The sequence below is a fragment of the Schistocerca gregaria genome, chromosome 9, assembly GCF_023897955.1.
Source record: "Schistocerca gregaria isolate iqSchGreg1 chromosome 9, iqSchGreg1.2, whole genome shotgun sequence".
Taxonomy (NCBI): domain Eukaryota; kingdom Metazoa; phylum Arthropoda; class Insecta; order Orthoptera; family Acrididae; genus Schistocerca; species Schistocerca gregaria.
In genome coordinates this window covers 29,762,497-29,834,585 of record NC_064928.1, presented here as the reverse complement: position 1 = coordinate 29,834,585, position 72,089 = coordinate 29,762,497, and the positions used below count along the sequence as shown (strand labels likewise).

The 72,089-nt window shown below is 44.4% G+C and overlaps 1 protein-coding gene across 1 annotated transcript; it reads left to right on the top strand.

The window, feature by feature from the left end:
- Positions 1-17,695: 17,695 nt before the first annotated feature.
- On the top strand, positions 17,696-67,262 carry LOC126292123 (uncharacterized). The gene is made up of 3 exons (XM_049985954.1): positions 17,696-17,761; positions 18,776-18,928; positions 66,942-67,262. The coding sequence occupies exons 1-3, from the start codon at positions 17,754-17,756 to the stop codon at positions 67,114-67,116; spliced, it is 336 nt and encodes a 111-aa protein (XP_049841911.1). The 5' UTR covers positions 17,696-17,753; the 3' UTR covers positions 67,117-67,262.
- Positions 67,263-72,089: the final 4,827 nt, after the last annotated feature.

Here is a 72,089-nt window from a genome sequence, read left to right as displayed (position 1 = left end):
TGCTTAATGAACTATTTTTTAAAGCTGAACCGTAATTATTAACAGAAGACTGCACACTTGTCGACAATGCTGATTCTTCCGGAGCACAGTGTCTGATAGAACGGTGTTTTCCTTATTACCAAGAAAATATTCCCGGCAGCACATCGCGTTATCCACAATCCCGTGATCCAGTTCAGTCTGCCGCGCGGGATTAGCCGAGCGGTCAGAGGCGCTGCAGTCATGGACTGTGAGGCTGCTTCCGGCGGCGGTACGAGTCCTCCCTCGGGCATGGGAGTATGTGTTTGTCCTTAGGATAATTTAGGATAAGTAGTGTGTAAGCTTAGGGACTGATGACCTTAGGAGTTAAGTCCCGTAAGATTTCACACACATTTTAACTTTTTTTTTGATCCAGTTCAGTCCATTAACTAGTTCAAGCAGCAATGATACGGAGAATTCGTCAAAACTACCAGGAATTTCTAAATACTTTGAAAATTTCCGGATTGGCACCTAAAATTAGGCAGACCCTCGTCTACCTACAAATTTTCTGCAAACTGCGGCACCTCGTAGCTCCCGCCAGTTGCTGGAACCTGGAACCTGGCAGCCGCGCTCCTGAAGCTGCCCCCTGCCCGCGGCGCCCACCTCTGTACACACGCAGGTAGCCGCGCCAAAATCCTGCTTCCTGCTGCATTCCTCGAAGAAGATTAACAAGGCAGAGTGTCCCTCTCTTCAACACAAATTCCGAGAGACCGTCGCGAGTAACGTGTACATCTTGTTTCCTCCTTCAGTTTCAGAGTACATACTCCAACTGTCGGCAGTAACAGCTCGCCCCGTATGAGGATCTTCGGCCGGCTGAGCGACACGCTGGTCAAAGAACTGCGCGGAAGTTTGAAAAGTGTAGCTGCGTGATTTGTGTCACTCTTGCTGTGAATCTTGCTTCATCAAGCAAGACAGACGACAAATCATTGCGTTAATATGTTTCCTGTCCATCACTGATTGTTGTTTCGTAAAACTATTTCGCCCTCACTTCGGCGTAAAGTTTTACGCTTATCACCTAATGTGCTGCTTGGAACCGAACGTATCTCACGCACTTCCCTGAGTGTCATTTCAAAAATTCTGACATTTTCTGCGGTTACCTTCATCCAATATGTTTACTCCATTTTCACCTCTTACAGAAAAAAGTGTAAAATATTCAAGTTCTTGTGCAATCAGTTTCGTTCGGCACAAGTCGAAGTTATTAAGTGCGGCAGAATCCGAACGTACCGGTGTGCCAACATAATATTCCCATTGTTATTATTAGCGCTAAGCACTCTCTGAAATGGCACAGCATAAGCTAAGAGTAGGCATCAGTTACCCACGGGGCAGGCCGGGTTGGATACAGGGATCCTTGAGCAATAAGCCACTGAGCCCTTTTATTAAACACTTATTTTGACATAAATAAAACATACAATGTTAAAATTTCCTTTGCATACATTGGTTCTTGAATCACCGTCCCACTGAACGTTTAAGACAACCCTCCAACGTGGGCCGTGGTGGCCGATCGGTTCTAGGCGCTTCAGTCTGGAACCGCGCGACTGCTATGGTCGCAGGTTCGAGTACTGCCTCGGACATGCTTGTGTGTGGTGTCCTTAGGTTAGTTAGGTTTAAGTAGTTCTAAGTTCTAGGGGACTGATGACCTCAGAAATTAAGTCCCATAGTCATCAGAGCCACTTGAACCATTTGAACCAAACCTACAACAGGTTCACAGGCATACGCCCTTTAAGCAATTAATAAGTCAGTAGCTGTGCAGAACCTCTAGAATAAGTACTGCAAAGGCCCACCGACCTTTAACCCGTAACAGTTATACAGTAAGAAAGCTCGAGCAACGTTAAATAAGGTTCACCAGTGTAAACAGCACCTCATGTAGACTACAGTACTTGTAATAAAAACACTAATTCTTGAATGAACAAGCCGCTCAATGGAAACAGAGCAATAATATACCGCACACAGTCAATCTTTACTCCCTTCTACTAGTTAACGGATTAGGTATTGACCCGAAGCTCTGGTATTAAACAGTATTAACTTTAAAAAAACTCTACGGGACAATAACAATATTTGAAATGCATTCGTTTGGTGATTTGGCCTCCATTACGTAGCTTTACTCCTGCTGTAGTGGACGGTACGGCACGTGTGGCCCAACCACAACCACCATTCTTGGCGCCCTCCAGCGCCACAAGCCCCGTGCCAAGTTTGTTGAGCGCCTCACAAATGTCAGAAGGCTTCCACAACATATCGCACTCTGGCAAGATCACTGACACAACTCAAAAATGGTATACTTGAGAAAAATCGTCATCCGGAATCCTGTAAAACGTATACTCAAATCGTATGAGCTTCATTTAAATTTCAGGTAGGTGTATTTGTTAAGACATTCCCTCATGTTATTAGGTTGGTGCATAAGCTGGTACACTTTTTGTTTTGCAAGTTAGTGTTCTAGTTGCTATCGGTTTGGGTAGCGATTCTCATTTTTTATTTGTACGACTTATCTTAGAAGCTAGATTAAGGAAAGGCAAACTAACGTTTCTAACACTTGTAGACTTAGAAAAAGCTTTTGACAATGTTGACTGGAATACTCTCTTTAAAATTCTGAAGGTGGCAGGGGTAAAATACAGGGAGCGAAAGCCTATTTACAATTTGTACAGAAACCAGATGGCAGTTATAAGAGTCTAGGGACATGAAAGGGAAGCAGTGGTTGGGAAGGGAGTGAGACAGGGTTGTAGCCTCTCCCCGATGTTATTCACTCTGTATATTGAGCAAGCAGTAAAGGAAACAAAAGAAAAATTCGGAGTAAGTATTAAAATCCATGGAGAAGAAATAAAAACTTTGAGGATCGCCGGTGACATTGTAATTTTGTCAGAGACAGCAAAGGACGTGGAAGAGAAGTTGAACGGAATGGATAGTGTCTTGAATGGAGGATATAAGATGAACATCAACAAAAGCAAAACGACGATAAAGGAATGTAGTCGAATTAAGTCGGGTGATGCTGAGGGAATTAGATTAGGAAATGAGACACTTAAAGTAGTAAAGGAGTTTTGGTATTTGGAGAGCAAAATAACTGATGATGGTCGAAGTAGAGAGGATATAAAATGTAGACTGGCAATGGCAAGGAATGTATTTCTGAACAAGAGAAATTTGTTAACATCGAGTATAGATTTAAGTGTCAGGAAGCCGTTTCTGAAAGTATTTGTATGGAGTGTAGCCATCTATAGAAGTAAAACATGGACGATAAATAGTTTGGATAACAACAAGAGAATAGAAGCTTTCGAAATGTGGTGCTAGAGAATAATGCTGAAGATTAGATGTGTAGATCACATAACTAATGAGGAAGTACTGAATAGGATTGGGGAGAAGTTTGTGGCACAACTTGACAAGAAGAAGGGATCAGTTGGTAGGACATGTTCTGAGGCATCAAGGGATCACCAGTTTGGTATTGGAGGGCAGGGTGGAGGGTAAAAATCGTAGAGGGAGACCGAGGGATGAATACACTAAGCAGATTCAGAAGGATGTAGGTTACAGTAGGTACTTGGAGACGAAGAGGCTTGCACAGGATAGAATAGCATGGAGAGCTGCATCAAACCAGTCTCAGGACTGAAGACCACAACAACAACAACACAACAACAACAACAATTAGCTGTAGCTATTTGATATTACATATTGTCTGTCATTTTGTCATTTAGAGACAAGTCTCTGCCCGTTGGAGGTCACTGCTGGTCCCACGTTAGATGAGGTCACACAACGATTTCTCACCATCAAAGTCAACAACGTCATGATCCTCATTCATAATACGCAGCTCCAAATAGTCCAAAGTCTGAAGCGTTCCTGGAAAGTGTATAGCGTTGGGAGGGGTCTCAACGTTCTTAGAACCATTTCCAACTGATGGGAAGAATCCGAAAATTGTATGAAGCAACCTAGTGCTGAGACAGGAGTTTGTTGCAATGTTACGTTCAACACGGATTGTGCTAACAGGAAGTATGTCCGCTCCCCGATCTGATCGGTAAAATTTGTTACTATCGTATTTCAAAAACTGTCCTTTTATGAAACGCAGTAGTTCTCCTGAACTTTCTTGTAAAGTCAGACATTGCATTCTACGTCTTTATTTCAGATTTAATTGTACTGAAGTTTGGGTGTAGCACTATCCCTTTTGAGAATGTTTTAAAACATCATTAAAATCGTCAGTGTCGTTGGCAAAAGGTTCTATTTCCACAATTTCCACAATTTGCAGATGAATTTTATTCTTAGACTCCGTGAAATTTAGAATGCTGTTGTATGTCTCCAGTCCAATCAGCACAATACTCCACTTTCCACTGCTTAAATCGGTCGATGGGAAGTAATTAGAGTGTAATACCAAAGATTTTTCGTTTAAAGTCGCACTATATACGACTTTGCAACTTAACCTCAGCTGAATAATGGATGCTTAATGCACCTCTTTGTATATACGTTTCTTTGTAAACGTTAGGAGGAACACGATGCACAGATGTCCACACAGGTAATTATTAAAGTCTTCGTAGCAATGAAAATTTTAGAACACACGTCTTCTGCCAGTGAATTATCGCTGTAATTCTTCTGGAGGTTGCAGGTCTCCAAATGAATCGAAACAGTAGATATTATTTGTATTTTCCTTGACATACCGCTACCCAGTGGGTGCCGAGGCCCCCAGTAACATCTCAATTCACATTCTCTAGATTTCCACGCAGCCTTTGGTTATGTATTCCTAATTAACACACCTGGGAACGTTGTAATGCTGAATTTTCCCCTATATTTGCAAGTGGTCTACAAGGCAGGATGGTTAATGGGCTTTTTTTACTTACGAAGAGATCTACTCCTTTCTTGTATGGTTTCAGGTATAGTCCTGTGGTTATATCCTGTTGCTCCCTCTAGCTGCTCCTGAGAGTCGTGGGTGTTGTTGACGGTTCTTGTAGTAGCCGCACCGCCACCAGCCACTCAACCCATCGCTGAGAGAGCTACAAGGGCAGGAACGACGAGGGCGGTAGCACCACGTGATGCGTTGGGTGTCGGTGGAACGCGGGTTGCTTTGACTAGTCCCTTATACTTTGGGTCACTTTTAGCAGCATACATCGCTGTCAGGATAGGTGAGGGATATGATACTGCGAGGGGAATTTGACAGACCGTTGAAAGACCGAAGTCGAAACGAGGCCCGGGGAGTAGATGACATTCCATCAGAATTATTCTGGAGAGCCAGCCATGATAAAAATCTTCCATCTAATGTGCAAGATGCATGAACAGGCAAAATACCCTCAGACTTCAAGATGTATTTTTATTCCAATTCAGAAGAAAGCAGGCGTTGGTAGTTATGAATAGTATCGGACTACCGGTTTAATAACTCATGGCTGCAAAATACAAACAGGAATTCTTCACGGAAGAATAGAGAAAAAGGTAAAAGCCGATATCGCGAAGATCACTTTGGATTCTCGGGAAATTTAGCAACGTGTGAGGCAATGCTCACCCTACGACTTATCTTAGAAGATAGGTTAAGGAAAGGCTAACCTACATTAATAGCATTTGTAGACTAGACGAAGCTTTTGACAATGTTGATTGGAATACGAAATTCTGCGGATAGTAGGGGTAATATATAGTGAGTGAAAGGCTATTTACAAAACCCGACAGCAGTTATAAGAGTCGAGGAGCATGAAAGGGTACAATGGTTGAAAAGGGAGTGAGACAGGGTTGTAAGCTATCCCCCGAAGTTATTCACTCTGTACATTCAGCATGCAGCAAAGGAAACAAAAGAAAAATTTGGAATGGGAGCTTTAGTCCAGGAAGAAGAAATAAAAACTTTGAGTTTTTTCGATGACACTCTAATTCTGTCAGAGACAGCAAAGGACTTGGAAGAGCAGCTAAACGGAATAGGCGTTGTCTTGAAAGTTGGGTAGAAGATATACGTCAAAAAAAGCAAAATAAGGATAATGGAATGTAGTGGACTTAAAGCAGGTGATGCTGAAGGAACTAGATTAGGAAACGGGACACTTAATATAGTAGATCAGTTTTGCTATTTGGACAGTAAAATAGCTAACGATACCCGAATTAGAGAGGATATAAAATGTAGACTGCTAATGACAAGAAAAGGGTTTCTGGAGAAGAAAAATTTGTTAACATCGAATGTACATTTAAGTGTGAGGAAGTTTTTTGTGAAAGTATTTGTCTGGAGTATAACCATGTATGAAAGCGACAAAAAGTGAATAGAAGATTTTGAAATGTGTTACTACAGAAGAAAGCTGAAGATTGGATGGGTAGATCACGTAAATAAAGAGGAGGCACTGAACATAATTGGGGAGAAAAGAAATTCGTGGTGCAACCTGACAAGAAGAAGGGATCGGTTGGTAGGACACTTCCCAGACATCGAGAAATCACCAATTTAGTGTTGAAGGGAAGTGGGGGGATGGGAATGGGGGGTGGGGGCTGAACATTATTTAGGGAGACCAAGCGATAAATACAGTAAGTAGGATGAAGGTTGCAGTAGTTATTTGGAGATGAAGAGCCTTGCACAGAATAGAATAGCATGGAGAGCTGCATCAAACCAGTCTTCGGACCGAAGACCACAACAACAACTAACACTTGCGAATTTGTAGAGGAGTCCTTCTTGCCTTATTGGAGAAGGGCAACTATAAAGGCAATAGCAGTGTACGCTTGTACAGTCTGTCCAGTAACGTACGTGAGGTCTTAGCTTAATCTTCGGAATGGTTTCTTTATTAATTTTCGGAATAGTTTCCCTTATTAACCATCGGAATAGTTTTCTTTATACTGACTCTTTAAGTAGTCATGTAGTGTATGTGTTCGGCTCATCAGGACACTGAACAATTATGAAATAATTTGCTATGCACAATTTATAGAAATGGGAATCCAACCAGGTGACTGCATGCTTTAACGCGAGATGATGCTGTGCTGCGTCTGAGGTCTGAAGCGCAGTAATAACTGCTTAGACCGTCAATGTGGAGAGTCCCCTTGTTCTCACCTGTTTTTGCCTCTCTACAACCGCAATATTTAGCGCTCTTCCTTGAGGAGAGGCCGGCTGTTGTTGTCGAGCGGTTCTAGGTGATTCAGTCTGGAACCGCGCGACCGCTGTGGTCGCAGGTTCGAATCCTGCCTTGGGCATGAATGTGTGTGATGTCCTTAGGTTAGTTAGGTTTAACTAGTTCTGAGTTGTAGGGGACTGATGACCTCAGATGTCAAGTCCCATCGTGCTCAGAGCGATTTGAACCTTGAGGCGTATGCTGCCTGCTTATCTCATGTGCTGCACGGGTTGCCGACCATCCAGGCGCTTACTGCTACAGAGCTGCTTGAAAGTCTCGACTACACAACTTTCCAGGCCAACAGTTGTCATGGTCTATCGAGTCCAGATTCTTTTATTCTCCTTATTTCTTGATGTCGCTGTGTTGTTTAGCGTGCAGACTGGTTGTTCAGAGAGGGTGTCTGTCGTCTCTAAAAGCTGAAACCAGCATATTTAGAAGCAGGCAGTTTCTGACCTTTTCGTCAGTAAAGGACAACATCCATCCAAAAATTTTCATAAATAACTTCAAGCGTATTTTTCCACATAATTGGTGGGAACAAGATAAGTTTAAGTTCATCGTATCCAAAATCACAGGTGAAACAGCACTGTGGGCTGCAGAAGCAAGCGAGAACTGTAGTACTTGTGCAGAATTTGAGCAGCTTTTCTGTCAAAATACTGGTCCAAGAGCAAACAGGAACGGTTGCGTAAGGAAATGTACCAACCTGAATATTATAACAGTGAGCGAAGTTTACTGCGACGGTATTTCGAAAAATACATTAACAAAACGAGATATTGGAGCGAGCCCATCTCACATCGGGAAGTAATACGCATTTTAAAGGGAAGGTTGCCAATTCATATTCGCGAAAAACTGATAAATGTTCCTGAATGTAATGTGGGACAATTTTTGTCTGTAGTTGATTCTATTGATACGATTTAGGAAGATGCCAAAGTTCGGAGTAATAATCAATGGTCTGCTACACAGCGTAATGATGCGGGTATTAATAATCGCGGTGGTGGTTGTAATGACGACAACAGAGATAGGGTTGCTAAGCGTACAGTACCAGAAAGAAAGCAAACGACGTCTTATGGCTATCATAAAACTAACAGTGAAAGAGATCAATATAAACGTGATGCTCATTACACTAAGAAAACCTATGGGAGTAATGGTAATCGAGTAAATTATGCCCGCATCTCGTGGTCGTGCGGTAGCGTTCTCGCTTACCACGCCCGGGTTCCCGGGTTCGATTCCTGGCGGGGTCAGGGATTTTCTCTGCCTCGTGATGGCTGGGTGTTGTGTGCTGTCCTTAGGTTAGTTAGGTTTAAGTAGTTCTAAGTTCTAGAGGACTGATGACCATAGATGTTAAGTCCCATAGTGCTCAGAGCCATTTTTTTGACTAAATTATATCAATACGAGAAAGGCTAGTCGTGACCGCGAACAGATATCCGGAAGAAGACCCTGATGGGGTACAACGGTGGGCAGATGATGCGCAACGAGCTGCACGAGCATCAGAATCACAAGGACGGATAACAATGAATGATTGACCACCGGAATTACGGAGGGAACCACTACCAAACTCTGGACACAACATTCGTGTAGCTGAATCTCATGAACCACCGATGAAGACACCTGCCGAAAGGTTAAACTAAAACCGGCCTCCAAAAGCCTTTCTAGGATGACTGGGGATGAAAAGGAGGGCAGGCATCAGTTTTCAATACTGTATTGAGATATAACAATGATTTGGACTTGGGAAGAGTTGAGTGAAGAAGTTACGAAAATGTCCAATAAATGTGAGCGAATTTTACAAGCTGTGGTGTAAGCAGTAATAAATGGCATCGATATTGAAATCTTGCTCGACACAGGCGCAGCCATTAGCGTAATGGCGCAAGATCGTTATAAACAGATCAGTCGAGAAGGGAGAGTGTTAGCGTTTCCTGTTACTGGATGCACTGTACCGGCGCATTTGGTGTCTCAAAACAGGCACGAGTCGACGTTATAATGCGGGGGGCTTCTATAGAAAGCACCTTCCTGATTGTTTCGAAAATGGCCGTGCCTTGTTTTTTGGGTCTTGATTTTTTGTGTGGATCTGGAGCAGTAATTAATTTAAAAGAACGAACGTGGACGTTGGACTCTGGAAGCGAGGTGGTAACAATTCCTATGGTGAAGGGCCAAGTAGTCCCAAAGTGTTGTTGTATAAATCTCATGGTTAGCTATATTGGTGTTAAGTGCGATATAACAATGAAATTTACTTTATCGAATCTTCTGAAGAAGAGATAGATCACAACACAATACGAGTCAAAGTCTGTGAATCCGAATATCTGATGTCGGATCAGAGGGAAGACTACTCTGCTTGTTAACTAATTGTGCACCAGTATTTGGTAAACGTCCAGGAATCATGAAGGAGTTCGAGTTTGGCATTCAAACATATCCTGAGGAAGCCTTTTGTTGCACTTCCTACTCTGTTCCGTGGTCCAGGGGAGGGGCGGCGAAAGAAGAAATCAGAGTGGAGAATAATAGAGCCCGCTAACTCTTCATGTTCGAGCCCTCTCTCGGCTGTCTTAAAGTCGATTGGTGATGTAAGACTGGTCTTGACACCAGGGAAATTATCAAAATTGTTGTTCCGGTACTAACGAGACCAGAGAATTTAGAAGACATATCTGGATATGAGGAGTTCCTATTGGCAGACGAGAATATCACCTGAACCACGGAAGTACACTGCTTTTATCTTTCTTGAGAGAAGCAATCGATTAATGGTTATGTCATTCGGCTTAAACATCAGCGGAGGAGTGTTTATTTCCGTATTAGATGCCGTACTAGGACTAGATCTACTTGACAGAGTAACCGTGTATGTAGACGACCTTTTGATCGCGACTACGACACGGGAGGAGCATCTCGATTTGATAGAAAAAGTATTCAAGTTCTCAGAGTACGGAGTGATGGTGAATCTGACGAAGTCAAACTTCTCCAAGAATCAACTAAAGTTTCTCGGACACATACACTCCTGGAAATTGAAATAAGAACACCGTGAATTCATTGTCCCAGGAAGGGGAAACTTTATTGACACATTCCTGGGTCAGATACATCACATGATCACACTGACAGAACCACAGGCACATAGACACAGGCAACAGAGCATGCACAATGTCGGCACTAGCACAGTGTATATCCACCTTTCGCAGCAATGCAGGCTGCTATTCTCCCATGGAGACGATCGTAGAGATGCTGGATGTAGTCCTGTGGAACGGCTTGCCATGCCATTTCCACCTGGCGCCTCAGTTGGACCAGCGTTCGTGCTGGACGTGCAGACCGCTTGAGACGAGGCTTCATCCAGTCCCAAACATGCTCAATGGGGGACAGATCCGGAGATCTTGCTGGCCAGGGTAGTTGACTTACACCTTCTAGAGCACGTTGGGTGGCACGGGATACATGCGGACGTGCATTGTCCTGTTGGAACAGCAAGTTCCCTTGCCGGTCTAGGAATGGTAGAACGATGGGTTCGATGACGGTTTGGATGTACCGTGCACTATTCAGTGTCCCCTCGACGATCACCAGAGGTTTACGGCCAGTGTAGGAGATCGCTCCCCACACCATGATGCCGGGTGTTGGCCCTGTGTGCCTCGGTCGTATGCAGTCCTGATTGTGGTGCTCACCTGCACGGCGCCAAACACGCATACAACCATCATTGGCACCAAGGCAGAAGCGACTCTCATCGCTGAAGACGACACGTCTCCATTCGTGTCGCGACACCACTGGAGGCGGGCTGCACGATGTTGGGGCGTGAGCGGAAGACGGCCTAATGGTGTGCGAGACCGTAGCCCAGCTTCATGGAGACGGTTGCGAATGGTCCTCGCTGATACCCCAGGAGCAACAGTGTCCCTAATTTGCTGGGAAGTGGCGGTGCGGTCCCCTACGGCACTGCGTAGGATCCTACGGTCTTGGCGTGCATCCGTGCGTCGCTGCGGTCCGGTCCCAGGTCGACGGGCACGTGCACCTTCCGCCGACCACTGGGACAACATCGATGTACTGTGGAGATCTCACGCCCCACGTGTTGAGCAATTCGGCGGTACGTCCACCCGGCCTCCCGCATGCCCACTATACGCCCTCGCTCAAAGTCCGTCAACTGCACATACGGTTCACGTCCACGCTGTCGCGGCATGCTACCAGTGTTAAGGACTGCGATGGAGCTCCGTATGCCACGGCAAACTGGCTGACACTGACGGCGGCGGTGCACAAATGCTGCGCAGCTAGCGCCATTCGACGGCCAACACCGCGGTTCCTGGTGTGTGCGCTGTGCCGTGCGTGTGATCATTGCTTGTACAGCCCTCTCGCAGTGTCCGGAGCAAGTATGGTGGGTCTGACACACCGGTGTCAATGTGTTCTTTTTTCCATTTCCAGGAGTGTAATTACGCCGGGAGGAATTATGCCCCACTCCAAGAAGATGAAAGCCATCAAAGAGTGTCCGTATCCTCGGAGTAAAATAGAATTAAAGTGTTTTTTGGGCCTAGCTTCCTTCTTCCGTCGATTTCTGCCTGAGCAAATAATTAGCCAAGATTGCTTATTACCCCTATTGCGGAAGATCGTTATTTGGAAATGGACCCATGAATGCGGCCATGTATTTGATAAAATCCGGTATGCTTTGATTAATGCACAATTCCTGCACCATCCGAAATTTGAATAAGACTTTTGTATTGCAACAGATGCCTCAGAAACAGGCTTAAGCACCACATTGTTGCAAGTAGATGATCCGCATGACCTGAAGACCATTAAAATTATAGGGTTTCCAAGCAGAACACTGTCTAAATGCGAGAGAGCATACTGTAGCACGGAATTAAAGCTTCTAGCTGTAACTTGGGCACTCAAGAAGTTCAGATATTTTGTTTATGGCAAGTGGATTACGATATACTGTGATCATAAGGCTTTATCATATATCTTGACGAGTCGAATATTTCATTCAAGGTTAACCCGATGTGCCCTGTTGTTACAAGAATACAACATTTCGGTGCAATACATAAGAGGAAAAGACAACGTAATTTATTATGCTTTATCTCGATTACCGAAAGGGAGAATAATGAAGAAGATGATGAGCTATCTTTAAGTTTTAAAATAATGGAAATATCTCTAAATTACTGCGAAGGACCAGTTTCAGAACTGCGTCGAAAGCTGCCAGAGTTGCAAGTCGAAGACCTACGTTGGAAGACTGTTAGGGATCAAGTTAAGCAGAAGCGTTCTGCTGACGCTGAGTCTCAACGTACTTCACAATCTGAGGTAGTATTTACAAAACAATGATAGCTGGAACGTTTGTGTCCCAAAATGCCCTCAAAAGAGGCATGGCTCCTGGCCCGGACGGCATCACTGCAGAGGTGGTGCAATTTCTGGCCCCCCAGCTGGTAGCACCTCTCACAAAGTTATACAACGAGTGCTTGCTGCTCGGGAAATTCCCCCAAATATGGAATTGGCCACAGTAGTAATAATCAAGTAAAGCCTAGACAAAGATCCACAAGAATCTAAGTCCTACAGGCCCATCTGTTTACTAGACACACTGGGGAAACTTTTTGAGAGGTTGCTGGCAGACAGACTCGCAGCACACCGAGTTTTGAGCGGGATGAGTGACAGACAGTTCGGCTTCAGGGCCGGGAGACCGGCGTATGACGCCATCGCCCTGGCTGCCGAGGTCTGTGCCTCTACCCCGCACAAATACGTGGTCGGCATCATGGTGGACATCAGTGGCGGCTTTGACAACCTGTGATGGCCCTCGCTCTTCTCCCACTTGCGAGAGAACCAGTGCCCAGGGTCGCCATATGGCTGTCTCAGGAGCTATTGTGAGAATAGGGAGGTTTGGCTATCGTCACCTAGCGGGAGAATAAGTAAAAAGGTCACCAAGGGGTGTCCACAGGGATCTGTCCTGGGGCCACTCTTCTGGGATATTAACATGGAACCCCTCTCGGACAACCTACAGAACAGCGAGGATGTGCTAGAGGGCATAGCCTACGCGGACGACCTCCTCCTGCTGGTTGGCGGCCGTAGCCGCGAGGGGTTAGAGCCGAAAATTGAGAGGGCCATATCAATCTTGAGTACATGGTGCCACATGACCAAAATGAAGATTTCACCAACTAAGTCTACGTACTTACTTCTAAAACGACAATTAGTGAGGAATCTGACTGTAAGAATAGATGGATCACCAGTTCTTCGACCCCATGAGGCGCGATACTTGGGCGTAATCGTCGATGAGAGGTTGACTTATGCATCACATATTGACACCGTAACACAGAGATCGTTAGAAACACTAAACAATTTAATAGCGATTGGTCACAAACGATTCTACCTGCCACCAGAATTAATCGAACTATACCACAACAGCATACTAACTTCAATTGTAGGATATGCGTCAGGAGTCTGGGCCCACAGACTCACGAGGGTTACGCCTGCCATGGCTGTGAGAAGAGTGCAGCGAAACATGCTTCTCAGATCAGTAGGGACATACAGAACAACACCGGGAGGAGCGCTAACGGTACTAATGGGGCTCTGTCCGCTTGATATAAAAATCAGAGAGCAAGAAACATGGTACTGGGTTAAAAAGGGAAACAGGGATAAAATAGTTGATGTAATGGGGTTCATGTGGGAAACAAAATGGAAATTAAACGCACGGGGGAAAGAACTCTGGCAAGAACAATGGGACAACGAAGAAACTGGTCGCAGAACACACGAACTGCTGCCCAACATCAGGGAAAGACTGCAATTAAAACACTTTATACCGTCACGAGGACTACTGCACTTCCTCACAGGTCATGGGCCCTACCCGGCATACTTATGCCGGTTCGGGAAACGGACCGCACCAGCGTGTGACTGTGGGGCCGCACCAGGCACCCCAGAACACGTGGTGTACGAGTGCCGCCTCTTGGACGAGATATAGCCGCGGTACGACAAAAGAAGAAGGAAAAGGGTTTGGACAACCGAGAAGGAAAGAAGAAAACGACGACGATGGAGCAAGAGACAGAAAGCAGGAGAGGGGAGGTCACAACCCGACACCTCCGCACCGAAGAAGGGACCCGCTTAAGTCTCGCAAGACGGCCAAACTCAAGAAACCATCCCAAGCTCAAGAATGAAAAGGAGCTACCAGAATCCAAAACGGCACAAATGGGTTCACGGCCTACTCGAGAACAAATACAAGGCGGTGGGGGTGATGATGGAGCAGCGACACGGTCTCACCAGGGTTTGAAGCCTCGACCCCAGGGTCGCTGCCCAGCCGGGCGTCATTTATTGGTTCTGAGTGTCCGCGGCTGAGCGCGAGTACGAACTGAATGGCCTGCTCGACCGCACCTGAAACAACGCTGCGATTCCCCTGTAGCAGACTCAACTGATGTTCCTAATGCGGAGTTCCCCTCTATAACCCCCGCGGGCTGAACCTTAACTTCACGGTATCCGTCGTCCGCGAACGGCAACGCGAATATCGCTACAACGACGGCACGATGTTCTTCCCAAGTAGAGCGACGTCTACGAAAAGCAAAGTGTGACTTATCCGCCGCTCGCATTTTCCTCAGGACAATTGAAACAAGCTGCCGCTCTGGCAAATCAACTAACAAGGCCGAGCAGGCCATCTTAACCCTTTTCACGTATTGACGTAACTCCTCTTTATCTTGCTGCATCTGCCGAATATGGCGAGAAGCGAGTTGTTTGCGAACTCCCGTGGTCAGCCTTTCGCTAATCACAAGTTCCCTCAACTGATGCAAGGATAAGCCTTCTGCCATGGCCCTGGATACCATGGTCCTCAATTCGCCTGATGGGAAACACCAGACGCATCAACGTGTTGCTCAAAGCGAACCAGCAATCATAACAACCTTCCAATTTACTCGTGTCGGTCTATAACTGATTCTGTGATGTCTCCAAACAGATGCAACAGGTAGCTTAGCAAACGCCTGGTCTAACCCCTCGGACGACATTAGGGCGTTATTTCCGTGCTCGCTAACGCACCGCCCGGAATGTAACAAACCCTTCTCCCCGGTTCTCTTCGCATCAAGCTCTAAACACGTGAACAGAAACTGCAGTTCATTAACCAAGGACCCCAACTCGGCGGTTCATTCCTTATCACGATCCTCTAGTTTTAATGGCCTTAAGTCATCCGGTTGGCTAATTGTACCGGCTGCGCCCGCACCGTGTCTAACTGAATGTCACTAGGTTGAGTCCCTTCTAAAAAGACAGTATTGTCCTCGAGACTCCTAACAGCTTCAAACAAAAACCAATTGGCTGCCTTTGTCTCACCCACAACATCGGGCATGACGTCAACCGGCTGTAGAACGGTAGCACGCAAACGGGCTGCTAAGTCTGGAACACTGCCCTCATTAGGTTGGCCATTACAGTGTTGATCCCCTAAAACAGAACCAAACAGCAAAGACAGAACCGTACGACAATAACAAGGCTTAACCAATCAAACCAACAGTAACTGAAGTGGCGATATTACAGTCGTAACCACGCTCTGCTACCAGTGAAACCTGGTAACTAAGGAAGGCAGGATGGGGTTCCTATTGTGGACGGGGCGCGAATCAATTACTATTGCAATTTCACTCATTTATTTTAATAAATAATTTTTGAAAACAAGCCCATGAGGTCAAATCTGACCTTTAAGACACGTAACCACAATCACGGCTGAAGGACTTTAACGCCAAAAATGGCAATTATAAAAATAATTTAACAAATATACTGTGAAACGCCAAATGGCATAGCAAAAGTTAATTTAAAAAAACAAACATCAGATCACCAAACAGGCGAGACAAATTATGGTAACTTAATAATACAATAATAAGATAAAGTACAAGGGCCAGTGACAGACGGTGCTCCAAAGGTAGGGCAGCAGAGCTACATATCGATAAGTGCCGCTGCTGCCACTAGCGGACAGGCAACGCTTATGTAACCGAGTGGCGCCAGTGAACACATGAAGAAGACAAACAATGCAACCGTGCCAACTAAACGATACGGTCTGGCAGAAACCTACACACGGCACCAACGAGAGCCGCAACACGGCTCATATCTGAACTGCTTATTCTCTATATTTCGTTCTGTACAACGCAACAATGTTCACAAACATCTTCAGAAAATACTTGGGTTTGCACTGGTGGGCTAAAGTTTATCTTATTCAAAAATTATTTTCTTGTTGTTGCCGGTCTACATTACATAACCTTTCTGCTACAGTCATCGGATAGATGCCTTTTTTTGCCCAAATGGCAGAACTGATCAACTACTTTTAGTGCCTCATTTGCTTATCTAGTTCCCTCAGCAGTGCCTGCCTTCATCTGACTAGATTCCGCTGACCTTGTTTTACTCATTATCACACTATCCATTCTCTTCCGCTCTTCTTGAAAGTCTTTTGCTGTCTCTGACATAATTATAGTGTCACCAACTAACAGCACATTTCTAATTTCTTCTTCTTAAACTTCACTTCATTTTCAAATTTCTCCTCGGTTTCCTTTACTGATTTCTCAATTTACAGATTAAATAACATTGGAGAGAGACTACAACCCAGTCACACATCTTTCCTTTCACACCCTTCGACTCTTACATCGGCAGTCCGGTTTCCGTGCCAGTCGCAGATAACTTTTCTCTGTCGGTATATTACTGCTGCTACCTACAGGATTTACGGAAGTATTTTCCAGTGAACATTGTCAAAATCTTTCTCCGAATGCACAAATGATATTAACGTATGTCTCCCTTTCTTCAGTCTGTCTCGTAAGATAAGCTGTAAGGTCAGCACAGTTTCATTTAATAATTTAATACTATGTTTCTCCGCAACTGCTCTTCTGTACTGTTAGCTTCTAGCAGTTTTTCCAGTTCTCTGTAATTCATTCGTCTCATTATTTTTGGCATCCATAACATGTTAAGCTAATGGACCAGTAATATTGACACCTGTTTCAGCCTCTCAAAAAAAAAAAAAAAAAAAAAACCCACACACACACACACACACACACACATTTGCACGTTCAGAAATTCTTCTACAGAGTAGAAGTTGTGAAGCACATATAATTTCAGTTTGGCTATTAAATGCTTTATCTAACTTGGTACGTGGTGAGATTTTTGTGGGTGGATACCTCATCTTTTCCGTGCCACACAAAAGCTGTCGTGAGGTGCGGGGCCAACAACGAGAGGTACGGGCCCTGCAACGAATCTGTGGTGTTACACTAATCGGCTTGTCCGCCACACTTAGCGACAGCTCAGCTCCCTGCGAGGCCCACAGAGAGTCAATATGTTATTCAATAACCATTAAACGTCTTGTTTTGTCGTGTGATGTCAAGAACTTGCATGCATTTATACATGCAGTAAAGAATTACTAAACCAGTCTGAAGCAGTTCCATGCTCCCCGCCGGAGACGGCTGCTGGCCCTCGTGAGACCTGCTCTGTCACGTGCTGTGACGTCAGCGCTACGGCCTGTGTTTCTCGTGGGCCTCGACGAGGCGCTGCTGACGTCACACCGTGGAACCGCCCTCTCCGCTACGGTGCGGGGCGTGGAATAAAGAAGCTGGCGTACTTGATATTTGCCTAGTGGAGAGGAACTTGGCCAGCAGAGCGCGACCACTAGAACACAGGAACCACCGTACTGTATAGTGTTGAGCATTGTATTTGGTGGGTTTTCTGTCTCAGTGGAGTACGTGGTACGAATAGGAGCTCTTGAGGATTGAGTAAACTGAGGATCTTTCCAAAACGAATCGTTTCAGCTACGATCAGTCACAATAAAATAACAGGAAACTGAGTATGGCTAGGTAACAGCTTCCAATATTTGATGTTTTTAGTGTTATAACTTGTTTTTTACGAAAATGTACCTTTTCAGATCTACCGCACAACGATGATGTATCAAAACCGCGCATTTTTGGTGCAATATGCATATTAAATATCAGGAGTAGTACATATTTATAAGTAGATCTTCCATGTCGGTTTGATGCCGATCACAAAGGCCAGATGCTAGAATTTTTGTACTATTTAAATGTGCGGAGTAACATCCGAGATCTAACCTCATGCCGGTGACGGATGTCACATGACATAGTGAAGCACAGTCGAGGAAAGACGTCCACATTATTAGGGCGCTAGGCGTCTGGCTTATGTTGTGATACGTACCATTTACGGTTGCCGTCATGGTGACCAGCTTTCGTGGTCGTAGTTTTGATGTTGTTGGTGTTGGAGGCAAATGCCCTTCGGTACTGCTACTCTTTGCTGGGTGGTCGTCTATTTTGTTATATAAAATTCCGAGATGTCCTTTTATTTACAGGAAGTGGATGTATGTGTCATTTTTTCCCGATTCTGCGATGGTCTCCAGTATCTCCCAAATCAATCTGTTAGCATGCTTGTCGAGTTTTGTTTCGTAATCTCTCCATAAAGCTTTCGGAGTCAGTGAGTATTAATGGGATCTTAAATGTCTGCATTAGATAATAATGGCTTCTCGTATGGCCAGTAGCTCCGCTGTATAGATGGAGGTTTCAAGAGGAAGTATACTAATTTGATAGGTGCCGTTAGAGGGGCTGTAGAAAGCGTATCACATTCTCTCGTGCGTTTTGGAGTCATCTGTGTACAGCGCCCAACGTCGTTCAGTGAAATGCTGCAGTTCAGTACTTGCGTGTTTTGTGATGGGGCGCGAAATTAAAGCGTCACCAAACCACAAGGATCGGCTCAGTTTGCAGGCAAATATAAGTTCAATTTAGTGTTTTGTTTATGTATTTGTAATATTTTGTTATGTTTGCAAAATATTTAAAGTTTTGTATTTTTGTTTCATATGTTTCAAGTTTGGAGAGAGCACCGCAACTCGCCGAAACAGCATCAACATCTTCACTGCCGGAACCAAAAAGAAAATTGCAGGCCACTAGACGTCGCGGGTCAACGGCCAAAGAGCAGCAGGTCCTGTGTCCGGGTTGTTGCGTCGAACCTCCAACAGTCAAGTAAATAAAAAAAATTGTAATTTTCCATTGTAATGACGTCACAGTGTTTAGTTCATGTTGTATTTCGTTCAGTTCTGTTTTGGTTCAACTGGCTCTGAGAGCTATAGGACTTAACTTCTGAGGTCATCAGTCCCCTAGAACTTAGAACTACTTAAACCTAACTAACCTAAGGACATCACAGACATCCATGCGCGAGGCAGGATTCGAACCTGCGACTGTAAGGTCGCGCGGTTCCAGGCTGAAGCGCCTAGAACCGCTCGGACACTCCGGTTGGCTCAGTTCCGTTTTTTCGAGTCTAATCTTCACATCTGTATGGAGCATATACGAAGACAATAAAACAGTGTATGCTCTAAAGCTTAAATACGTGTTCGAGAATTATCTATGAAGAGTTATATTGAGGAAGAATTATTACTGAATTTTTCCAAGACATTAATTTTCAGAAGAGTTTGATTTCGAATTTTCAATCTTAAAGGTTTTACAGTCTGATTTTAATATGGCGAAAATGAGATAACTTCCAAGAAGAAACAAACGACATGTAAATTTCAAAAGTTTGCGCAAACCAGTTGGACTGATTTACGTAATTTTGCACATACGACTCAACTGAAGGTGTTTTAATTACAGTTTCGTTCAAGAATATTTTATAGAGAACTTTAAAAGAATTTAGATAGTTTTTTGAAGTGTTTTGTAAACGACGTAGGTGACGAAGTCTGCACATGGTTATATTTCAAACAAAAATCATTGAGCCATATGCGTCGTTACACTACAGTTTCCCGTTACTTAAAAAGTGGGGTTGTATCAAATAGATGTCAAACTGTCACCGAAAGCAATGTAATGTCACGCCCTGTGAGATGATAGGTAAGAGATGTCGCACTTTCTCGTAGCCTCTTAATTTCTAATCCCAGAGCCCACTAATCTCTGGTCACCAAATAATAAACTGAAGAATAAAGTAAGATACCTGTGGTTAGCTAATCACAGACGAAATGAAGATACGAACCGTTCACGCTAATGCATACTGCGGTGATTAATTTGCAACTGCAGGAACGAATTCCTGACTAGAAATGAAGGGAAAAGGCTCCTTTGAACGTGTGTGTGGAAAGGCTCCGTTGGCACAGTGATGGCGCTGACAAGTGTCGCGCCGTGCGTTGCAGGCAGTGTGGTCGACGCAGAGAACTGTAAGCAGCAGATGGTCCGGTATTCGTTTCGGGAACAAGCCAACACGGTGTTTATGTAACGGGCGAGAGGGAGCACGGCTGCACCAAAACAAGTACCCTCACAGACACCAACACATTACACAACACTTGGAGCCCTTTTCGGCGTTTGTGTGATCGTGGGCCCCTTCAGACAGGCGCACGTGCCGGTGGGCGGTGGACCTTGTGCACACCAGATGTGGAGGACCGGGTTCTACAGGATACTGAGAGGAATCCCAGCACAAGCTGCAGCCAAATGGTTCGCCGACACGGTGTAAGCCAAAGTAGGACAACGTGTGCCCTGCACGACAGCCGCTGCTACCCCTCTCACCTGCAGTTCCACGGAGTAGTGATGGGGAGCTCGTGAATGAGTCGTTCAAATGAACGCTTCACTCCAGTCAAGTCTGAAATAACCTCTCAATTTCAAGGAACTGGTACTTCAAACTCCCTCTACTACCAGTCGACGAATCGCGTGGTGTTTGTGGGTAACGATAGGTTTAGGAGGGGATGGGGGGTGACGGGCGAGGGGAAGGCAGCGCCAGCTGCTTCCTGCAGTGCTCACGTCATTACCCGTGACTATTTGTGCAGTTATACTTCGCGTCTACGGATCCTACCGTTGACAGCGCTTGCAAACAGATCAATATTAAAGATACAAACGAAGAGGCTGGCTGTGTGAGCACGCACAGCCAACATGAAAATAGAAGGTTTGTTAATAACACTGAAAGAGGGATTTTACCTGAAATCGTACCAATGACAGTTTACGTTTTGAATCTGGAGGGTTATTATTCTCAAAGAAAAAAAAATCTACCGGAAAACGTCTGAATAATTACTAAACGTAGGTATATAGACTTTGTGACAGCGGTAAACATACTCATTCTAGAATGAGATTTTCACTCTGCAGCGGAGTGTGCGCTGATATGAAACTTCCTGGCAGATTAAAACTGTGTGCCCCACCGAGACTCGAACTCGGGACCTTTGCCTTTCTCGGGCAAGTGCTCTACCATCTGAGCTACCGAAGCACGACTCACGGCCGCTACTCACAGCTTTACTTCTGCCAGCATCTCGTCTCCTACCTTCCAAACTTGACAGAAGGTCTTCTGCGTACCTTGCAGAACTAGCACTCCTGAAAGAAAGGATATAGCGGAGACATGGCTTAGCCACAGCCTGGGGAATGTTTCCAGAATGAGATTTTCACTCTGTTAAGTTTGGAAGGAAGGAGACGAGATACTGGCAGAAGTAAATCTGTGAGTACCGGGCGTGAGTCGTGCTTCGGTAGCTCAGATGGTGCCGGCACGGTAGCTCAGCGTGTCCGGTCAGAGGGTAAGCTGCCCTCTGTAATAAAAAAAAAAAAACTGAGTTAATAGATCAACAACGAACTTAAAAGGGTGTCTTACGACGTCCTCCCCGATCAGATACAAAAAAAAACGAGATTAAAAAAATATGGTAGGGCACTTGCCCGATAAAGGTAAAGGTCCCGAGTTCGAGTCTCGGTCGGGCACACAGTTTTAATCTGCCAGGAAGTTTCATACTCATTCTATTTTGGATTAAATTTTAAAAGGAACATAAAACTGGACTGCATTTCGTTGGTATCCCTGGTCATGAATACAACAAATAACGTTTCATTTGGCAGACAAAGACTTTTTTGGGCACTTCATGAGAAAATGTCGAGCAAGATTAAATGTAATATCTTCTTTATATGTGACAGGCTTCTGTGTTTATCTTTTCTTTGTCCCCTTCGACCATACTCTATTTAACCCAGACGCTGTAAGAACGTAAAACGTTGCGTTCACGTTACTGCATAGTTCGGCCATCTGTTGGTAAAGTTATGAAGTATTACGAAGCTTTATTGTACGAACGAGGCGAAGCGAGTGTAGCCGCGGCTGAGCGGTGAACTGCGCAACTTCGCCAGGCTTTTAATGCATGAACTACTTCATCTGCACGCTTCACCGCAAAGAGTGAAATGAATGAAGTAGTTCACGGGAATGAACCAGTTCGACCCATTTCTACCACGGAGGCCACTTTGAACAACTGTTACGGCACGGGTGCGGGGTGGCGCTGTACTGTGTTACGGGACGGCTTGATGTCGTTGTACGCACCCATTTCCGGACGCATGTTCATTGCACCCTTTTTTCCCATTCCCAGTCGAGAATATGTCCCTGCAGCTTGTCGGTTTTATTAATGTTCACCCTCTATACAGGGTGGTTATAATTTCAACTTTCGCTATTTGAGAGCGGCCCCATGGCAAACGGGTCATCGTGGGACAATGAAACTTTTGCTCTACTGCTGGACCACGGAATGTTCAACAGCCGTGACATGCCCATCATTCTCCTCCTGAATAATCTGTAGCGCAACTAGTCGCCAGCCTACCCCAAGAGCAAATCCAAAATCGCCAGTTAGAACTCCCGAATAATTTTCTTCAACCCCGATGAGGAAAGAGGATTTGTCTGTATTTCTTTAATGAGCCGATAATCGAGAAGAACAGCAGCTCTGTTACAATTGTTCTGATGAAACAGCTTTAAGAGTGAGGCCCTGCCCACCTCGCCCAGATCCGACCTGACCGTCCGCAGCTGTAAGGCGCACCGGTGCTCGCGTCCCAGCCCTGCGTCGCCGAAGCAGCAGCGGCGCCTAACGGCGAGTCGAGGCTAACAGCGCAAATCCTGTAGCGCACAGTTTCAACCTGATTCCTATCAAGTTGGCTACCCGCACGGTAAATACGCTACTGGCCATTAAAATTGCTACACCGCGAAAGTGAGGTGCAACAGACGCGAAACTTAACCGACAGGAAGATGCTGTGATATGCAAGTGATTAGCTTTTCAGCGCATTCACACAAGCCTGGCACCGGTGGCGATACCTACAACGTGCTGGCACGCGTAAAGTTTCAACCGATTTCTCATACACAAACAGCAGTTGACCGGCGTTGACTGGTGAAACGTTGTTCTGATGCCTCCTGCAAGGAGGAGAAATGCGTACCATCACGTTTCCGACTTTGAGAAAGGTCGGATTGTAGCCTATCGCCATTGCAGTTCATGGTATCGCGACATTGCTGCTCGCGTTGGTCGAGATCCAATGACTGTTAGCAGAATATGGAATCGGTGGGTTCAGGAGGGTAACACGGAACGCCGTGCTGGATCCCAACAGCCTCGTATCACTAGCAGTCGAAATGACAGGCTTCTTATCTACATGGCTGTAACGGATCGTGCAGCCACGTCTATATCCCTGAGTCAACAGATGGCGACGTTTGCAAGACAACAACCATCTGCACGAACAGTTCGACGACGTTTGCAGCAGCATGGACTATCAGCTCGGAGACCGTGGCTGCGGTTTCCTTTGACGCTGCATCACAGACAGGAACGCCTGCGATGGTGTACTCAACGACGAACCTGGGTGCACGAATGGCAAAACGTCACTTTTTCGGATGAATCCAGGTTCTGTTTACAGCATCACGATGGTCGCATCCGTGTTTGGCGACATCGCGGTGAACGCACATTGAAAGCGTGTATTCGTCATCGCCATACTGGCTTATCACCCGGCGTGATGGTATGGGGTGCCATTGGCTACACGTCTCGGTCACGTCTCGTTCGCATTGACGGCACTCTGAACAGTGGACATTACATTGCAGATGTGTAACGACCCGTGGCTCTACCTTTCATTCAGTCCCTGCGAAACGCTACATTTCAGCAGGATAATGCGCGACCGCATGTTCCAGGTCCTGTACGGGCCTTTCTAGATACAGAGAATGGTCGACTGCTGCCCTGGCCAGTACATTCTCCAAATCTCTCACCAATTGAAAACGTCTGGTCAATGGTGGCCGAGCAACTGGCTCGTCACAATACGCCAGTCACTGCTCTTGACGAACATTGGTATCGTGTTGAAGCTGCACGGGCAGCTGTATCTGTACACGCCATCCAAATTTTGTTTGACTCAATGCCCAGGCGTATCAAGGCCGTTATTACGGCGAGGCGTGGTTGTTCTGGGTACTGATTTCTGAGGATCTATGCACCCAAATTGCGTGAAAATGTAATCACATGTCGGCTGTAGTAAAATATATTTGTCCAATGATTACCCGTTTATCGTCTGCATTTCTTCTTGGTGTAGCAATTTTAATGGCCAGTAGCGTAGTTTACTGTGTGCACTGGCTCAAGTAGCGAATGTCTCGTTACGCTGCTTGTCATGTGCTAAGAAACTGTGACGTTCTTGGACAGGAATTATGACAGGTAATGAAACACAGTAGACACGTAACAGAGCTGGAGTGGTGTGTTTATAACGTAAGTCAGTACAGCACATGGGTAAGCAGGATAGAAGACATAAATAACGTTCATGTCTGAGACCGGTCAGACTTCTAACATAAAGGTCGATATCGGACTCTGAGTAGGGAACACGCGCTCCTCAGGCAATAACGCACATTTAAGACCTGTAATTGAGATTGGCTATCAAAGTGTTGGGAGTCCTCGAGTGATATTTTCCCACCCCTCTCTGAAGCCGTTTTTCAGTTCTTGCACGGTTGGGGGAGTGGGTCTACGTTGAGAAACACTTCTTTCGAGAGCATCCCGAGGATGGTCTATAGCGTTTAAGTTCGGTGAGTGCACAGGCCATTGCATACGGTCAGTATCTTTGTTTTCCAGTGTGTGCGACACTTCAGCGTTCAGTGTGGGCTGCCACTGTCGTCCATAAACAGAAAGTCGAGACGTAGGGGGTGCCTAAGTGGACAAGATCCAGAATAATTTCCCTCCATTACAGATGTGCTGTGACAGTACCTCGCGCGAAGATACGCAGCGGTGTTCGGCCACTGTGCACGCTGCGTGCTTCGCTGCAGTTAACACGCCCCGCCCTCTGCATTTCATTTTAGTATCATTCGTCGCGTTTTCCGTACCAGTGCTGGCCGTTTCGTAGCAGTTGACAGAATTTCTTCCTTAGCAACTTTCAGTTGTTCGTTAGAAACTGTCAGGCAGTGTATAGTCACCCTGTAAACGCCTTCCGCGGTTGTCCTGGTCCCAGTCGCTTCGAGGCACGCGGTAGAGTGGCTCTCCAGCCGAGTCCGGACCGCCGTCCAGTCACTACCTCGTCGCTGCTCAGTCGGTCCTTCTTTGTGCTCGGCTGCCTCGCTGCCGACGAATCGTTACGTCGACACCCTCCCCCCCCCCCCCCAAAAAAAAGAAGACGCAAAAAAATAATGAATAAGTACCATAAGAGTTCTGTGTTCAGATAAGATCACATATCATTACAGAGGCAAGCACGCGGAATGTTTCTGTGGTCGTCGGCCCGAAGACTGGTTTGATGCGGCTCTCCATGCCAGCCCATGCTGCGCAAGCTCTGTATCTCTGCAAAACCACTGCCACCGAGCAACCCACACGCATTTCAACGTTATTCTTGTATTCATCTTGTATTCAAGCAAATGTCTCCCTCTATTATTTTTACCCCCCCCCCCCCCCCCCCCCCGCCCTGCAACCCTCCCCGGCACACACACACACACGTACACCACACACACTTCCCTTTATTACAAACTTACGATTCCTCGATGCCTCGCGATGTGTCCTATCAATTGACCCCTTCTTTTAATCGAGTTATGCCATAATTTTTTCCCATTTCCATTCAGGACGTCAGCATTAGTTACTTGATCTACAAATTTAATTTTTTCTTTTCGTAGAGTCATATTTCAACAGCTTGTATTTCCATTTGTGTAAACTACTTATCGTACACATTTCACTTCTGGTCAAGGGTACACTCCACACAAATACACTAAAAAAATAATAAAAAGCAACGCAACACTAAGGAATTATCCGAATGGGGCGGAAATCGATACATGTGATGGACATACACAGACAAAAAAAATTGATGAATATTCGAGGGAAAGATGTTCAAAAAATGGCTCTCAGGACTGTGGGGCTTAACATCAGAGGTCATCAGTCCTCTAGAACTTAGAACTACTTAAACGTAACTAACCTAAACATCACACACATCCATGCCCGAGGCAGCATTCGAACCTGCGACCGTAGCAGACGCGCGGTTCCAGACTGAAGCGCCTAGAACCGCTCGGCCACACCGGCCGGCAAACATCTTCAAAAATTGAGCAAATCAATAATGCGTCGGACCTCCTCTGGCCCACATTCGAGCAGTTATTTGGCTCGCTCTTCATTGACAGAGCTGTTGAGAGACGTAGTGCCAGATTCTGTCCAACTCGGACGTTGGATCGTCAAAAGACCGAGCTGGCTGGAGGGCCCTGTCCATAATGCTCCAGACGTTCTCAATTGGGCAGAAATCCAGCGAGTTTGGTGGCCAAGGTAGAGTTTGACAAGTGCGAAGACAGGTAGCAGAAACTCTCGACGTCTATGGGCGGGCGTTATCTTCCTGAAATATAAGCCCACGATGGCTTGCCACGAAGGGCAACAAAGTGAGCTTGGAATGAGGACTCGTCGCCGAAGACAGTTGTACTCGAGTGAATGTGACTCCAGGCCGAGTGTGGCCAGACTTGTCGGTGCAGAGGTCAGTGGCAGTTGGAGCAAAAGGAGCCGACGGGCTCAGCCCCGTCTCTGTGAGCCTCCTGTTAACGGTCCCCGTGTTCAGTGAAGCACCAGTCGGACGTCGGAGCGATGAATGCGAGGCCGGGGCCGCCTCAGCTCTCGTGTTCTACCCTCTGTCCAGGTCGGCCGCTCCCCTCTTGACGCCCTCATCGGCCGTAGTTCACACATTCCGGGGAACATCGCCGAATACTGGCATCGCTCCTATGCAAATTTCCATCTACTGGCCAATCATTGCAAACGGATTCTTTGAGGCCAACTACACTCCTCTCTCAAATGCTGACATCTGTGTATGTTGTTCACGCGTCTTTGTGCGAGGCAGTTACTATATAACTGAAAGTGCGGAATGGAATTGGCGAGGGCTTTGTACTCCGGTACGGACACGTCCTCCGCTCACTATCCCGCCAGACACACGGTCAAATTGGGCTGCTGCGTCACGCATTGCTGCGTCACGCTTTCGTCCGTTGGCTGTCCAGGTTCACAGTTTTGCATTTTCCGTCGATGCCTGTATGAATATCAATTTGTGACCAGTTTGCATAACTCCTTCGTGATGCGTTTTTTTTTTTCTTAGAATGTATCTTCATAAAAGTCTTCTTAACTCTGAAATTTATACCGGATGTTAACAAACATCTCTTTTTCAAAAATTCTATTCGTGCTATAGCCAGTCCACATTTTACATTTTCTCTACTTCGGCCAAATAGCAAAACTGATCTATTAATTTTAATGCCTCATTTCCTTTAGCTTTGCCTGATTTAATTCTGCTACAGTCCATTACTCTTATTTTACTTTTGTTCATATACATCTTACAACAACTTTTCAAGACACAATTCATTCCAATCAACTGTTCTCCCAAGTCATTTGCTACCTCTGAAAAGATTACAGTGACATTGGCAAAAGTTTTTATTCCTTATTATATTATTCGTAGCATTATTTTATTCGTAGCTGCTATTTTTCAGAAACTGTAGAGTAGATTTCAGAATATAATTCAGACATTTCCCCTGACGTTTTTATTTCTCTTTACGGTTGGTTTGTTTGAGATCTTCAGTCCGTCTTTCCTGACGCAAACAATGCTCAAGGTAAAAAATACCCAAATTTACGGAAATCACGGAAAACCTAAATCTGGTTGGCCGGTCGCGTGCTCGAACCGTTGTCCTCCCGAATCCCAACTCAACCCTCGAATGGCAAATACTGCCCCAAAGAAGCTTAACTGGACCTCTAAACGATATATCGGACACAATCAGCAGTAATAGTGCTTGTAGGCGATCGTTGCCGTTGTGTAGAGAATAATAACAACTGTGGCTGCTGCTGGGGCCCCACCTGCGGGAAGCCGAGTCTCCTGATGCGAGGCTTTTTAGTCGCAGCCGCCTCGGCCATCTCGGTGCCGATGAGGGTGAACTGATAATGAAGCAACACAACACCCAATCCCCGAGCGGAGGAAATTGATGGAGCTCTTTATCTTGAAGAAATTATCAGACTTTTCCGAAACTGTAGTCATTTGTTTGTCTGTACGCGTACCCCATTCGGGTACTCCCTTCGTGGTGCGTCATTTATTTTTGTCTTAGAGAATATTTGTAGGACGTGACCTGTTCAAGATTTCCCCCGCTAATCTTCTAATCGAATAGTATCGGCCTATATCTCTTTGTTGTATGCATTATCTCACGTTTAACGAGATCTGCCACTCTTATGACGTTTTTTTTTTTTTTTTTTTTTTTTTTTCATCAGTCTACTGACTGGTTTGATGCGGCCCGCCACGAATTCCTTTCCTGTGCTAACCTCTTCACCTCAGAGTAGCACTTGCAACCTACGTCCTGAATTATTTGCTTGACGTATTCCAATCTCTGTCTTCCTCTACAGTTCTTGCCCTCTACAGTTCCCTCTAGTACCATGGAAGTCATTCCCTCATGTCTGAGCAGATGTCCTGTCATCCTGTCCCTTCTCCTTATCAGTGTTTTCCACATATTCCTTTCCACTCCGATTCTGTGTAGAACCTCCTCATTCCTTACCTTATCAGTCCGCCTAATTTTCAACATTCGTCTATAGCAGCACATCTCAAATGCTTCGATTCTCTTCTGTTTCGGTTTTCCCACAGTCCATGTTTCATTACCATACAATGCTGTACTCCAGACGTATATCCTCAGAAATTTCTTCCTCAAATTAAGGCCGGTATTTGATATTAGTAGACTTCTCTTGGCCAGAAATGCCTTTTTTGCCATAGCGAGTCTGCTTTTGATGTCCTGCTTGCTCCGTCGGTCATTGGTTATTTTACTGCCTAGGTAGCAGAATTCCTTAACTTCATTGACTTCGTGACCATCAATCCTGATGTTAACTATCTCGCTGTTCTCATTTCTACTACTTCTCATTACCTTCGTCTTTCTCCGATTTACTCTCAAACCATACTGTGTACTCATTAGACTGTTCATTCCGTTCAGCAGATCATTTAATTCTTCTTCACTTTCACTCAGGATAGCAATGTCATCAGCGACTCGTATCATTGATATCCTTTCACCTTGTATTTTAATTCCACTCCTGAACCTTTCTTTTATTTCCATCATTGCTTCCTCGATGTACAGATTGAAGAGTAGGGGCGAAAGACTACAGCCTTGTCTTACTCCCTTCTTAATATGAGCACTTCGTTCTTGATCGTCCACTCTTATTATTCCCTCTTGGTTGTTGTACATATTGTATATGACCCGTCTCCCCCTATAGCTTACCCCTACTTTTTTCAGAATCTTGAAGAGCTTGCACCATTTTATATTGTCGAACGCTTTTTCCAGATCGACAAATCCTATGAACGTGTCTTGATTTTTCTTTAGCCTTGCTTCCATTATTAGCCGTAACGTCAGAAATGCCTCTCTCGCGCCTTTACTTTTCCTAAAGCCAAACTGATCGACACCTAGCGCATTCTCAATTTTCTTTTCCATTCTTCTGTATATTATTCTTGTAAGCAGCTTCGATGCATGAGCTGTTAAGCTGATTGTGCGATAATTCTCGCACTTGTCAGCTCTTGCCGTCTTCGGAATTGTGTGGATGATGCTTTTCCGAAAGTTAGATGGTATATCGCCAGACTCATATGTTCTACACACCAACGTGAATAGTCGTTTTGTTGCCACTTCCCCTAATGATTTTAGAAATTCTGTTGGAATGTTATCTATCCCTTGTGCCTTATTCGACCGTAAGTCCTCCAAAGCTCTTTTAAATTCTGATTCTAATACTGGATCCCCTTTCTCTTCTAAATCGACTCCTGTTTCTTCTCCTATCACATCAGACAAATCTTCATCCTCATAGAGGCTTTCAATGTATTTTTTCCACCTATCTGCTCTCTCCTCTGCATTTAACAGTGGAATTCCCGTTGCACTCTTAATGTTACCACCGTTGCTTTTAATGTCACCAAATGTTGTTTTGACTTTCCTGTATGCTGAGTCTGTCCTTCCGACAATCATATCTTTTTCGATGTCTTCACATTTTTCCTGCAACCATTTCGTCTTAGCTTCCCTGCACTTCCTATTTATTTCATTCCTCAGCGACTTATATTTCTGTATTCCTGATTTCCCCGGAACATGTTTGTAATTCCTCCTTTCATCAATCAGCTGAAGTATTTCTTCTGTCACCCATGGTTTCTTCGCAGCTACCTTCTTTGTACCTATGTTTTCCTTCCCAACTTCTGTGATGGCCCTTTTTAGAGATGTCCATTCCTCTTCAACTGTGCTGCCTACTCCGCTATTCCTTATTGCTGTATCTATAGCGTTAGAGAACTTCTAACGTATCTCGTCATTCCTCAGAACTTCCGTATCCTACTTCTTTGCGTATTGATTCTTCCTGACTAATGTCTTGAACTTCAGCCTACTCTTCATCACTACTATATTGTGATCTGAGTCTATATCTGCTGCTGGGTACGCCTTACAATCCAGTATCTGATTTCGGAATCTCTGTCTGACCATGATGTAATCTAATTGAAATCTTCCCGTATCTCCCGGTCTTTTCCAATTATACCTCCTCCTCTTGTGATTCTTGAACAGGGTATTTGCTATTACTAGCTGAAACTTGTTACAGAACTCAATTAGTCTTTCTCCTCTTTCATTCCTTGTCCCAAGCCCATATTCTCCTGTAACCTTGTCTTCTACTCCTTCCCCTACAACTGCATTCCAGTCGCCCATGACTATTAGATTTTTGACCCCCTTTACATACTGCATTACCCTTTCAATATCCTCATACACTTTCTCTATCTGTTGATCTTCAGCTTGCGACATTGCCATGTATACCTGAACTATCGTTGTCGGTGTTGGTCTGCTGTCGATTCTGATTAGAACAACCCGGTCACTGAACTGTTCACAGTAACACACCCTCTGCCCTACCTTCCTAGTCATAACGAATCCTACACCTGTTATACCATTTTCTGCTGCTGTTGATATTACCCGATGCTCATCTGACAAGAAATCCTTGTCTTCCTTCCACTTCACTTCACTGACCCCTACTATATCTAGCTTGAGCCTTTGCATTTCCCTTTTCAGATTTTCTAGTTTCCCTACCACGTTCAAGCTTCTGACATTCCACGCCCCGATTCGTAGAACATTATCCTTTCCTTGATTATTCAATCTTTTTCTCATGGTAACCTCCCCCTTGGCAGTCCCCTCCCGGAGATACGAATGGGGGACTATTCCGGGATCTTTTGCCAATGGAGAGATCAGCATGAAACTTCTTCAACTACAGGCCACATGTCCTGTGGATACACGTTACGTGTCTTTAATCCAGTGGTTTCCATTGCCTTTTGCATCCTCATGTCGTTTATCATTGCTGATTCTTCCGCCTTCAGGGGCAATTTCCCACCCCTAGGACAAGAGAGTGCCCTGACCCTCTATCCGCTCCTCCGCCCTCTTTGCAATGGCCGTTGGCAGAATGAGGCTGACTTCTTATGCCGGAAGTCTTCTGCCGCCAACGCTGATTATTTGTCAAAATTTGGGCAGTGGCAGGGATCGAACCCGGGACTGAAGATGTTTTGTTTATGAGTCAAAGACGCTACCCCTAGACCAAGGGAACATGTCAGCGATCTTTAGATCATGCAATTACTGCGCTTTCCGGTAACTTTCGTCTTCCAAGCTGACGAGGTGAGAGGTGCTTTGCGAGGTGCCCGGGTTCTATTCCCAGCCGGGCTGGCTCGCGAGAGAGGTCTTCGCGAAGGACATAAAGAAGCTTGTGCCTCGGCTCATCACTGGCATTGAGCGGGATGAAGATACTGCGCAAAAATAGTCGCCAAGTGTACCAACAACATCCTGCATTTTTTTGAGTTACAGTTTTATAAAAAAAAATGAAATCTAGTAGTTACTTTTTGAGCACGCATCTTGCCTACTCTGGCCGCTTCCACATCCGCCGCTGGTGTGCAGCCTACGTGCACAGAGTGAGCCCCTCTTCTGGATGCTCCGGCTCTGTGTCCAGCATCCCAACACGAACAATTGCGCGTTCTTTAAATGACCTCGCAATCCACAGCACGGTAAGAGCACAAGTTCCTATGTCCTAGGTTTTACAAGATGGTACCCTACTGTTACGTGACCTGATCTCACAAACTGTGTTATTCCAGGAGTCGGTGATATCATAAGGACAGATTATTCTTACGTACATTAAAAGTGGATTATTATGCCCGAATTGGAAATCGCACGCGCCAGAGAAGTTGACTGGGTGCACAGATTCACTTGTTCCCCATCCAGACCTCCTGCAGACTGGCTGCTCCGTCGGCCTTGACGCAGCAGCAGCCGCTACTCGTCTACAGAACTTGTTTCCATTCGTCCTTAGAGTCGTCTACATTTCTGCAAGCTGTAACATCAATTGAACGCCCCTACTGGTTCCCAGCAAGGCTGGCTCCACATTAGAGTCACCACCTGTGAGAAGCCGGCACAGACCGAAGGAGGAGCCTCAGTGAAGTTCTGGAAGCCACCGATAGCGGTACGGGCCACGCCCACTGCACTGATGTGGCCAGTTGCACTAGGCTTCTCGGTTGCGGATCCACGGCGCGAACAACCGGACCGAGGTTGTGTTGTTTTGGTCTTCAGTTCTGAGACTGGTTTGATGCAGCTCTCCATGCTACTATATCCTGTGCAAGCTTCTTCATCTCCTAGTACCTACTGCAACCTACATCCTTCTGAACTTGCTTAGTGTATTCATTTCTTGGTCTCCTTCCACGATTTTTACCCTCCACGCTGCCCTCCAGTACTAAATTGGTGATCCCTTGATGCCTCAGAACATGTCCTACCAACCGGTCCGTTCTTCTTGTCAAGTTGTGCCACAGAGTCCTCTTCTCTCCAATTCTATTCAATACGTCCTCATTAGTTATGTGATCTACCCATCTAATCTTCAGCATTCTTCTGTAGCACCACATTTCGAAAACTTGTATTCTCTTCTTATCTAAACTATTTATCGCCCATGTTTCACTTCAATACATGGCTACACTCCATACAAATACTTTCAGAAATGACTTCCTGACACTTAAATCAATACTCTTCTCTACTTCAGAAACGCTTTCCTTGCCATTGCCAGTCTACATTTTTATCTTCTGTACTTCGACCATCATCAGTTATTTTGCTCCCCAAATAGCAAAACTCGTTTACTACTTTGTCTCATTTCCTAATGTAATTCCCTCAGCATCACCCGACTTAATTCGACTACATTCCATTATCCTCGTTTTGCTTTTGTGATGTTCATTGTGTATCGTTCTTTCAAGACACTGTCCATTCCGTTCAACTGCTCTTCCGAGTCGTTTGCTGTCTGTGACAGAATTACAATGTTATCGGCGAACCTCAAAGTTTTTATTTATTCTACATGGATTTTAATACCTACACCGAATGTTTCTTTTGTTTCTTTTACTGCTTCATCGATATACAGATTGAATAACATCGGGGAGAGGCTACAACCCTGTCTGACTCCCTTCTCAACCACTGCTTCCCTTAGATGCCCCTCGACTCTTATAACTGCCATCTGGTTTCTGTACAAATTGTAAAAAGCCTTTCGCTCCCTGTATTTTACCCCTGCCACCTTAAGAATTTGAGAGAGAGTATTCCAGTCAACATTGTCAAAAGCTTTGTCTAAGTCTACAAACGCTAGAAATGTATGTTTGCCTTTCCTTAATATTTCTTCTAAGATTCTTCTAGCAAAGTCGTAATGTCAGTATTGCCTCACGTGTTCCAACATTTCTACGGAATCCAAACTGATCTTCGCCAAGGGCGGCTTCTACTAGTTTTTCCATTCGTCTGTAAAGAATTCGCGTTAGTATTTTGCAGCTGTGGCTCATTAAACTGATTGTTCGGTAATTTTCACGTCTCTCAACGCCTGCTTTCTTTGGGATTGGAATTATTATATTCTTCTTGAAGTCTGCGGGTATTTCGCCTGTTTGATACATCTTGCTCACCAGATGGTAGAGTTTTGTCAGGACTGGCTCTCCCAAGGCCGTCGGTAGTTCCAATGGAATGTTGTCTACTGCCGGGGCCTTGTTTCGACCGAGGTAGTCCCACAAATTCTCGATTGCGGTAAAATCCAGGAGTTTAGTGGGCAGGGAGTACGGTGAACTCATGCTGGTGCCCTTCGTACCAGTCACGTACACTGCGAGCAGTCTGACTCGTTGAGTTGTCCTAGTGGTAGATGCCATCCAGTGGGGAGAAACTAACTTAATGTAGGGTGGACGTGGTTCCTAAGGAGAGATGCATTCTCGTGTCTTCCAGAATGAGATCATTCAGGGAACGCTACGAAAACTGCCCCCAGGCCATAACATTCCACCTTTTGACCTGGATCTTTGAATCGACTGTTGCAAAATGCTTACTTTCAGGACTTTCACGCCAACGGCAATTTCTCCGACGGATTAGGAGAAGTGATTCAACTGAAAACGTATACGTCGCAATTCAGTGAACGTCTAGTTGCGTTCGTCAGCAGTCAACAGCATCCAGAATGACTGCACACACAGCAACCCTCAGTGCACTGTCATCGAGGAGACCGTTTCGGTGGCCCCTCGGTTGATGTGGGCGGTCAGCTGCTCAACAATGCGAAGCACATTCGCCTGTACACATCTCGGCATCCATCGTTCATCCATGTCATGTAGGACCCGTGGTGCCATTTTCTCATGCACGATGTACTTGAACCACGCAGCGGCACGCGAACAGTTTAGAAACTTAGCCGTTTTGGCAGTGCTGTCACGTTTGGTCAGAAAGACAATCGTCGTGCCCGTTTGGACGTCAGTTACATCGCTCCGTTTCCGCCTTGCGACAACGACCGCTCTGCTGGGTGCGCCACTCCGACACGCTTTGTATACCCTCCACTGCTAGTGCTGCCAACTGCAGTCTGTAAGCGGTTGCTGCACGTAGGAGTCGAGCAGAGGCGGCGCTCACACTGATGTCACTGTGCCATGTATTCCATAGCAATGTGTGGCCACAATGGTTTAGCCGTCACAATTTCTGCAATGTACCTGCAATACGCGACAATATTGCCGTATGGTCTAGCAATATCACCGGCGGAGAGGGGCCGTTCAAGTTCTGGCCGAGCTGCGGCCGGTGTTGTCCACCAAAGGGAAAAATATTTCGTGTCACCGTGCCGTATCTAACTATCTCTGCCTTGTCCAGAGGTACTGCTACTGTTTAACTCTCTCACCACTGTAAAGACGAGGCATGCAGATATTAGTGTCGCTGTGTTGAGGAACAGCTGAAATCGCTAAAACTAGGCAAACCTCGAAGACCCGATCGAATCCCTATCAAATTCCGTAGCGCGGACGAGTTACTTCTCCTGCTACCTATAAACTACTGCAGATCCCTCGAACAAAAGAACGTGCCCAGCAGTTGGAAGAAAATACGCGTCACAGCCGTGTACAAGAAGAATACCACAAGTGACCCAGAATCCGTGGCAACCAGCGTGGATTCCGAACACATCCAACATGTGCAGCATAACTCCCATTTTTCTCTTATGTCTTCCTGGAAGCCACGGATCGAGACAGTCAGGCAGAAACAGCATTTCTCGGTTTAGAACAGTGGCGCGCCCGGTGTGTGTCTCGGAAATTCCCAATTTCTCAGAATGTACATTCGGAACAAGACAAATACAAATAGTCAGGCTGCCCATTTTCCGAAGTCACGCTGCTATTGGCTAATGCGTGTGATATCATCTGGAATACTGTTCTACCGCGACAGTTTTACATGAACCCCACGAATTGAGTGTTATTTAGCGCTCAAGCGCATTATTAAGCATCGCTTAAGCCTGATGTTACAAGAAATAAACACTCGCATGTTATAACAGCCACCTTCAAAGACCTAATATTAAGAGCTGTGTTCATAGCTACTCACTGTAGCTCAGGAAGATGACAACACGGCAAGTATGTTTTTTGTTTTAGCTTTTGTGTTTATATGTCTTAACCTAATGAAAGTTCTTGTCCTTACGCAGAGAGAAAACATTTCGTTGTACATTTCGCCAAACTTTGAAGTTATTGTAGCAATTAACTTTTGCACAACCCTGTCACACGTCGCCCATGAGAACTGCAAAATATCACTCCTTTATTTTATTGAAATAGTCAGTTGCAGGGGAACTGAACCGCCTTCGGGAAACGACGGAGATCCGATCGTTACCGGAGACGTTATTTGAGTCCGGCAGATGTTTCTGTGAGGCCGAACCCAAGGACATCTCAGTGCATCTCGGGATTGACGGTCATCGCTGGTGGCTGGTTCGTCATCAGGAAGCTGTAACACATCTAGTTATGGTTCTCTGTCGCCACCTTTCACGCTTCCAGTCACGTTAATACACAACTCGCCTGCGGTCCTGTTCACTTCCTCCAGCTGGACACGCCACCAGACCAGTGCTCGCCATTATGGACGTATTTGCCGACAAGGGGATGTGTTCTGTATTTCCAGTCAATATTAGAATCCGTATTCTATTTTTCACTTCGAAAGGTTATAGACCATGAATTTTGCAGACTAAGATCTCTCAACAGTCTTGGTATAGCCTGAAAGTCAAGATGTACGAAGCTCCCATGTACTTTATGTCACTGTACAGTCCAAAGAGTAAGTTTAATAAAATTATGCAACCCTCTTGTCTTTAGTCACTTCGAAGAGATGTCTTGCCATGCTTAGAAAGTCTTGCGTTTAAAACATCAAAGGCGTAATTGATCAGTTACGTTAAATTTCCTTCCTGCTGTTTGTTTAGCTGGTATTTGATAGCTCTGGCACAAAAGTATGAAAACAGGTGTGCTGCCATTCGCACATTGTGCCCAGCTCGTCCTATTACTTCTACGTGAGCCTCCATAATGTGATGTGTGATGCTTAAATCCCTGCTCTGTGTTGCCAACAAATTTTCAAAAAACTTGTTGCTCAAGACAGCGATGTTGGGCAGAATTGCTCCATCGTCTGAAACATCTTTTCTAAGCAGTACAGAAAAACTACAGTGTTGCCGCTGGGTCCATAGGGTTTCTTAAGCATCTTTCTGTCGTGGAAAAGCTCCAAGCTCCGTCCAGACGTTTGAGTTCTTGTCCTTCGTGTCACAAATTAGAGCTGCAGTTTGGTTCCGAGCTGCTTCCAGCTGCTTTAATACGTTCCGGAGTAACTCAACAGTCACTATACTGTCGAACTCAAAATGTACACGCTGTTTCCGTGATGGCAACAAACCACCATCCGTGACCACCATACCGCTTCTGTTTGGTCCTAAAATTACATTAGTTTATGAGTCATAGCACACGCATCTATATTCATCTCGTGAAAACATAGGATTTCTATTTTCTCTAGAGGTTTGAATGTTTATGTCGTAGCAATATAAGATACAGCACTTCTTACGGAATTCCACGTGTTTGGTCCATTTCTGAAGTGTTGACCGGCAAAGAAAAGCGCAGTTCTTTTTTCGGAAGTAAATGTAAGCTTTGGAAGAGAAAACTCTTCAGATCGGAGCATTAGCACTGTCTTTCCCTTCTGTCTTTTACCAAGCAAAGATCGAATGTGGTCTGGTGTCAAATACTGAAACAAAATGCTGTTCACGTTATCTCTGATTTGTTGTTTTACTGCAGATGGAGCACATCGATTTACTTCCATAGTTTACTTCGAAACCTCGGCTTTCAGGACTGTGTTACATCTCTTCAAAGCGTAGTTTTCTTTCCTCAGCAGTTTTTAATCAATTTCCTCTTTAGCAGAGACGTCCAGGCCAACAAATACCTCTGCGCCGGTCGACTCAGCAACTTTTATTTCTTCGGAGGTAAAGCTTGTAATTCTCCTTTCATACAGGTGATCCCTTACTGGTGCTACCTACTACCGTTTCAAAATACCATTGTTAATATTATTACTGTTGTTATTATTATTGTTAACCTTTCCATTCTCAGTTATTTGACACAGCCTCGTATAGTAATTCACCGCTTTCCTTCAGTTGTTGGACGGCTGTCATTTTGTCGATCGTCATCCCTATATGGTGTAAAACAAGACCTACGCGAAACGTTCATTTGTTGCGACAATTTAAGAGTCGATATTTTTTACTCTATCTCATTCGTGCTCGAATATCCACGATCACAGTGGGTGTAAGAACGAACAGGGCTCGATTCTTTTTTGTTTTTTGCTACTCATCCTGTAGTATGGCACTTGGTCACCGAAGCTATAATGCTTTCTCAATCGTACGGAAACGGCAGGTAACTTTTTTGCAAAAATGTCCCGCGTTTCCTTAAATGAACCGGCAGAGACACACTATTGCGATTCTTTCTGGAACGTACATCTCGCTGAGATATTTACTTCACACGTCTCGATCAAGTCGCAACGGCGTTCGAACTGACGACACAAAACGTACTCGCAACAGCTTCGAAACAACCGATGACAACTGAAGAGCGGCAATGAGCAAACGGAACCGATTTTTGGTGCGGCATCCTGTATAGCGTCGTAAGATATTTAAACAATTAGAAAACGCGACTGACACGGCAAGTACTTTGCTGTTAAGAACGACACTACAGAAGGACATGATGGTTGAACGAATAACCTCACTCTGTAGATGTTTGCACATAGGCAAGCAAATACCCTGTAAGAAGAACTTTGCACCCACATTCGGCAGTACGGAGCAGCTTCCTGTTCTACGCAGCACTTCTGGCAGAGCGCTCATCACGCACGCTGCCGTCCTTGACATGTGTCTGTTGCCAGGCAACGGCGCGACGCGGCCGCGACGTAATGTCTATTGTTAGAGTGCCCCCTCCACCTCCACCGCGGCAGCTCCCCCCACTCCTGTCCCACCGCAAGTAACTGCCCGAGCAGACACGAGTCGGCGCCCATTGTACCCGTTTAGAGTGCCACGCGCTACGTAATGCTTTATAAATAAAGGCGGCCGCAGTTCCGAGAAAAAATTAATAATAAATCCAGCGCTGCTCGTTTAGCGCCAGGCGCTGGGGGCGTCCGGCGCTCTGCAGGTAAACACACACACACACACAGAGGAAGCTACTCTGTCAGTCGGCATTATCTCACCATTACCACTATAGTGTACCACAGCCATTCCGTGCTTGTCCTTTTTTTTCCTACAGTTCCGCAGGGATAAAGTTCTTTCACGTGCTCACGACTGCAGTTTTATTGCTTATTTCGTTTTGCTTACGGGGATAGACCAGACTAGAAATTTGTTTAGTTTAGCTTAAAATGTTCCTTAGAGAGTCACTTTTGAAGATTCATTCACATAATGTGTGCTGTAAAAAGCAAAATATCTTAAAAACCGCGATTCATTGCATGAGGGATCTGGCACATCCGAGAGCTCCAATTCAACCGAAGTAATACTATAGTCGTTACCGATGGAACAACGGTTCTACTAGTTTTGGATGGTATCATAGAAGGCATTAGTGTCAACTAAAATACTATTTTCAACACAATTTCTGTTCGTAACACGACTCCTTTATGGTAAACAGTCTGTGCTTGTTTTGCGTCCGCTTAACTTGTTATTTCACTTGAATTATATACGAAGTAAACCGTGGGTGCTTGAAAATGAGGAACAAACGTAATAGTACCGATAAAAAACATTCGAAAAGTAATCCGAGTCGTGCAAGAACGCTTCGATCGGTAATCCGTATAATTTCGTCAAAATGAGTGTTCCGACATCGGCGAAAAACAAAGCCAACGGTACAGTGCTGATATTGCCGATTAAAGGTTTCTTCAAATTCAATATTTACAAACTCAAGTTGAAACTTTGAATGCTTTTTTTTTTTTCAAAACAACATTCTTGAAGTTGGTAGGAACTATAACTCATGAAATCACAATGCAGTTACATTATATCTTTTTCTCACTTGTGAATCGGCATTTTTTCTTCTGTAACACGTGGGATTTTTGCTATTATTTTAATCTCGATTTTTAGTGCACATTTTTGTGAAGACTTTTTTGTAGAAACATTGTCTTATCAGAGTCCCGCCATTTTGTTACAAACATTTCTTTTAAATATCTACACGTACTGCGTTAGAAAACATCATCAGATTCAAAGCAGTTTTTGTAATTTTGTTCTAGGATGAAAATTGTGGTGTTCAGAGCTCCCAACAACCGCTCTGCGAAGACCTTTCGTCGATTTCGTGTAGTCTCCTCTGGATGAAAGTTTTTTTACTTAAAAAAATACATAAAACAAATTTAAGGTTGTACAATAAAGGTCTACTAACGTTTTGTTATTGTACTAAAAAAACCATGAATATCGGTTCCGAAATCGCGTGTCTCCCTGGTCTACCCCACTGAACACCGGGGGAGCGTGTCTCCCTGGTCTACCCCATTGAACACCGAAGCGAACACAAGCGAACGTGCAACAGCGACAGAGAACTCCCTCTCCTGCAAACGCTAGGAGCGCGCGAGCACACGGCATTCCCTGAGTCCGGTTCCCCATTCGCTTGCGTTCGCTCTGGTGCTGCATGTTGTCTTTCGGCGAACATTCAAGCATAGTACGTAGCCTCTCTGTTTAGCATTATCGCTGAAAGTTAGAACAATTCAAGTATCATTCTCCTAATTCATGAAAAGTATGCTATCCGAAAGTTAGCGTAATTTACAACATCGGAATTTATAAACACTGAATACAAGAATTTTCGACTGCAAGAATGTCTTACAAACTGACTGCGAGAAAGACACTAGAAACTGCCTATCTTGTTTTCTCTCTATTTAAACATTCGTCGTGGCAAGCATACTGTCTGAATTTAACACTGTGAATCAGTAAATTTTCAAACTGATAAATTGGGCCTTTTTTTATTTAATTTTGGCTTACCTGTTGTACAATGGATACTGCTATTTTCCTGAAAGCGTGTCACATTTCATGAGCTACAACTAACGACTGAGATGGGCCTGACGCAGTGCAAATCTGAATAAGTAAAAATGATAACTCATATTTTGCCATGGACTTTGGATGTGGACAATGGTTGGGATAAATTATAACATCAAATGCAATTAGATTTCAGACTAGAAAAGTTCTAGATTGAAAAATTATGTTCCTTTGCTTCACAAACATTAATACACAAAAAAGTACAATTCTTAAGAGAACAAACAGAAGTAGTCTTAAATATCAAATGAGATCTTTTCAGACGCGGAATTCGTAAAAATTACATTAAATATTCAGCAGTTATTCCTACCCACAAATTCAAACTGAAAATTGTGCGTTGCTGCTTATCTTTCCCTATACTCAAGTCAATGCATGTCTGAACCAAGAACGCGTAACTACATGCTGCTGAAATAAAGTACAAAATCTGAAGTCGATTACCTGACATTAAATCCTGTTCTGTTACTCATCAAAATAATCGTAATAAAATATTCTTGCCTCTTTCGTCATCTCAAATATATAATAAGTAAACCTACATGTACCAATTCCTCAGACAAATACACTATGTGATTAAAAGTACCCGCACACCTGGTTGAAAATGACTTACAAGTTTGAAGCACCTCCATCGGTAACGCTGCAATTCAATTTGGTGTTGGTCCACCCTTAGCCTTAATGACAGCTCCCACTCTCGCAGGCATACGTTCATTCAGGTGCTGGAAGGTTTCTTGGGGAATGGCAGCCCATTCTCCACTGAGTGCTGCACTGAGGAGAAGTATCGATGTCGGTCGGTGAGGCCTGGCACGAAGTCGGCGTTCCAAAACATCCCAAAGGTGTTCCGTAGGATTCAGGTCAGGACTCTGTGCAGGCCGGTCAATTACAAGGATGTTATTGTCGTGTAACAGACCGTGCATTATGAACAGGTGCTCGATCGTGTTAAAAGATGCAATCGCCATCCCCGGATTCAACAGTGGGAAGCAAGAAGTTGCTTAAAACATCAACGTAGGCCTGTGCTGTGATAGTGCCACGCCAAACAACAAGGGGTGCAAGCCCCCTCCATGAAAAACACGACCACACCATAACACCACCGCTTCCCAATTTTACTGTTGGCACTGCACACGCTGGCAGATGACGTTAACCGGGCATTGGCCGTACCCAAACGTTGCCATCGGATCGCCACATTGTGTACCGTGATTCATCACACGTTTTTCCACGGTTCAGTCGTCCAATTTTGATGCTTCTTACACCAAGCGAGGCGTTGTTTAGCACTTACCTGCGTGATGTGTGCTTTATGAGCAGCCGCTCGACCATGAAAGCCACGTTTTCTCACCTCCCGCCTAACTGTCAACTTGCAGTTGATCGTGATGCAGTTTGGAATTTCTGTGTGGTGGTCTGGATAGATGTGCTATGCAACATATTATCACCAACCATTTCTGCTCCCCAGTAATGACTCTACAGCTCATTACAAAAGAAAACAAGGTAAGAGAGTTCGCATCTCGTGGTCGTGCGGTAGCGATTTCGATTCTCACGCCCGGGTTCCCGGGTTCGATTCCCGGCGGGGTCAGGGATTTTGTCTGCCTCGTGATGGCTGGGTGTTGTGTGATGTCCTTAGGTTAGTTAGGTATAAGTAGTTCTAGGGGACTGATGACCATAGGTGTTAAGTCCCATAGTGCTCAGAGCCATTTTTTTGAAGGTAAGAGAGGCGTTTTGGTAAAGAAGAAAGCTTAATTGCAGTGGAAATTGAAATACTAAGAATTTATATTTCTTTATTACACTGCTATTGTTGCTACTGTGATATATCTCACTTCCGAACAATTAGCTTTCGGAAGAATTAACTACAAGCATCTCATTTCATCCATTCTTAATGGGATTACATTACGTTCATGGTACCTGTTTTTACATATTCGACGTTATATATATATATATATATATATATATATATATATATATATATATATATATATATATATATATATAAGACGTACTTGTGACGATAAACTGAAATGGTCTGCCTTGGCTCACGCCGTCTGCTCTCCAACGATGGATCATTCCAATCATTCCACGTGAAGTCACCAATTTGGGACCTTTTTCTGCTCGACCATTGCCAATTTCGATGAAATTTTAAGTGAACTTTGGCACATGCTGCCTGTGATCATTGGTAAAATTTAACGGTCGCCGAAGCAACGCTGGCCGAAATACAGACCCTTGTTTGACTGCATACGCGACTTTGCGCACAGCGAGTGTGAATTTCCTAGTTTCTAGGGCTTGTGACCTGTTATATTACTTCGGGTAATACACTTCTGGAAATTGAAATAAGAACACAGTGAATTCATTTTCCCAGGAAGGGAAAACTTTATTGACACATTCCTGTGGTCAGATACATCACATGATCACACTGACAGAACCACAGGCACATAGACACAGGCAACAGAGCATGCACAATGTCGGCACTAGTACAGTGTATATCCACCTTTCGCAACAATGCAGGCTGCTATTCTCCCATGGAGACGATCGTAGAGATGCTGGATGTAGTCCTGTGGAACGGCTTGCCATGCCATTTCCACCTGGCGCCTCAGTTGGACCAGCGTTCGTGCTGGACGTGCAGACCGCGTGAGACGACGCTTCATCCAGTCCCAAACATGCTCATTGGGGGACAGATCCGGAGATCTTGCTGGCCAGGGTAGTTGACTTACACTTTCTAGAGCACGTTGGGTGGCACGGGATACATGCGGACGTGCATTGACCTGTTGGAACAGCATGTTCCCTTGCCGGTCTAGGAATGGTAGAACGATGGGTTCGATGACGGTTTGGATGTACCGTGCACTATTCAGTGTCCCCTCGACGATCACCAGAGGTGTACGGCCAGTGTAGGAGATCGCTCCCCACACCATGATGCCGGGTGTTGGCCCTGTGTGCCTCGGTCGTATGCAGTCCTGATTGTGGCGCTCACCTGCACGGCGCAAAACACGCATACGACCATCATTGGCAGCAAGGCAGAAGCGACTCTCAGCGCTGAAGACGACACGTCTCCATTCGTCCCTCCATTCACGCCTGTCGCGACACCACTGGAGGCGGTCTGCATGATGTTGGGGCGTGTGCGGAAGACGGCCTAACGGTGTGCGGGACCGTAGGCCAGCTTCATGGAGACGGTTGCGAATGGTCCTTGCCGATACCCCAGGAGCAACAGTGTCCCTAATTTGCTGGGAAGTGGCGGTGCGGTCCCCTATGGCACTGCGTAGGATCCTACGGTCTTGGCGTGCACCCGTGCGTTGCTGCGGTCCGGTCCCAGATCGACGGGCACGTGCACCTTCCGCCGACCACTGGCGACAACATCGATGTACTGTGGAGACCTCACGCCCCACGTGTTGAGCAATTCGGCGGTACGTCCACCCGGCCTCCCGCATGCCCACTATACGCCCTCGCTCAAAGTCCGTCAACTGCACATACGGTTCACGTCCACGCTGTCGCGGCATGCTACCAGTGTTAAAGACTGCGATGGAACTCCGTATGCCACGGCAAACTGGCTGACACTGACGGCGGCGGTGCACGAATGTTGCGCAGCTAGCGCCATTCGACGGCCAACACCGCGGTTCCTGGTGTGTCCGCTGTGCCGTGCGTGTGATCATTGCTTGTACAGCCCTCTCGCAGTGTCCGGAGCAAGTATGGTGGGTCTGACACACCGGCGTCAATGTGTTCTTTTTTCCATTTCCAGGAGTGTATTTTATTGACAGGAATAAGCGATGTTCAGTCAGAACAGTTGAGGTAAACTCGCCCTAAAAATATAGAGTTTGGCGACTTAATCTCGCGGACTAAAGGTGTGATGTAAAACATGGTATGTAGTATCCTAAGAACACAAGGTTCTAAAATATAAAGTTTCTTTTATGTGACTCTTTGTAATACTGAATAAATTAAGTGCAAAGTGGAAGATTTTATGAAAAAGTAAGAAATGTGGTATTTTCACCCGATCTTGCACAAAAAAGTTCTATAAAACTCTTCCAGTAGGAAGAGGATGGTTTGAACCACAAAACAAAGATTTGCAACGCGCGTTGACAGTATTTGGTAATTTGAACCAAGGTTGGATTCGAAAGAAATGTGGGCCTCAGGTTGTCGTATGTGTTAGAGTAAATGCGTGATTAGCATTAAAAGATAGCCCAAAGATGTGGAAGCATTTCATTCAGCTGCTGTTTTCCAATAATCTACAAATTCATTGAGAAGGTGGTGATTTGTGTGAAAAGATGAAAATGGGGTGTGATTTATAGAGTTAACCGAAATTTAAGGTATTTCTTTTTGTAATCATGTGCATGACCTCACGCTTTGGCTTATTGAGCAACACTGCTAGTTTTGGCATTTTTCGTGTCTAAGTCATTTTGCAATTGTGTTTGTTTACCAGACAGTAAATAACAGCATCATCTGCACACGATCTAAGAGGGCTGCTCATATTGTCCCCTAAATCGTTTATGTAGATTAGTAGCAGCAGAGGGTCTATAAAGCTTCCTCGGGGAACGCTGGATATCACTTTTGTTTTACTCGAGGATTTTCCGTCCGTTACAATGTACGAGGTCTGTTCAAAAAATTTCGGAACCATGTCCACAAAATTTTTCTACGCTTACCTTCTACTTATTCTGCACGCGGTCTCCTTGGAAATACTCTCCTCCATAACTGATACACCGCTTCCACTTGCGGAAGCATCGTCGGTACGCCTCTTGCTGGATCGCGCGAAGCGCTGTCTGAGAATTCTTTTTCATGCCGTCTGTCGTTGCAAATATTCGTCCTTTCAACAGGATTTTCAACTCTGGAAATTAAAAAAAAAGTCCGCTGGATCCAGGTCTGGAGAGTGCGGAGAATGAGGCAGCTCAGTGATTTCTTTCTTTTTTTTGTGCCATAGGCACGCACCAAAAAGGTTCAAATGGCTCTGAGCACTATGGAACTTTAGCTTCTGAGGTCATCAGTCCCCTAGAACTTAGAACTACTTTAACCTAACTAACCTAAGGACATCACATACGCCCATGCCCGAGGCAGGATTCGAACCAGCGACCGTAGCGGTCACGCGGTTCCAGGTTGTAGCGCCTAGAACCGCTCGGCAACCCCGGCCTGCGCCACTCACCAACAGGGATCAATGTCGCAGGCATCGCAACACGTCCCGATAGTGCCACATATTAACAGAACAGGCTGGTCCTGCAGCACGAGTTCATGATGAACTATTCCTTCAAATTCAAAGAAAACTATGAGCATGGCTTTGACATTTGACGTGACGTGACAAGCTTTTTTTGGTGTTAGAGAGCCTTTCGCGACCCATTGTGAAGACTGGAATTTTGATCTTAACATCGTAACCGCAGACGCACGTGTGACAACAGTTACGATTCTCTTAAGGAGCATCTCGTTCGCATTTGCGCGATCGAAAAGCTTTTTAGAGATTACGAGGCGAAGGTCTTTCTGGTCTTGACTCCTGAGCCCCGATACGAACTTGGTGGTAACACGGTACATCCCAAGATCCTGTGTCAGAATTTCACGCTGTGATCCAACTGAAATGTTACATTCCTCTGCAATCTATATGCAGGTCTCGGAGAGTCGAAATTTTGTTGACTTTCCTGACACGAGCGTCGTCGGTAGACGCCGGAGGGCGTCCTGAACGAGTGTCATCTTTTAACACCCGTCCGACCACTTTTACACCGTGTGAACCATCCGTAACACCGAGTACGGCTCGAGGACTCACTCCTGCATTACGTGGTGTGTCTCTGCAGAGCTTCCTGACTTTCACGGCACAGTTGTTCCGCTGACTCGGCCACCTCGAAATTCGCCAACTGTGCGACACGACGTTCTGCATTCAGCGCTGAATAATTACTAACAGACATGCAAGAATGAAGCTTCCGACAATTACACATTAAACATAGGGGTGTACAGGGATGCCAACCGCATTTCAATCCAACACACTACTAGTGCGAAATCACGAATGTTCCGGAACTTTTTGAAAAGTCCTCGCACTGTGACCTCTCTGACAGAAAATCACGAATACAGGGCCACGACTGGAACGATACTCGATAGGCGCGCAGTTTCATCAGAAGTCACTTTTCTTATCTGCTTGGTGTATTCATCTCTTGGTCTCCCTCTACGATTGTTACCCTCCTCGCTGCCCTCCAATACTAAATTGCTGATCCCTTGATGCCTCAGAACATGTCCTACCAACCATTCCTTTTTCTACTCACGTTGTGCCACAAACTCCTCTTCTCCCCATTTCTATTCAATACCTCCTCATTAGTGTGTGATCTACCCATCTAAATTTCAGCATTCTTCTGTAGCACCACATTTCGAAAGCTTCGATTCTCTTCTTGTCTCAACTATTCATCGTCCGTTTTCACTTCCATACATGGCTACACTCCACACAAATACTTTCAGAAATGACTTCCTGACACTTAAATCTATACTCGATGTTAACAAATTTCTCATCTTCCGAAACACTTTCCTTGTCATTGCCAGTCTACATTTTACATCCTCTCTACTTCGAACACCATCAGTTATTTCGCTCCCCAAATAGCAAATACTTTAAGTGTCTCATTTCCTAATCTAATTCCCTCACCATCACCCGACTTAATTCGTCTACATTCCATTATCCTCGTTTTGCTTTTGTTGATGTTCATCTTATACCCTCCTTTCAAGACACTGTCCATTCCGTTTCACTGCTCTTCCAGGTCCTTTGCTGTCTTTGACAGAATCACAATGTCGTCGCCGAACCTCAAAGTTTTTATTTCTTGTCCATGGATTTTAATACCTACTCCGAATTTTTCTTTTGTTTCCTTTACTGCTTGCTCAATATACAGAGTGAATAACATCGGGGAGGCTACAACCCTCTCTCACTCCCTTCCCAACCACTGCTTCCCTTCATGTCCCTAGACTCTTATAACTGCCATCTGGTTTGTGTACAAATTGTAAATAGCCTTTCGCTCTCTGTACTTTACCCTGCCATCTTCAGAATTTGAAAGAGAGTATTCCAATGAACATTATCAAAAGTTTTCTCTAAGTCTTCAAATGCTAGAAACGTAGGTTCGCCTTTTCTTAATCTTTCTTCTAAGATAAGTCGTAGGGTCAGTATTGCCTCACGTGTTACAATATTTCTACGGAAACCAAACTGATCTTCCCCGAGGTCGGCTTCTATCAGTTTTTCCATTCGTCTGTAAACAATTCGCGTTAATTTTTTGCAGCTGTGACTTATTAAAGTGATAGTTCGGTAATTTTCACATCTGTCAACACCTTCTTTCTTTGCGATTGGGATTATTATATTCTTCTTGACGTCTCAGTGTGTTTCGCCTGTGTCATACATCTTGCTGAGCATATGGTAGATTTTTGTCAGGACTGGCTCTCCCAAGGCAGTCAGTAGTTCTAATGGAATGTTGTCTACTCCGGTAGCCTTGTTTCGACTCAGGTCTTTCCGTGCTCTGTCAAACTCTTCACGCAGTATCTTCATCTACATCCTCTTCCATTTCCATAATATTGTCCTCAAGTACATCGCCCTTGTATAGACCCTCTATATACTCCTTCCACCTTTCTGCTTTCCCTTCTTTGCGTAGAACTGGGTTTCCATCTGAGCTCTTCATATTCATGCAAGCGGTTCTCTTTTCTCCAAAGGTCTCTTTAATTATCTTGTAGGCAGTATCTATCCTACCCCTAGTGAGATAAGCCTCTACATCCTTACATTTGTCCTCTGGCCATCCATGCTTAGCCATTTTGCACTTCCTGTTGATCTCATTTTTGAGACGTTTGTATTTCTTTTTGCCTGCTTCATTTACTGCATTTTTATATTTTTACCTTTCATCAATTAAATGCAATATCTCTTCTGTTACCCAAGCCCTCGTCTTTTTATCTACTTGATCCTCTGCTGCCTTCACTACTACACCCCTCAAAACTACCCATTCTTCTTCTACTGTATTTCTTTCCCCCATTTCTGTCAATTTTTCCCTTATTCTCTCCCTCAAACTCTGTACAACCTCTGGTTTAGTCAGTTTATCCAGGTCCGATCTCCTTAAATTCCCGCGTTTTTGCAGTTTCTACAATTTTAATCTACAGTTCATAACCAATAGATTGTGGTCAGAGTCCACATCTGCCCCTGGAAATGTCTTACAATTTAAACCTGGTACGTAAACCTCTGTCTTACCAGTATACAATCTATCCGATACCTTTTAGTAGCTCCAGGGTTCTTCCATGTTTACAACCTTCTTTTATGATTCTTAAAAACTATACCTGCTTCAAATATGGCCACTCTGTTCAGAAGTTACAGTACACAGAATTTCGTACAAAACGCATCAGTCAGATTTGTTTTTATGGCGAGCAGCGTAGGCGCTACAACGGACAGAAAAGCAACGATTTTTTGGCCCTTCTGCGAAAACGTCAAAATGCAGACTCCCAACCCGTACAACTCGGAAAATATACTTGTTACCAACAAAAACACCTACACAACGTAAAAGTGCATTAAATTTCATAGAACAGAAGTCTATTACATTCAATTTTTCTCACAAGGGAGGAGTGAGCAAAGCGAAAATTAGGAAAAATACCTCCTGCTCCCTAAAGCCTCCCTCTCACTCCCCCCCCCCCCTCTCTCTCTCTCTCTCTCTCTCTCTCTCTCTCTTCGGCGCTATACGTGTCGTGTATTACGTTTAAAAAAGGTTGTTTTGAATGAATTCCTGGGAAAGCATATTTGATGAAAACATAAGCAAATTATGTTCACAGCATATTAGGTACATGACACTGAAAAGAGAGATGAATATGAAATCTGTATGTAGTATTATACATAGGTCATGAAACGACTGAATATCGTGCCCGAGATTGGGAAATCACTTCGAGTAGGTAGTCTATGTCGAATATAAAGAAGGCATTTAGTGACACAATATGATAGAAAAAGACAGATGATTTATGTAGTGAACTATCGATACGTGTAGAAAGAAATACACGTATTGATATCGTCTCCGTTTGGGTGTCTGTAGCCCATGCAATGTTTTTCCGACACTAGAGGGCTCAGGTGGAAAGTCTTCGGCCATGGAAGGTCAAAGAAAATCGTCCGAGGCTGTGAAAGGTCCAGACTGAACAGGAGGTTGTTTCTGTTCTACAAATGAAAAATTGTAAGTGAATCATTAACGGTACGAAAGAAAAGTCGATTAGTAGAGGTGTACAAAGGTGCAAAATATTACGTGAATTAATACCGTGTGCCACCTCGGCTGCTTTAGACGGCGTGACTGCAGGGGGAGCGTCCAGGCCCTGCTCGTCTTCTCTGTCGCAACTGGCGACCGTGTCGGAGGCCGGCCCGCCCCACTGCTTGCACAGTTTCGTGCAGAATACTCCTGCTCGCCATTCTCACACCGACCTTGGCAATCTGTCTCGCAATTGCAAGATACAAGCTGATGCGTACATGTAATATTTCGGAGTATTGCCCATCTTAACAGAGAAGCCGCCAACACCCAAGCGGAGCCGCGTAAACGAACTGCTCACGTGACATCAGTACACTTATTTTATAAGCGAAAATCAGGGGCAAGCTGCGCGGTCTTTAGGACCCACAAAGATTAAAGGAGGCCATTGCCAAACTACATGATGACGACACAAAAGAATCGAAGTATCGCTACATGTGTGTAAGGAGTGTCGAGAATTATACCTATAAACTACAAAAAATGTGACTGGTTATGTTGCGAACTTGTAGTTTTTGCTTATACGAAGTTTGCACACTTTTTTTATCTGTTTGGTGTTGACTGTGGCTCAGAAAATGGAAAGAAAACCAAATGAAATAAGTAAGTTTGGGAATAAGATTATGCATTGATCTGCACGAGACTGTGTGAACATGTAACGAAATCCCTAACGAATAAAAGAGCGGCGTGTGTGCCGGAGTCGCACGCAGTGACCACGCAGTTTGAGTCGCCATGTCACGGACTGCACGCCCCTCCCGCCGGAGGTTCGAGTCCTCACACGGGCATGGAGGTGTGTGGTGTTCTTAGCATAAGTTAGTCTAAGTACTGTGTAATTCTAGCGACCGATCACCTCAGTAGTTTGGTTCCTTAGATATTCACACACATTTGAACATATGTTGTTGTTGTCTTCAGCCCTGAGACTGGTTTGATGCAGCTCTCCGTGCTACTCTATCCTGTGCAAGCTTCTTCATCTCCCAGTACTTACGGCAACCTACATCCTTCTGAATCTGCTTAGTGTATTCATCTCTTGGTCTCCCTTTACGATTTTTACCCTCCACGCTGCCCTCCAATGCTAAATTTGTGATCCCTTGATGTCTCAGAACATGTCCTACCAACCGGTCCCTTCTTCTTGTCAAGTTGTGCCACAAACTCCTCTTCTCCCCAGTTCTATTCAATACCTCCTCATTAGTTACGTGATCTACCCATCTAATCTTCAGCATTCTTGTCTAGCACCACATTTCGAAAGCTTAGTTTCTCTTCTTGTCCAAACTATTTATCGTCCACTTCCATACAAGGCTACACTCCATACAAATACTTTCAGAAACGACTTCCTGATATTTAAATCTGAACTCTATGTTAACAAATTTCTCTTCTTCAGAAATGCTTTCCTTGCGATTGTTAGTCTACATTTTATATCTTCTCTACTTCGACCATCTTCAGTTATTTTGCTCCCCAAATAGCAAAACTCGTTTACTACTTTAAGTGTCTCATTTCCTAATCTAATTACCTCAGCCTCACCCGACCTAATTCGACTACATTCCATTATCCAAGTCTTGTTTTTGTTTATGTTCATCTTATATCATCCTTTCAAGACACTGTCCATTCCGTTCAACTGTTCTTTCAAGTCCTTTGCTGTCTCTGACAGAATTACAATGTCATCTGCGAACCTCAAAGTTTTTATTTCTTCGCCATGCACTTTGATACCTACTCCGAATTTTTCTTTTGTTTCCTTTACCGCTTGCACAATGTACAGATTGAATAACATCGGGGATAGGCTACAACCCTGTCTCACTCCCTTTCCAACCGCTGCTTCCCTTTGATGCCCCTCGACTCTTACAACTGCCGTCTGGTTTCTGTACAAATTGAAAATAGCCTTTCGCTCCCCGTGTTTTACCCCTGCCACCTTTAGATATTTGAAAGAGAGTATTCCAGTCAACATTATCAAAAACTTTCTCTAAGTATACAAATGCTAGAAATATAGGTTTGTCCTTCCTTAATCTAGCTTCTAAAATAAGTCGTAGGGTCAGTATTGCTTCACGTGTTCCAACATTTCGACGGACTCCAAACTGATCTTCGCCAAGGGCGGCTTCTACCAGTTTTTCCATTCGTTTGTAAACAATTCGCGTTAGTATTTTGCAGCAGTGACTTATTAAACTGATAGTTCGGTAATTTTCACGTCTGTCAACACCTGCTTTCTTTGGGATTGGAATTATTATATTCTTCTTGAAGTCTGAGGGTTTTTCGCTTGTCTCATACATCTTGCTCTCCAGATGGTAGAGTCTTGTCAGGACTGGCTCTCCCAAGGCAGTCAGTAGTTCTAATGGAATGTTGTCTACTCCGGTAGCCTTGTTTCGACTCAGCTCTTTCCGTGCTCTGTCAAACTCTTCACGCAGTATCGTATCTCCCACTTCATCTTCATCTACATCCTCTTCCATTTCCATAATATTGTCCTCAAGTACATCGCTCTTGTATAGACCTTCCGCCTTTCTGCTTTCCCTTCTTTGCTTTGAACTGGATTTCAATCAAAGCTCTTGATATTCATGCTAGTGCGTCTCCTTTCTCCATAGGTCTCTTTAATTTTCCTGTGAGATAAGCCTCTACATCCTTACATTTGTCCTCTAGCCATCCTTGCCTAGCACTTCCTGTCGATCTCATTTTTTAGACTTTGTATTCATTTTTCCTACTTCATTTACTGCATTTTTGTATTTTCTCCTTTCATCAATTAAATTCAACATTTCTTCTTTTACCCAAGGATTTCTACTAGCCCTCGTCTTTTTATCTACTTGATCCCCTGCTGCCTTCACTACTACACCCCTCAAAACTACCCATTCTTCTTCTACTGTATTTCTTTCCCCCATTCCTGTCAATTTTTCCCTTATGCTCTCCCTGAAACTCTGTACAACCTCTGGTTTAGTCAGTTTATCCAGGTCCCATCTCCTTAAATTCCCGCGTTTTTGCAGTTTCTTCAGTTTTAATCTACAGTTCATAACCAATAGATTGTGGTCAGAGTCCACATCTGCCCCTGGAAATGTCTTACAATTTAAAACCTGGTTCCTAAATCTCCGTCTTACCATTATATAATCTATCTGATACCTTTTAGAATCTCCAGGATTCTTCTATGTATACAACCTTCTTTTATGATTCTTGAACCAAGTGTTAACTATGATTAAGTTATGCTCTGTGCAAAATTCTACCAGACGGCTTCCTCTTTCATTTCTCTCCCCAATCCAAATTCACCTACTATGTTTCCCTATCTCTCTTTTCCTACTCTTGAATTCCAGGCACCCATGACTATTAAATTTTCGTCTCCCTTCACTACCTGAATAATTTCTTTTATCTCATCATACATTTCATCAATTTCTTCATCATCTGCAGAGATAGTTGGCATATAAACTTGTACTACTGTAGTAGGCATGGGCTTCGTGTCTATCTTGGCCACAATAATGCGTTCACTATGCTGTTGGTAGTAGCTTACCCGAACTCCTATTTTTTTATTCAGTATTAAACCTACTCCTGCATTACCCCTATTTGATTTTGTATTTATAACCATGTATTCACCTGACCAAAAGTCTTGAAGTCTTGTTCCTCCTGCCACCAAATTTCACTAATTCCCACTATATCTAACTTTAACCTATCCATTTCCCTTTTTAAATTTTCTAACCTACCTGCCTGATTAAGGGATCTGACATTCCACGCTCCGATCCGTAGAACGCCAGTATTCTTTCTCCTGATAACGACATCCTCTTGAGTAGTCCCCGCCCGGAGATCCGAATGGGGGACTATTTTACTTTTGCAGAGTAAAATGTGCGTTGTCCATCCAAAGAATACTCCCCAGCCACATACCATCAATTTCCAGGCATGCCAAAACAAGGGTTGACATTTCCATAGTAACTCTCATCCGCCAACAAATATTTTTTTAATATCTAAGGGAGAAGTGAAATACCAATTTTCATAAACATAGCTTGAAATTTTTTTAATGTACAGAATATTTTGAGAAACATTTTCATTCCCTACTACACACCTTTAGGGTAGCTTACCTTGTGGCTTCATTTGGTGCACGTATTGAATGCTATAGGACTATCAGTGCACCATAAAATCTTTTGAAGTGTTGACTTACAGAACGGACAAGACCCGTGGCACAGCTCGAGCACTGGTTGCAGAATTTGAGGCAGGCTCAACGGTAGCTGCAGCGACCATCAACAACTGACGTGGGAATGAGCCCCTCCCCCTCCATATTTTTGTGGGCCATACGCCCCCAAGTCAGTACTGCTGGTGATGCCGTTGTGATAAAACAATTTTACGAGAAGAGCAGCGTCTTTATTCTCAACAGCCGTTGTGTCTTGTACAGTAAACGTCAACCTTCTTAACCCTTTATACCAAAAGTCACTTCAGAAAAGAAATCAACATGCATCTCCAAGAAAAAAAGAGCATACTGACTTCAAAACAGGAAATATTTGACATTCTATCTGACTAAATCGCCTTATTTTGATGGAACTGTTATTTTTCTGCATATTCCACGATCTCACCGGTTAATGAACATATCTACGATCTACGAACATGATAGAAGCTGAAAAAATGAATTGAAACGTCTGCCGCATATGTGCCCTGATGTCCTTGCTTAGTAGCTAACATTGCTGCACGTGTAACACCATCGACCTTTTGAGAGTCGAGAGACTTTGCACTATTGAAGCAAAGAATGAGATTTGTACAGTATGTAGTGTGTAAGAGTGTCTGCAGAAGACAATATTCTTTGACTATATGATGTTCAGTGTTTATATGTAATTAACAAATGTTGATAATGTTATGTAAGTAACAATAAGTATCATTTATTTAACTATGTATAATTGTTTGTAAAGTGAAGTCAACACCAGCTCAGGGATAAAGGTAAATATATTCAAAAACCAGTAGGGATCTACCGACGTTCTGGAAGGCCGGAAAAGGTGGATATTTTTTGCTGCTAACGGAAGCAGGCAGGAGAGGGGAGAAGTGGAGGGAGTCAGACACTGTGCAGGCGGTAACGAAAGCTAATGGCGCCCTGTACTCCGCAGTATTGTTTAAACAAAGCTAAAGTTTAACCGCTTAATAGCTGTGAGTGAAGGGGAAGTGGTAAGGTACGTGTTTGCAACGCTTTAGAAGAGACATAAAATTACGTCTGCAACGAGTGTTGGTTCCTGGATGGGAAAGGTCTAAGGCAGGGCTTCCCAACCTTTTCATCTGGCGGACCCCTTCCTCTGTTGAAAATCCATGGCGGATCCCTAGTCAGTCAAGAGGACAGTAACTCTAAATTTCAGAGCGAAACCCATGGCAACTGAAAGCTTCTTACTGCCGTTCCAAATGACACCCCCCCCCCCCCCCCCCCAGAGTATCATCAATAGTTCTTGGTTTACAGATGAATTCCCACTGCATCCAGACACTTGCTAGTGGATTTACTCCCTTTCTTCAACACACTATATCCTGATTAAAATTACTTGGTAATTGACATTTCACACGTTGTAGCTGCCTTCCTCCAAGAGCAATCTACGTCACGTCCAAACTGTTCGCTGTTGACAGGCTGCCGCTTGTAGTCTGTTCACTTCCACTATCTGGATACTGTTGTGTAAGGAGCATGAATGTTTCGTAACAGTCTTGTGTGTGTGTGTGTGTGTGTGTGTGTGTGTGTGTGTGTGTGTGTGTGTGGTTTTTCGTGAAATCGGAAGAAAAATGTTCAAATGTGTGTAAAGTCTACGGGACTTAACTGCTGAGGTCATCATTCTTACACACTATTAACCTAAGTTTAACTTCCGCTAAGGACAACACGCACGCACGCACACACACACACACACACACACACACACGCACACACACGCGCGCGCACACACACACACACACACACACACACACACACACACACACACACACAGGACTCGAACCTCCGGCGGGTGCGGCCGCGCAGTCCACGACGACATGGCGCCCAAGACTGCGCGGCTGTGAGGAAAAGAGGCAGACCCATGATTCGGGATACAAACACATCACGAAAGAAAAGAGACCAAGGGATTGCCTTTAAGGGAGTACTGGGACATCTGTTGTGCAACGTGACGGAATACATTCACCCAGTTTACATGCGTTTCCAAAACCGAATTTCGTAAGCCGATTTCCCAGTTCCGCTTTTGGTTGATCAGGTAAACATTTCAAAATCGATTTTGGAAATTTGCTTTTATTAAGCCGTTTTCCAGTTCCACAATCGATTTTCGTGCCCATGTAAACAGCTCGGAATGTCTAGTTATTTTTATGTCTGTGTATCTACTGAACGGCAGCTATCAGGCGGCGTTGCAACAATGTACCGCCGGCCGGTGTGGCCGAGCGGTTCTAGGCGCTACAGTCTGGAACTGCGCGACCGCTACGGTCCCACACACATTACACACACATTTGAACATTTGCACGAACAACGACTCCGCCTTCTCAGGCCAAAACACTATCGACTGCGCAACACGACCACTGGAAGTGTGATAGCAAATGCAGTGTGTACAACTCTAGGAAAACGTCAGAGCCGATTATCTCCGTAAATACATGAAAATCCGGCCGCGGTGGACGAGCGGTTCTAGGCGCTTCAATCTGGAACCGCGCGACTGTTACGGTCGCAGGTTCGAATCCTGCCTCGGACATCGAAGTGTGTGTTGTCCTTAGGTTAGTTAGGTTTAAGTAGTTCTAAGTTCCAGGGGACTGATGTCCGCAGAAGTTAAGTCCCATAGTGCTCAGAGCCATTTGAACCATTTTTTTAACAACGTACTGTCAGCTGGTAGCTACCAACTGGCAGGCGGCGTGGCAACACTCTAGCCACAGCTGACAACTTCAACTGCTACTTGGACACTATATCGTGGCAGTCAGCCTCAACTGTAAACAAATTAGGAAAAGAAACAAACAGACTCTCTTATTTCTATATAAGAAGACATAGAATTTCACAGAACGTAAGACCTTTTTTCTCAAAGGAAACAATTCTGGCAGATGTTTACCGTTTACACGGTGGCACGTCAAAAGTCCTCATTTGTTTACGCTCGCAGCCAGTTGCCACAGTATAGTGTAAGAGTAATAGCAATTACTTGTAATTGAAGTATAGACAGGCCATATTTTTAACTGAGAGGACGAAATATATTATAAAGAAAAGAAATTAGCTTTAGAGATCGATATAATTAATAACAAAAGTATCAGTGCCAACACAATTCCATTAATGATTATTTTGTAAATGATAGAAGACAGAAGCAAAATTCCTACAGACTTATAGTTCAGGTACGTTCACTGAGCATCTACGAAGGAAAATGCTCTCTTCTTTACTATAGATGAGTCTGTAGGAATAACAATGGAATCCTAATGTGATCGTTGAGGGTGCTGCATCTAGACAGCTTTGGTACGCAGTTTTGTGGCCAGCATAAATCGAGAATCCAGATTCACACATGTATGTTGTGGCACACGGAAGAAGTACACGTTTTGCCTTTTCAACAAGGGGATAATATTTCTTGTTATCCAAACAGACTCAAAAGTATGAGTAACAGTCAATGTCAAAACTTGATTTCAAGGTAGAGTCTGTGGCAATTTCTATCAACAACTCATATTCATTTGATGATAGAATGTTCGGCTTTCTGGATACAGTGACTGGGTTGACCACCCATTCGTATTTCTGCAGCTTCTCATCTTCAGTTGTTGGGAAATGATGCTTCAACAATGACATCAAGCTTCAGAGGTGTTCCAGGATTTGATGAAATTCTTCACAAGCGCCAATGTTTTGTCTTTCAAAAACTCCTTGAGAAGAGGAAAACACTCGACTTCTCCTCCTCGACAATCTCTGCCCAAAAATTGATTTTCCTCTTGAATGCTCGAACTCTGTCGATAGCAGTGACCTTTTTTACTTTGCCCTTGGAGTGAAATACACTCCTGCAAAGGGAAAAAAGAACACATTGACACCGGTGTGTCAGACCCACCATACTTGCTCCGGACACTGCGAGAGGGCTGTACAAGCAATGATCACACGCACGGCACAGCGGACACACCAGGAACCGCGGTGTTGGCCGTGGAATGGCGCTAGCATTTGTGCACCGTCGCCGTCAGTGTCAGCCAGTTTGCCGTGGCATACGTAGCTCCATCGCACTCTTTAACACTGGTAGCATGCCGCGACAGCGTGGACGTAGACCGTATGTGCAGTTGACGGACTTTGAGCGAGGGCGTATAGTGGGCATGCGGGAGGCCGGGTGGACGTACCCCCGAAATGCTCAACACGTCAGGCGTGAGGTCTCCACAGTACATCGATGTTGTCGCCAGTGGTCGGCGGAAGGTGCACGTGCCCGTCGACCTGGGACCGGACCGCAGCGACGCACAGATGCACGCCAAGACCGTAGGATCCTACGCAGTGCCGTAGGGGACCGCACCGCCACTTCCCAGCAAATTAGGGACACTGTTGCTCCTGGGATATCGGCGAGGACCATTCGCAACCGTCTCCATGAAGCTGGGCTACGGTCCCGCACACCGTTAGGCCGTCTTCCGCACACGCCCCAACATCGTGCAGCCCGCCTCCAGTGGTGTCGCGACAGGCGTGAATGGAGGGACGAATGGAGACGTGTCGTCTTCAGCGCTGAGAGTCGCTTCTGCCTTGCTGCCAATAATGGTCGTATGCGTGTTTGGCGCCGTGCAGGTGAGCGCCACAATCAGGACTGCATACGACCGAGGCACACAGGGCCAACACCCGGCATCATGGTGTGGGGAGCGATCTCCTACACTGGCCGTACACCTCTGGTGATCGTCGAGGGGACACTGAATAGTGCATGGTACATCCAAACCGTCATCGAACCCATCGTTCTACCATTCCTAGACCGGCAAGGGAACTTGCTGTTCCAACAGGACAATGCACGTCCGCATGTATCCCGTGCCACCAAACGTGCTCTAGAAGGTGTAAGTCAACTACCCTGGCCAGGAAGATCTCCGGATCTGTCCCCCATTGAGCATGTTTGGGACTGGATGAAGCGTCGTCTCACGCGGTCTGCACGTCCAGCACGAACGCTGGTCCAACTGAGGCGCCAGGTGGAAATGACATGGCAAGCCGTTCCACAGGACTACATCCAGCATCTCTACGATCGTCTCCATGGGAGAATAGCAGCCTGCATTGCTGCGAAAGGTGGATATACACTGTACTAGTGCCGACATTGTGCATGCTCTGTTGCCTGTGTCTATGTGCCTGTGGTTCTGTCAGTGTGATCATGTGATGTATCTGACCCCAGGAATGTGTCAATAAAGTTTCCCCTTTCTGGGACAATTAATTCACGGTGTTCTTATTTCAATTTCCAGGAGTGTATTAATTTCGTTAATTTTATTTTGGAGAAAATATCTGACAAATAGCCAAGTATACACTGACAATTTTCGTCATTCATAAGGTCTGCTAATTTGGTGTTATGCTCCAAAAGGAAAGCCAAGACTTCCAATCTTAATTCGTACAACCGAGAGAGTGCATTCCCAGGTGAGAGCCACCTCACTTCTGCGTGGAGAAGCAAGGAACGATGAAGGCTTCCCATACCTTCACACACTATTGTGAAAAGTCTTCACTTCAACGGCCTTGATTTTATGTAGTTAATGATTTGAATGGATTCGTCTAAGATTTTCTTGAACTAAAGAGGCATTTGTTTCGTAGCTAAAGCGTATCTGTAGAGAGCACAATGACTACTTCTGCAATTCTTGGCGTTTTCTTTTACTTTCGTTATTGCTCCGACTGTAGCACCCGTCATAGTTTTTGCGTCATCTGTGCACACATCTATGCAATTAGACAGAGAAACTTCGTTACTCCTTAAAAAATCATCCAATAGACGGAATATTTCAGCACCTGTTGTGTTGGCAGGGTAGTGGTCTGCACAATAAGAGGTCCTCCTCAAAAGATCCATAATATTCATAACGGACAAAAGCCAATAAAATATCTAATCCTGCAACATCAGTGGATTCATCTATCTGCAAGGAAAGTGCATTGTGTTGGATGCGAGAAACAAGAGTGTCTTTCACATCATTTGACATGCCAACAATGCGTCTCTTGACAGTATTGTTTGATAATGGCTCCGAAGATACAAGCTTTACTGCCTTTTCGTCTAGCATGCAAGAAACAATATCATTAACACACGGTTTTATGTGATTTTCTGCAATGAAAATAGCTTTGCCTGTTTTTGCCACTCGATAAATAACCAAGAAAGAAGTTTTTATTGAATTTTAATTAATTGTTTTTGCATGAGTTTTCATAAAATGCTGAGAAGCAGCTAGTTCGGCACTCTTCCTTTTGAAAAAATTGATGTGTTTAGCCTGAAAATCCGGGTGAGTACCTTAAAAATGACGGCGCAATTTAACTGGAACCTTTGAACTGTTCGGGAGGACTCGTGCACAAATTACACACTTAGCATTACCCTCCTTTGTCTCTATAAAGCCCGTTTCTACGTAGCTTTCGTTGTACTTACGGTGTGACTGGTCGACAACGCTCGCTCCGCGTTTGCGTAACCTAGAGCCGTGAGCCGGCGCACAAACGACCCCCGTATTGTTGCGAAACAGTCGATCAGAGAAGCCGCATTCTCGGGCACTAAACTGTGTATGCGTTCTCACTTAGGAATCTCAAAGGCTGCTTGGGAATACGACCTGAAGTACACATGTCTTTCACACGAAAAAAAGTGATGAATTTGTTTTTCACATTTTTATTGAATAATTTTACTCATTTTTTACGCGATTTGGTGAAAGGTGGCGGCGGACCCCCTAGCAAGAGCCGGAGGACCCCTAAGGGGTCCGCGGACCACACGTTGGGAAGTCCTGGTCTAAGACATGCATTACTTAGACCGATGCAGATTCCCAGGAAAGCCAAACTCATAACTGCGCCGGTATAAGTCGCATAATTCGACGCCACGAAGACAAGTAATGATCTGAGTCGCTGCAAAACGGTACGCGCCTTCAGAAGGCCTAAATCTCCATCAGCTGTGCTCACGACGACAACACTCAACTTAACCGCCCGTAGTTCCGTACACGAGCTGTGTAGACAAGTTTTTCTGTGTTTTATTCAATAATCAATTTATATTTTCAACGCAAAACGACTCACTTAACCGAAAGTGTTCCAAGTAGGGATCCTTTCCTATACTCTAGAGCAAGAAACCGAGAATCCATTGGTGTGAGTGCTTTCTTTCAAACTAAATTTAAATTATCACTCAACTGCAGCAACTAAAGTAAATGTGGAGAATTGTAGATTGCATTGAAAGTACGTAAAGTAAATAAAAATTCTACCTAGTGTGTGAACTTTGTTATAGGGACCGTCTGTCCAAGAAATTACCGTAAAGTAATTATTTCAATAAAACTCAGAAAAACCAAGTATCACACCTTTCGCAATCATTTCGATACTTACAAAACTATCGTAAAATATTGCTTGTGTATAATACATGTTTTCAGAGGCAGTGTTTCTGATCTCACCTTCAGAAGCGTAAGTAGATATTGTTGTCGTTCCGGCGTTGTTTTCATGGACCAAAACTTTCTAAGTTTGTGCGTGCGACCTAATCTGATAGCAGTCATTATTCTGCTATCAACGTGCATTACCCTGTTCCTTCAGTGATAGTAATTATTAAAAGAGAAAAAGTTTAAATAAGAACCAGAAATAGTAAAGACCAAATTTGGTGAATTGGTCAGTCGACTCATCATTTTGGCTGGCGACAGTGTTTCTCAGTATTATTTTCACTCGCAAGAAGTAGTTTGACCGAACAGAAAAGCTGCAACCAAGACATCTACATCTACATACATACTCCGCAATCCACCATACGGTGCGTGGCGGAGGGTACCTCGTACCACAACTAGCATCTTCTCTCCCTGTTCCACTCCCAAACAGAACGATGGAAAAATGACTGCCTATATGCCTCTGTACGAGCCCTAATCTCTCTTATCTTTGTGGTCTTTCCGCGAAATGTAAGTGGCGGCAGTAAAATTCTACTGTAGTCAGCCTCAAATGCTGCTTCTCTAAAGTTTTCAGTAGCGATTCACGAAAAGAAGGCCTCCTTTCCTCTAGAGACTCCCACCCGAGTTCCTGAAGCATTTCCGTAACAGTCGCGTGATGATCAAACATACCAGTAACAAATCTAGCAGCCCGCCTCTGAATTGCTTCTGTCTCCTCCGTCAATCCGACCTGATAGGGATCCCAAACGCTCCAGCAGTACTCAAGAATACAGATGAACCACATCTTCCCAAAATTCTACCAATGAACCGAAGACGACTATCCGCCTTCCCCACAACTGCCATTACATGCTTGTCCCACTTCATATCGCTTTGCAATGTTACGCCCAAATATTTAATCGACGTGTCTGTGTCAAGCGCTACACTACTAATGGAGTATTCAAACATTGCGGGATTCTTTTTCCTATCCATCTGCATTAATCTACATTTATCTATATTTAGAGTTAGCTGCTATTCTTTACACCAATCACAAATCTTGTATCCTCCTACAGTCACTCAACGACGAGACCTTCCCGTACACCACAGCATCATCAGCAAACAGTCGCACATTGCCATACACCCTATCCAAAAGATCATTTATGTAGATAGAAAACAACAGCGGACCTACCACACTTCCCTGGGGCACTCCAGATGATACCTTCACCTCCGACGAACACTCACCATCGAGGACAACGTACTGGGTTCTATTAGTAAAGAAGTCTTCGAGCCACTCACATACTTGGGAACCAATCCCATTTGATCGTACCTTAGTTAGGAGTCTGCAGTGGGGCACCGAGTCAAACGCTTTCCGGAAGTCAAGGAATATGGCATCCGTCTGATACCCTTCATCCATAGTTCGCAAGATCTCCGAGACGCTCCAACTGTCTACTGCCTAGGCGTGGAGTCTCTTTTCTGACTATACGATAACTTCACATTTGACCGAGCTTTATCTATTACGCCGCATCTGAGATCACTAGAGGTTGTTAAGGAGGTAGCTGTGTTTAAGTGCTTCAATTACCGAAGCTAGAATAACATCTGAAATACTAAACGTAATTGCAGGAGTAGAAACCGTGGGTGTTGTAATCGGCCTTTAGATGGTGACAGAACAACACTTACAACGCCCCACCAACCGTTACACACGGACTACCCATGCTACGGTCACCACACGCAATCTCTCCTGGGAGTTCACTAGCTTGTAACAGGTGCACTGCTGCTGGTCTACTGTAACCCTCGCATCCTCACTTTGAAGTTTCACAGAAGTTGCTTCGCCATTGCCAACTACAGGCTATCTGCTGACGTCTCTCCAAGACACTGATGCTGCCCTCAGGCATTGCCTCGCCATTCGACAGGTGGTGCGCTGTTGTATATGCCTCGAGAACATTGCTGGAGTCATTCTGCTGGTGTACATCTATTACACAGGCGCTGCCACTGGGCTACGGTCACCGCATGGAGTCTCTCCTGGGTGTAGCGTAGTTTGCAGTAGACGCAAGAGGCGGAACAGCCTGCTGCTTCTTTTACTGCCTCATTCAGATGCTGATTGATGCAGGTGCGGTATGACATCTGTCGTGTCTACGTGCCCATCACGGTTGCTGAGAACACATAAAAAAACGTGAAAAATGGGAAGATGGTTGAAAAATAACAATTAAAGCGCAACTGACACCAGAGGAAAACAAGGAGACACACAGGAGTATTTGGTTGGCCCATCACTTGCGAAGAACACTGAAGAAATATTAATAGGTAAAAGCTCTTTGGGGTGCAGAAGGTGTCAGATAGTAATTTAATAAAGTACAACTATTTTGCAACTCCACATGATGCCTCTAGAAGTTATTCATCCACCGAATGGGCGGGAAAAGTTAGGTTGTATTTGAGAGGTGCTTATGGACCAGTCTGGCTCGCAAGTATTCCATAACCCCTCTACGTTTACATGGCTGCTTAAATCATAATTCTGGTGTTCAAAGCTGTTTCATATACAGTAATGGCCATTAAAATTGCTACACCAGGAAGAAAAGCAGATGATAAACGGGTATTCATTGGACAAATATATTTTACTACAACTGACATGTGATTACATATTCACGCGATTTGGGTGCATAGATCCTCAGAAATCAGTACCCAGAACAACCACCTCTGGCCGTAATAACGGCCTTGATACACATGGGCATTGAGTGAAACAGAGCTTGGATGGCGTGTACAGGTACAGCTGCCTATGCAGCTTCAACACGATACCACAGTTCAACAACAGTAGTGACTGACGTATTGTGACGAGCCAGTTGCTCGGCCACCATTAACCAGACGTTTTCAATTGGTGAGAGATTTGGAGAATGTGCTGGACAGGGCAGCAATCAAACATTTTCTGTACCCAGAAAGGCCCGTGCAGGACCTGCAACATGCGGTCGTGCATTATCCTGCTGAAATGTAGGGTTTTGCAGGGATCGAATGAAGAGTAGAGCCACGGGTCGTAACTCATCTGAAATGTAACGTCCACTGTTCAAAATGCATTCAATGCGAACAAGAGGTGCCCGAGACGTGTAACCGATGGCACCCCATATCATCACGCCGGGTGGTACGCCAGTGTGGCCATACGAATACACGCTTCCAATGTGTGTTCACCGCGACGTCGCCAATGACGGATGCGACCATAATGATGCTGTAAACAGAACCTGGATTAATCCGAAAAAATGACGTTTTCCCATTCGTGCACCCAGGTTCGTCGTTGAGTACACCATCGCAGCCGCTCCTGTCTGTGATGCAGCTTCAAGGGTAACCGCACCCATGGTCTCCGAGCTGATAGTCCGTGCTGCTGCAAACGTCGTCGAACTGTTCGTGCAGATGGTTGTTGTCTTGCAAACTTCCCCATCTGTCGACTCAGGGATCGAGACGTGGCTGCACGATCCGTTACAGCCATGTGGATAAGATGCGTGTCAACTCGACTGCTAGTGATACGAGGCCGTTGGGATCCAACACGGCGTTCCGTATTAACCTCCTGAACCTACCAATTGCATATTCTGCTAACAGTCATTGGATCTCGACCAACGCGAGCAGCAATGTCGCGATACGATAAACTGCAATCGCGATAGGCTACAACCCGACCTTTATCAAAGTCGGAGACGTGATGGTACGCGTGTCTCCTCCTTAGACGAGGCATCACAACAACGTTTCACCAGTCAACGCCGGTCAACTGCCGTTTGTGTATGAGAAATAGATTGTAAACGTTCCTCATGTCAGCACGTTGTAGGTGTCGCCACCGGCGCCAACCTTGTGTGAATGCTCTGGAAAGCTAATCATATGCATATCACAGCATCTTCTTCCTGTCGGTTAAAATTTCGCGTCTGTAGCAGATCTTCATGGTGTAGCAACTTTAATGGCCAGTAGCATATTTTAAACAATTACTGCCAAATATAGTCTGCTAATACAATCCCCATCCTTTTTGATAGCTGAGTAATACATAGCTACAAGCAAAGTGTGTCGCAAGACGAACGCCAATGTAAGAAACTGGATTTTGAGCAAATGTCAAAAGGTGTTACGTTAGTGAGGAAAGGAAAATGGCATATTTGAAAACTGCCACAATGTCTGACGACAATGTTTCGGCGGGCTAAGTCTAAAACTTCTGATGAGAAGGATGCATCTACAACGAAATTTGCATGTAGAGTTTTGTTACCAGCGAATCTCCTAGAGGCGCCTACTGTCTACTGCCTAGGCGTGGAGTCTCTTATCTGTGAGTGAACAAGAAGAGATATTAGCCAGATGCCTTATCAGTTGGCTATTAGGAATAGTATCAACAATCCTTTTAGTAGCACTGGCATTGGTGGAAAGGTTTGGCTGAGAAGATGTTTTAGACACAAAAATATTTTATCATTTCGGAATCCAATTGGCACATCACTGGCCAGAGCTTCTAGAGTCAACTGAAAAGCGGTGTGAAATTTCTTCAACGTACACAGAATCAGTTTGTCTTTGCCTCAGAAGTTTCATGGAGAAAAGCCAGTGAGGAGCTCCCACTATGTCACAAAGACTCTGACTCATTAGAGTCGGCCAGCCGCAGTGGCCGTGCGGATCTAGGCGCTACGGTCGCAGGTTCGAATCCTGCCTCGGGCATGGATGTGTGTGATGTCCTTAGGTCAGTTAGGTTTAATTAGTTCTAAGTTCTAGGCGACTGATGACCTCAGAAGTTAAGTCGCATAGTGCTCAGAGCCATTTGAACCATTTTCATTAGAGTCATTCTGTGCTTGAATGCTGATGGTTCCTTCTTTCCTCCTATGATGTAGCTTCCCGAAGAACGACTTGAACCAGCTGTTAATGAGAGGAGCACCACGTGGGTCTATTTCACAGTGTTATCCCTCTGGTTAAGCACACGGCAACCTGCTGAAGCAGTGTTTTGAACATTTCGTTTTCAAAATCTATCCCAGTATGGACTCTCCTGTGCTTCTCATCTTAGAAGGTCATTACAGTCACACCTAAAACACTGAGGTAGCTGAAATGGCTTTCGTTCATCATATTCATTTAATTAGGCTACCTTCTCACTGCACGTGTAAGATCCAGCCACTGGGAAAATGTTTCTGGGGCCGCTGAGGACCTACTGTAGTGAAGTGACCTGGCAATTGCTTCAAGCACTCTACACAATACTAGAACCAGCTAATGCACAACTCTCTGGTGGAGCCTATATGAAAGTTCAGACCGGTGAAATTACAGTCAATGTGTTCAGGATCACGATCGTTTTCCTGCACAACAGAAATGTTTTCAGTGATTGTGACTTCACTGCTGTAAACGATGGAAGTCTTGGGAACGGATCTGCCCAACGTCATGTTGAGCAAGAAAATCAGGAGCAGCTAGATAAGTGTAGAGCTAAAGCATATTAGTAAAATTTATTAATTGTCTATTACATAAAGGTTTGGTTTGCCATTCTACAATGCCCAAAACACGCTGCACTTCACAAATAAACACAAACCATTTTCTTTCTGCCAGGTTGGTCTGCCGTTCCAATTGCTGGGAGTCCCTTCAACATATCGCCTATAACACAAAACAAGAAGACGTCGAATCGCATAATCTCTACCAGAAACGATCAGTGCAAAAAAAACCTCAAAGGAGCCTGAATGGAGGAAAGGGCCCCAAACTACTGACTCCAGTGATTCAGATATAGTGAAGCTACAAGATTCTACTGATGAGGTGGTCAGAATGCGTTCTGAATCAGGAAGTGTAGATTCAGAATTCATGTTCTGTGGCCCAAAATTTTCCTGTGTACAACATATACAGCGCGAAATGTGAAACGATGAAAAGAGTTCTGTTTGCGGTAAACAACACAATATTTGCGTTTTGTGTGTCTGGGAAAGCATTTTACTGAATATTGCTTCTCTTTCATTTTGCTGTCCGTATCCCATAACCCCCAACATTTATCTTTTTCAGTTTTCTGGAAATAACTTACCCATTTTATTTCTTATATACAAATTTGTCAAGTAATTGAAACAGATACATTTCCAATAAATCCATATTAAAACCATTTTGCATCAATGTTTGCAGAGTTATTTAAATAAAACAAAAATTTTCCACAATCCCATCCTTCCCCCTACACATAAGATATTCTTCTTCCATATACATTAGTTTCAAATTTATCATAATTGGAAAAAATTCCTATGTCAGTAATACTTAACTTTCTATGTTGATTTTCCCTTTCTGAATCCAACGTCTCTTGATAGTTCATTAAATATAATGGGTAATGAACAATTAACAACAGACATATTTTACAGAAGCATTTGTCACCGTTCGAAACGCTTACACACACTGAAAGGTCCCATCTGCCATAGTGTTCAAACATGTGGATAGGATGACTCCTTGACAACCTTAAACAAGTGATCTCAGTTGGGTACACCTACACACATACTCCACAAGCCACCCTGTAGTGCACACTAGGAATGCCCTAAACCACTACTAACCATTTCCTTTCCTGTTCCACTGGAAAGAGGTGCGAGCAAGAGAAGACTGTCTACATGCCTCTGTATGAGCTCAAAATTCTTTTATCTTTTCTTTTGCACTGATTATGTAAAATGTACCCCCACATTGGCCGTAGCAATGTCACACTCACATGATGAAACGTAACAAATCTATCAGCAGAGTTCTGAATTTTTCCATTGTCTTACTTTAATCCGCACTGGTCACGGTCCCAAACATTCTAACGGTAGCCAAGAATGTTCCTTTATAGATGAATTACCATTTCCTAAAATTTTACCAATGAACCCAAATCAAACATTCCCCTTGTTTACTACTGAACTTAAGTGATCATTCCATTTCATATAGCTTCGCAATATTATGCCTAGATACTTATTCAACATGTCATGTGGCAGCTTTCATTACTTCAGCAGCAGACCAAAGTTCATCGTTTCATTCTCAGAGCTGATGCAGCATCACATTAGAAGCGATTTTCTCTAAATTTCGTCTGTGTTCTTTAGTTAAATCTCCTATATTTTGTGTGTGTGTGTGTGTGTGTGTGTGTGTGTGTGTGTGTGAGAGAGAGAGAGAGAGAGAGAGAGAGAGAGAAGATTGCTGTGTTCAGATCTGAGCCAAGTTGATGATCCTGCTCTCACAGCTCCAGAGGTTTCTGGCTTCTGTCATGCAGCTCGATGCTGTTGTCAGTGGGTACCACTGCAGGGGGCTGGACGTGAAGATCTGTGGGACTCCCACCGGTTGTCTAGTGAGCTGTGGTTCTTAGGTGTGGCTCCCAGAGAGAGACCGATCGGACGGCTGTCCCACTTCAGCTGATGAATGAGTTTCAGGTGCTAGTGAGTCTGAGAAAGATCCTGAGGCAGATGCTGTCACACGCTGTTCGATAGGAAGCCTCCTGACCCACCAGGGTCTGGGCATTCTCTAAGAGTCGGATTACTGGCACTTGGGAGCTCCAACAGTAGGGGTGCAGTGGGGGGGGGGGGGGGGGGGGCTTAGGGATTTGGCTGTAGTTATTCCAGATGTATCTGGATGTCATGCCATGATGAGCAGAGGTTGCAGCCAACTGCAGATGGTTGCTCACCTTGGATCAGATGAGAGTCTCTGGTGTTGGGCGGATAGTTGAAGTGGTAAGGACTGCCAGTCTTAGGCGGAGCTCAGTGTCTGTAGCATTGTGACAGAACTGACCGTGGTTCTTTGATCCATATCCTCAATTCAGCTCTGCATCAAGGCTAAGACAGTTTTGCACCCATGTAGCTTGCAGATTCCTGGACTTGTGCCATAGGATGATGGGTTTCTTGGATTATTCTTAATATATCAGGGGTCCGCTACCCACAGGAGGCAACTACACCTTTTCCAGCATTGCTGACCTGGTTACTGTTTTCCACAGTAAACTTCTAAATTCATCATGCACATCATTCTAAAATCTACAAGTGCGAATACCTTTATTCCGTATTTGGCAGGTTTGTTTGGAATAAACTGGCAGAAGGGACACTTCCCCCTAAAAGAAAGCAGTTGTTCATCAGCCGTGAGGTACTCACCTGGTGTGAAATAACGCTGAAAATTCTTTATAAATTGTTCCATAAGGTCACGAATTGGGTTTAGCTTGTCTGATTTTCTTCTGTCTGCTCGCGTGCTGTAGTCATCAAAGCGGGGGCAGCGCATCACAAAACGAAATCTATACTCGCTCATTGATAAATACTAAGCTTCTATTCCACATCCTTTGGAATTATCTTACATCTTTTTAGTACTTGTTCTGCTACAAAGGCGAGAACCAATAAGGAAAATAATTCCAAACAGGGCACTAATTTCAATTCCATCTGTGAGACCAGCATCCTGGTCTCTGGAGAAATTATTCTTAATTTTCCGAATATTGTCGCAGAAGAAGATGAGTAGCACAGTCACTGTAGTGTAGTGTTAATTAATTTATTAATTTATATATTTATTTACGTGGCATCCTTGTATCTCATCATAAAAATGGTATAGGATTTGTCATACATTGCCTTACACAGAAAATAGGACATGAAAACATTTACAATTATATGTCCATATATAAAATATTATTACATATAACATGAAACCATATGCATAACAACATTCATAATATGCTAAATTAGAATAATAAATTAACACAATTTAGTTTTCAATGAGCATCTTGGGTCATTATGATGAAGAAAATAAGCTATTGTATAACGAATTCTGGTGATTTAAGTATTCCTTGACACTATAAAAACTCTTGCTAATTAACATTTTTTAAATTCTATTTTGAAGATGTGGAATTTTGGTATACTTTTAACTTCCTTTAGTAGTGCACTGAATAAAATTTTTGGCTCATAAAGAACACTTAGCTTTTGTGTGACTTTCTCTATGAAAGTCGTCTCTATTTCTCGTTTTGTATTATGCACATGACTGCTTAACAAAGAATGTTCCTGGTGTGCCTTCATAAAACATATATTCTCATTAATATAGATACATGGTAGAGTCATGATTTGTAGTTCCTTGATACCTTTTTTACATGATTATCTGTGTGTCATACCTCTGATTATCCTTATTGCCCTCTTTTGAAGCACAAACGAGTGTTTGGCAAACCGTTATTCCAGAATGAGATTTTCACTCTGCAGCGGAGTGTGCGCTGATATGAAACTTCCTGGCAGATTAAAACTGTGTGCCCGACCGAGACTCGAACTCGGGACCTTTGCCTTTCGCGGGCAAGTGCTCTACCAACTGAGCTACCGAAGCACGACTCACGTCCGGTACTCACATGCGCACACTCCGCTGCAGAGTGAAAATCTCATTCTGGAAACATCCCCCAGGCTGTGGCTAAGCCATGTCTCCGCAATATCCTTTCTTTCAGGAGTGCTAGTTCTGCAAGGTTCGCAGAAGAGCTTCTGTAAAGTTTGGAAGGTAGGAGACGGATACTGGCAGAAGTAAAGCTGTGAGTACCGGACGTGAGTCGTGCTTCGGTAGCTCAGTTGGTAGAGCACTTGCCCGCGAAAGGCAAAGGTCCCGAGTTCGAGTCTCGGTCGGGCACACAGTTTTAATCTGCCAGGAAGTTTCAAACCGTTATTCCCCTAAAATATGGTACCATATCTTAGTGGCTCCCACATTAAATATTTATTTAGCCATAATGTTAAACATTTAATATGCGGGCTTTGCTCTAGCATACACTGCCCAAGTTCTACAGTTAGGTCTGATTTTACTTTGTTTGTTATATGTATGAAGTTCATCCAAACTGTTTTCTGTCATTCACAATTAATTTGTTGTTTTGTAAAACACATGTTTGCTTCTTCTGTGACCACTGTGACTCTCTCCAGTAAGTCAGCTTCATTTGTAGCTTTGACAAACAGACTGGTGTCATCAGCAAACAATACTGTACCTGCAGTTGATATGTGGCTTGGCATATCATTTATAAATATGAAGAACAGTAATGGCCCTAGTACAGAGCCCTGCAGCACGTCATACCTGACTCTTTGGTATGCCAATGAGTAGACTTTACCTATATGCTGTATCTATACCTTCTGATACCTAGTAGAAAGATAGTATTTGAATCAATCATGTGCTACTCCATGAACCCTGTAGCAATATAGTTTCCTGAGAAGTAAATTATGCTCAATGTCATCGAATGCCTTAGACAGGTCCAAAAACAGGCCATAGTTTAATTCATTTTTGTATACAGAATTTATGATCAGTTTTAAAAAGTTATAAATTACTGTGTCAGCTGACATATTTTTCCTAAAACCGTTTTGCCCATTTACTAGAATTTGACTTTTATTAAGAAAATGAGACAGTTTTTCATGCATTACCCTTTCAATTACTTTCGAAAATTCAGATAATAATGATATAGGCCGGTAACTGATAACATCAGACTGGTCACCCTTCTTGTAAATAGGCTCGACAGTCGATTTCTTTAGTTTTTCTGGGAAGACTCCTGTGCGAAATGACACATTAATTATGTCAGCAAGTGGGGAATCTATTTATCTTGCACTGTTTTTTATGACTTTGTCTGGAATTCCATCATAGCCACGTGTTATTTTATTTTTTTAACTGATTTAAGGTATTTTGTACCTCTAATGCAGAACAGGGTATAGAAACATGGTTTTATCATTCAATGGCAGTTGCACTCTGGAGCTGAAATCACATCTTCGTTGAATTAGTTTTGTTGCAATATTTGTGTAATGT

Excerpts from the sequence above, each read along its gene's own strand:
- LOC126292123 (XM_049985954.1), top strand. Across the intron at positions 18,929-66,941 it reads GTCGAACCTCCAACAGTCAA|GTTGGTCTGCCGTTCCAATT; the intron begins GTAAATAAAAAA and ends TCTTTCTGCCAG.